The sequence below is a fragment of the Solanum dulcamara genome, chromosome 12, assembly GCF_947179165.1.
Source record: "Solanum dulcamara chromosome 12, daSolDulc1.2, whole genome shotgun sequence".
In the NCBI taxonomy this organism is placed as follows: domain Eukaryota; kingdom Viridiplantae; phylum Streptophyta; class Magnoliopsida; order Solanales; family Solanaceae; genus Solanum; species Solanum dulcamara.
In genome coordinates, this window is record NC_077248.1 from 36459345 (window position 1) to 36531433 (window position 72089).

General features: G+C 36.7%; 1 protein-coding gene across 10 annotated transcripts; it reads right to left on the minus strand.

Moving 5' to 3' along the window:
* Window positions 1-3495: 3495 nt before the first annotated feature.
* On the minus strand, window positions 3496-28325 carry LOC129876307 (uncharacterized). 10 transcript variants are annotated; one of them, XM_055951712.1, is made up of 13 exons: window positions 28236-28286; window positions 25086-25194; window positions 23766-23864; window positions 22963-23160; window positions 22745-22869; window positions 22524-22645; window positions 22361-22443; window positions 21662-21778; window positions 8570-8695; window positions 4486-4668; window positions 4255-4349; window positions 4070-4167; window positions 3496-3780 (listed from the first exon to the last, which is right to left on the minus strand). In XM_055951712.1, the coding sequence occupies exons 3-13, from the start codon at window positions 23859-23861 to the stop codon at window positions 3683-3685; spliced, it is 1341 nt and encodes a 446-aa protein (XP_055807687.1). In that variant the 5' UTR covers window positions 23862-23864; window positions 25086-25194; window positions 28236-28286; the 3' UTR covers window positions 3496-3682. The 10 variants fall into 10 exon arrangements, with proteins under 10 accessions (XP_055807687.1, XP_055807686.1, XP_055807689.1 ...); XM_055951711.1 differs by lacking the exon at window positions 25086-25194 and having other exon boundaries at window positions 28236-28325; XM_055951714.1 differs by lacking the exons at window positions 25086-25194; window positions 28236-28286 and adding an exon at window positions 26364-26430.
* Window positions 28326-72089: the final 43764 nt, after the last annotated feature.

Genomic DNA, 72089 nt, shown 5'->3' on the forward strand with positions numbered 1-72089 from the left:
GACTTTGTATTACCCCTGCCACATTGTGATGCTTAGGGACTGTTTTGTGTCTAGTAAAATAAGGGGGTATTTCTGGATGTGTGGGGAAGTTATGAGAACTTCTTAAAGGGTAAAACATTGAAGAGTGTGGGGATATACCACTTAATCGAGTGTTTCTTGAGCTTGTTGCTGCCATACTTGTGTATACTGTTTTGTATGTGTTATAAAGCTCGAGGAGTTTTGGGTCTCCTTATAAGAAGGTTGTATGGTATATAGACGTAATTACAGGAGAAAGGGTAGAGAAGATACCCTTGGTTTGATAAACTGCAGGTTTACTGATTGATTACTGTTTTGCCAAGATCAAGTATCCCAATCTATTGATTAGCTACTAATATTAGTTTTATTACTTATTTCATTGTAGATTAATAATCTGAAAGGAAGGAGGCTAATTCGTTGTACTACCCTAGTGTATAGCAAGGTATGTAAGGCTATTTGATTCCATATTCTTTGGCATAAAATCTAATACTTGTGTCACTACCAACAAGTGAGATTCTTAAGTACACTTCTGAGTAAAAGATACATAGTGGCAGCATACAAAATCTTCAACGTAGCTAACAATCTTTTTTCCCCCTTTGTTGTGTGTCAAAGTACGTCAATATGTTCTACTATTAGATCTGTGGTTTAATCTTCCAAGCACTAGTATGAAAAATGTACTTTCCATAGCAAGCTTGGTGGAGTTAATTATGTCATTTGAACTCCTAAGTTATTAGATTGATGTTACATTTGTTCCTTATATTATTGTACTACCATAAGTGAATATTCTCATGTGATGCACTATTGGTCCATAGTTCTAAAGCTTAAAAATAATCATGACCACCAGAATAATAATCTTAAATATTAAAGAACAAGGTGGAGCAATCTGTACAATACGGGTGGCAGCCTAGGGGAGAAAGCCTAGCATGGGCCGATCCCAATTATATATTTTTGAGGACCGCATCCTAGGGATCTAAATGCCTAGCATGGGTGATCTCTTTTACCACTGATCAGTTGGTCATTTGCATCACATGCTTGTCAAAGATTATAAAGCAAAAAAGAGTAAAGAGAAGGATGTAACATACATGATCCCACAAGAGTACAACGGTGGTCTTCTATTCTGATCTATGCATTTATATATTGATACTTGATTTCATTTGTGCCTTTATTTTATATATGCTACTTTCGTACATATTCAGTACATTCTTTCGTACTGACGTCCCTCATGGAGGATGCTGCGTTTCATGCTGCAGGCACAGGTACTCCATCTAGTAGACCTCCCCAGTAGGAGCACATGACACAGTTGCTATTGGTGATCTCCAAGTTGATTCGGGTCTATACCGAGTCTTTACTAGATGCACTTTGGTATTGCATAGTAGTTAAGGGGACGGCAGGGCCTATCCCGACCTAGATTATGTTTTTCTATCTTATAGAGGCTTTGTAGATTCATGTATGAAGTAAAGTTATGTTTGGTTTCTTAGCAGTTGTGGCCTCGACGTCCAAGTCGCGTGCATAAGTGTTGTCCCTATGTATGTTCGTCTTTACTACCGTATCCTATATATATGTGTCAAGCTTCATGCTTTTCATAGTTATACGCATGGTAAGTACAGGTTGTAAAGTGGTTCTCCCAGGTCTTGAAGGCATCGGGTGCCTGTCCGTCTTAATGGGATTTGAGGCGTGAAACTCAAACGCTTAAAGTCAAACAACAAAAAATAACAACACTATAATCACCTACTTCCTCAAACGAAAGTCTTGAGTATTCAAACCCACCTAATTCTATCCTTTTTAGAAGGTCTAACAACTTATTTAACTGTTATTTTAACGAACCGGAGGTTTTCATGATCAAATCAATCTCATTCATGGAGTTTTATCCCTACTAACTTCTCTTGAGCAGTTCATGCTAGAAGGCAGAATTTAATGAACTAAAATTGAAATTATGCATAATTATACCTTCCTTACAATCTTTCCAACCAATAAATAACCCTGGGGTCTAACCCATAAAGTTCCACGAAGAACTCACCCTTCGATTCAGGGAGGAAAACTGATTACGGAAGGAAAAGATGAAAGGGAAGCACTAAAAGCTCTAAGTCTCGGAAAAGTCGTCATTGGGTTCTCTGGTTGAGTATTCTATGTTATGACCAATACTTGATGAAAAATTGACATTACAAGTTTAAGTTTCTCGACTTCTTCTATAGCGATGGATTTCTCTATAGCGAACAACCCTTTCACTATAGCAAAGGTCGTAATAGCGAATAATTCCTTCGATATAGCAAAGCTTCGCAACTTTGTTGCCTCTACTATAGTGAAGGATGGCAAAAAATTTCACTTAGTTTTGTTTGTTAGATAATTGACAATCCTCAATCCGTGGGGACCTATACAAGGATATTATCGCCCTAAACAACCGTAACGACACGGCAGGTCGCTACATTCCTCTTATAGTGTTCTTTGAAGAGATTGTTGAGAATCTAGAATTTTCATTCATTTGATGTTAATAAATGTTTTAAAGAGTAGTACTAAACACAAAATATGAGCGAATCTTATCTTAGTTAAAGTTGTTGAAGCTTGGTAAAAATGGGTCTTGAAAGCTCCACGGTGTCAAATTTGGTAAATGAAAGTGGCTACCCCTATTTGCCTTATAAACATGCTACAAGCATTGTGCACGCAGGCAGGCGCATTGTGTGCACTGTTGCCTGACCTCCCTTTAGACACGACTCAATCTAGCTTCCACTGCCTACAATATTTTTACTTGGTCTTTTGACTTTTAACTCGTATTTTTGAGTTCCTTTGACATATCTTCAATGTGAATCAATCCAAACCTTAATATATAACATCGTTCCAGTATATTATTTCACGTGTCCATAGCTATCCTATCCATTAGCATGCTTCAACTCTTAGGGGTCATTTGGTTGGAAACAAGTTATCCCAGAATTAGTTATCGTGTAATAAGTTATCCCACCATGTATATGAAATAACTTATCACATCACTATGGTATAAATGGTGAAATAAGTTATCACAAACTTAGCAATCAAACAAGACACCAAAATTTGGTCTCTGGACTATTTTTTTATCCGAGGACTATTTATTTTTATTCCTCACACCAAACGACCCCTTAAATCTTGACTAGAATATCAGGGATGCTTGAGTCCTGCTTGAAGCTGTGACCAACCACAAGTCACAACTTACACCATGAATCAACTTGCTAGAGAATTTTAAAGGAAGTCTAAGCAAACCTCTACGGTCAACACCGGGACAAGTCGATGTAATCTCTACTTTCTTTTTTCTCTTTTGAATCCGTGACTGTAGATGGGACAAAAAGTGAAATACTTCGAGGTAAGCGCAAATGCATTACTCTACCACCACGCATAATTTCCTGCTTATAATCTCCTTTATGGAAGCTTCTTCCATACCATCTTAATGGAAGACAAACAGTAACCATCTGCTCCAGAAAAATGATGCCAATATCCAAGGAAAACGGCAACATGGCACTCATGGAAATATCAAATTTTTCCTGTCAGAAATCTTCAAACATCTTAAAGATACCAGTACAGAATTTCAACAAGAAAATTCCCATTTCAATATCAAACTATATCCACATACATGTTCGCTTTGTACAATTACAAATACAAGAATGTCAGCTTTCTCGCGCTAGCTGCACCAGAAAAAGCAACATCATTCTTTTAGGCCATACTTGAAGCGAAGTGCACCAAGTGTAGCAGATTGCTCCTCGGCTCCCTTACAGAAGACCTCTTCCCACATCTTGAGAAGTTCTGCTTCACATGCTCAAATCAGTAAAACTGAACTGTGATATGCAACTTAAATTTAATGCATATGGTACCCTCATCTAAGCCAAGAAGATTTAAAGAGGTAATCTTGAAGATTAGGACAATTATGCATGAAAATGATGTTTCTCATAGCATGTGTGTCATGCTGCTGCTCTAAAATCTCTGCCTAAGTAGTGGAATGGTGAGGATCATTATTATGCAAAGCTGTATTGCTTACATTAGTACACAGTAAAAACATGTAATTACACAAAATAAAAATACAAATCAAATATACCAGATTTATCTGTGGATGAAAGGCACATGATGATAATGTCGAACCTTGGGACCTTTGTCAGATCTTCCAGGTATCTAATGGCCAAATTCATATCTCCACTGGTGAATAGCAGGAAAAAATCATGTCAAGATTAACTATCTACAAACTCTATTTGAAGATCCCACCTAAATGTACCCCATACTTACATGAAAAATGTTGCAACACATCTTACAATGTCCATGAGCATCGGAGCAGATAGTGCATTTTTAAATATTCGGGGTAACGTTGCAGGTGAAGTGACCTGAACAGAGAAAGCAGGTCTAGATAACTGAAAGAGGTGCAGAAATGAAAAAAGTAGTCTCTTGACTATTTTAACTATATTTGACCAATAAATAAAAAGAAAAAAAAAGATGATGACGAGAAAAAGTTATAAAGACCTTCAATAAATGAGTTTGCAGATTACGATCACCAGAAAGTCCCCGCCAAGAAACCTCAAACTGATAGGCTGAATTTGGTGCTGCAATATTTTTTGCAGCTTCAGACTTGGCAAGACCAGCAGCTCGAGCAGCAAGATCTTGGACAGATTCCTCGAGTTCTTGCTTGCTAATTTTGTGATTATGCTGCAAAAGTTAAGGACATCAAGTGTGTGTACAGAATTATATTAGCATGACAGAAATGACAAAATACTAGTATGATATTGCCTGTAAATGAACACACATACAGCTGTTCACTATAATAGTCACAAACAAATTCAGACACTTGGAGATACAAACGTTCAAGGTTTCACCCAATGTGAAACTTCAGTAATGGATATGCATTAACATAAAATACTCAGAGGAGCTTTCAGAATAGTATATAGAACCACCCTACTTTGAAAAGGATTGTAATATAGTGTCTATAAATAGGCTCTCAATGCAAGAATGTACCTACACAATTCAATAATATTTTTCTCCTTTGTTTCTTACATGGTATTAGAGCTTTGGGGAAAAAAATTGGGGAAAGAAAACAAAGTCACAGTCACTATGCCTCAATTTTCTGGCGACTAATTTTTGTCATCTTCTTCTTCCATCGGTGTTGTGCGAAAACCAACACCACACAGGATCCCCCACCTTCCGCCGACTAAACCCCCGTCAACCACTCTGGCAACCGACGTAGCATGTACCTCCCAGAAGCTCGTCACCTCCAATGAGATCTGACTATGCGTTGGGGCATGAGCCTGTTTCAACAAATCTTCCATGGTATTAGAGCTTTGGTGAAAAAAATTGGGGAAAGAAAACAAAGTCACAGTCACTGTGCCTCAATTTTCTGGCGACTAATTTTTGTCATCTTCTTCTTCCATCGGTGTTATGCGAAAACCAACATCACACAGGATCCCCCACCTTCCGCTGACTAAACCCCCGTCAACCACTCCGGCAACCGACGTAGCATGTACCTCCCAGAAGCTTGTCACCTCCAATGAGATCTGACTATGCGTTGGGGCATGAGCCTGTTTCAACAAATCTTCCAGCAATGTTCTTGATTAAGATCTACCTGTCTCTTGATTCCGAGATTACCCATGCAATGAACAACACATTTTGAGCACTTTCCGACGAGGAAATCACTGTTCCGGCAACTTCAACACTGTTTGTGGTGTTTCCACCCAATAGGGTCGCCCCATCATTTTGGCCCTACCCATATAAATTTTTTATTGATTTTGACCACTTTTCGTCTATCAAATTTGATTTTCTGGCGATCGAAACAAGGTGTTTTCAGATTCCAACAACGGTTTATATTTTAGATTTTAGGCTACAACATTCTGATTTCACAATATATCTTTCGTGGTTGATTTTTTTGGCTCTCAAAATTACAGAAATTGGAAGTTCAGACCCTATGATCACTTCAAAACCGTTAATGGGAAGCTCAAACTATTTAGCTTGTGGCCTTGGGTTTCCTTGGTTGAGTTGTGGTGCAAGGCTCAAGGTGTCCAAGACCACTTAACGAACAATGCTAGTATGGTAGATGAAAAGGCAAAAGCTAGTGAGGAAGATGCAAAAGTCAACGCACAATGGAAAAAGGTTGACGCTTAATTATGTAGTCTTCTATGGCGATCTACTGATTCCAAGTTGATGCCCTTGTTTTGCATGTTCCAGATATGTTATGAAGTTTGGGAAAAGGATTGCTTTATAAACTAATGACATCTCGTTTTATGATGTGATATCTCAGATGACTAACCTAAACAAACAAGAACATGATATGTCTACTTGGGACATTACAGGCAGTCACAGAGGAATTTGAAATATTGATGCCAGTCACTACAAATGTGAAAAAACAAGAGCACAAGACGGATGTTTCTAGTTCTTACACTTACTAGACTTCCTACTGACATTAAATTAGTGCACGTGATCAGATTTTAGCCAGTCCTACAATTCTTACATTTGATGAATTATTCTCTCGTTTACTTTGCCTTGCCGCGCCTTCCAGTGACAATGTTTTCATCACTCACTGACGACTTATTTGTTCGCGCATCTCAAACCATAGAAAATCGAACATCTTAGTCTTTAGAGAATCACAGAGGAGATTGGTTTTGGTATATCTCGACCTAAGTGTAGTTATTGAGATAGGATTGGACACACTCGTGACATATGTTATATTTTGCATGGTCAACCACCCAATAATGCTCTTACTGCTCAAAAGAAATATAATGAGTCCCTTCGGTATCGAGCAAGTAAGCAGACATCTCAACAAGTAGCCTTTATTGCACAACCTAATCGACCATCCAATAATGCTCATATTGCTCTGATGGAATATGATGAGTTTCTTCAACATCGAGCAAGTAAGCAGACGTCTCCACAAGTAGCCTCGATTGCTCATTCTAATGCTTTGTTGCTAGTAATTCCTTTGCTTGTGCTTCACAGTCTAGGCTTCTTGGATCATGAATCATGGACTGAGGCGCTTCTGAGCATATTTTTTTATAACAATCACTTTTGTCCGACATTGTTTACTACAATCTCTTCCTACTATTACTTTAGCCAATGGACTCCAAACAAAACCAAAAGGAGTTAAACAAGTCAAATCCCTATCTTTTGTCACTCCAAACTTTGTTTTTTATGTCTCCGATTGTCCTTTTAATCTTGTTGTGAGCGATGTAAGTCAGTTTATGACTTCCCCATGTGATAATCATTGGGATGCAATTGTCCGTATTCTGCGATATATAAAGTCAGCTCTAAGTAAAGGACTACTCTTCGAAGATCAAGACCATGACTCATGAGCATATCATTGCACATACAAATGTTGATTGGGCAGGATCAATCTATGATACACATTCTACATCCGAATATTGTGTTTTAGTAGAAGGTAATTTGGTGTCTTGGAACAATAAGAAACAGTGTGGTGTTTCTCAATCTAGTGCAGAAGCAAAATATCGAGAAATGGTTGTAGCAACTTGTGAGCTAGTTTGGATCAAATAGTTGCTAAGAGAACTAAAATTTGGAGAAATCGGTCAAATGGAACTTGAGTGTAATAATCAAGCAGCCCTTCGTATCGCGTCAAATCCAATATTTTCATGAAAGGACTAAGCACATTGAAATTGACTGTCATTTTTTCAAGGAAAAGATACTTCAAGAGATATTGTTACAAAATTTGTGCAGTCGAGTGACCAACTAGCAGATATCTTCACCAAACTCCTCACTGGTCCTTGTATTAATTAATTCTATAACAAACTCGGTACACATGACTTGTATGCACCAAGTTGAGGGGGAGTGTTAGAATAGGAATAGGAACGGAAATAGTATATAGAATCTTACTTGGAAAAGATCTATAATATGGTGTCTATAAATAGCGTCTCAGTGCAATAATGTAGATACACATGCAAGATAATCCTTATTATGATCTTAACCCGACCAAATGCTTTCAACAAGGTCCCTATGACGAGTGTTACAATTGTGCATAACGTAGTTGAAGTTTATTGTATGCATGGCTTGTTCTACACGTGTTCATCATGAGGATTTTTCTAGAGCAAACAAGTGCATAAGCGAGCAAAGGAAGATAGCTTTACGTGTGGTAAAACAAACTGAACAGGAATCTGACTACAAATTAACCCTATGTTGCTGATCGTAATTGATAATGACTTGACTTTTCATCCAAAAACAGAAATGACATTGGTTTAGTCTTTGTCTACTGTATATATGGCTTGATCTGAATGTGTTCATCATGTGAAAGATGTTTCTAGAACAAACAAGTGCATAAGCTAGCAAGTGAAGATAGCTTTATATGTAGTTAAACAAATTGATCAAGCATCTGACAACAAATTAACCCTATGTTGGTGATCGTAATTGATAATGACTTGACTTGTTCATCCAAAAAGAGAATTGATATCGGTTAAGTCTTTGTCATCATCAAACATGGATTATGAATAACACTGTAAAAAGGGTATGAGACAAGAGACAGTTTTTTCACAAATAACATGATATATGCTTAATAAAGTCAACCACCCAAAATAAAGCACAGAAGGAATAGTAGAAATAACTAATCCTGGAGTAAAACCTTTGCAGTCCAAAAAGCAGGATTCAGAGTAGGACCGATCGGAGAAGCATCTGAATCTTTGTTGTTAATCTGCATATGAGTATCTTCAACCTCAATAGCAGTCCCAGGAACATCTCTATTGTTTTCCTGCCACGGAATTTGAATGTTCAAGGCATTGTGGATTGGTGAATACCAGTATTGGACTAAATTTTCACCACCTCATAAAATATATTAGTTACCCAATAAATGATCTACTGTTAGCATCATTTCAAGTTCAAATTCCATGCTGAAATCACATTATAGAGATAGTACAGATTATGGAAACAGAGGCAAGTAAATTTGATTTGGAAAGTCGACGTTTTAATGATCAAGAAAGCTTGCTTAAATACATGAAGTCAGTAACTGGCTTTTGCTAAAGACAGCTAACAAAGTTTCAAAAAATAAAAATAGAGTCCAGTTTCACCAAACTATCTGCAAAACAAATCAGGCAACGCTGGTGTGTTCTCCTCAAATTGTGCATCCCAACTCTCAGTAATTTCTGCCTAGAATTTAGGTCCAGTAATCCCACTTGCAACAACAACAACGAACCCAGTGTGATCCCACCATGTGGGGTCTGGGGAGGGTAGAGTGTACGCAGACCTAACCCCCACCTTAAAAGGTAGGGCGGCTGTTTCCGAAAGACCCTCGGCTTAAGAGAGAAGAAACAAGGGAGGAGAAACAAGGAAAAACAAGACATAGGTCAGTGAAGCCAGGCATATAACAGACAATATAAAGATATGAATAATGAGAGCGATAAAGCGATAAAGTCAGGGTAGGAAAGATCGGGGATAAAAGAGCATTAACTACTATAGATAAAATAGGATACCCAAAGTAGACTGGGCCAACTAATATAAGCAGTAATCCCATGCAAAATCATATGTTAAGACAGATGAGCGCGACTACGACAACTATGGAGAACCAATCGGCCACCTAGCCCACTATCTTAGTCCGAGTCCTCCATAGCCTCCTATCTAAGGTCATGTCCTCGGAGAGCTGCAACTGTGCCATATCATGTCTAATGACCTCTTCCCAATATTTCTTCGGCCTCCCTTTGCCCCTCCTGAAACCGTCCATAGCCAGACTCTCGCACCTCCGCACTGGAGCATCTGTGTCTCTCCTCTTCACATGCCCAAACCATCTCAGTCTCGCTTCCCGCATCTTGTCCTCCACCGATGCCACTCCCACCTTGTCTCGGATATCTTCATTCCTAATTCTATCCATCCTAGTGTGCCCACACATCCACCGCAGCATTCGCATTTCCGCGACTCTCATCTTCTGGACATGAAGTTTCTTGATTGGCCAACACTCCACCCCGTACAATAGGGACGGTCTAATCACCACTTTGTAGAACTTGCCTTTGAGTTTTGGTGGCACTTTCTTGTCACACAGCACTCCGGAGGCGAGCCTCCATTTCATCCACCCTGCACTGATGCGGTGTGAAACATCGTCGTCGATATCCCCATCTTCCTGTATAATAGACCCAAGGTATTTGAAGCTTCTTTTCTTTTGAATGGCCTGGGTACCAAGCCTCACTTCCCCGTCAGCCTCACGCGGCAGTCCACTGAAACTGCACTCCAAGTATTCTGTCTTGGTCCTACTCAATTTAAATCCTTTAGACTCCAACGTCTGTCTCCAGCCCTCCAGCTTGTCGTTAACTCCGTTGCGAGTCTCGTCAATCAGGACTATGTCATCCGCGAACAACATACACCAAGGCACCTCACCTTGTATTTGTCTAGTCAATTGATCCATCACCAGGGCGAATAGAAACGGGCTAAGAGTCGATCCCTGGTGCAACCCCATCGTAACAGGAAAGTGCTCCGAGTCCCCCCCTACCGTCCTTACCCTGGTCTTAGCTCCATCATACATGTCTTTAATCGCTCTAATGTATGCCACAGGCAAACATTTCGCCTCCAAGCATCTCCATAGGACCTCCCTTGGAACTTTGTCATAGGCCTTTTCTAGGTCAATAAATATCATGTGTAAGTCCCTTTTCCGCTCCCTATACTGCTCTACCAATCTCCTTAAGATATGAATGGCTTCTGTAGTCGAGCGCCCCGGCATAAATCCAAACTGGTTCTCTGAAATAGACACACTACTCCTCACTCTCATTTCTATCACCCTTTCCCACACTTTCATAGTGTGACTTAGCAGCTTGATACCTCTATAGTTGTTGCAGCTTTGAATGTCTCCCTTGTTCTTGTACACGGGAATGATTGTACTCCACCTCCATTCTTCCGGCATCTTCGATGTCCTGAAAATGACATTAAACAGCGCAGTCAGCCACTCCAATCCTACCCTACCTGCATTCTTCCAAAATTCCCCAGGGATCTCATCAGGTCCGATCGCTTTTCCCCTGCTTATCCTACGAACAGCTCCCTTAACCTCCTCAACCTTTATTCTCCTACAATACCCAAAGTCGCGACGCCTATCCAAGTGCTCCAAGTCTCCCAACACAAAGTCTCTGTCCCCTCCTTCGTTCAAGAGTTCGTGAAAGTATGACTGCCATCTCTATCTAATGCGGGATTCCTGTACCAGTACTTGACCATTCTCGTCCTTGATGTACTTCACTTGATCCAAGTCGCGTGACTTCCTCTCTCTCGCCTTGGCAAGCTTAAATAGCTTCTTATCCCCGCCTTTTTCCGTTTAAGAGAATATTTTAGGTGTAGAAAGTCTTTCCTCTAGTTCTGCATAAAGGCGTTCAAAGGCTGCCGTTTTGGCCGTCGAAACTGCCATCTTCGCCTCCTTATTCGCTAACTTATACTTTTTCCTGTTCGTTCGCTTCTCTTCATCATCCTTGCTATATACCAACTTTGCATATGCCTGCTTCTTTGCTTCTACCTTTTCCTGGACTTCTCCATTCCACCACCAATCCCCTCGGTGCCCGCCATGGCGGCCTCGTGAGACCCCCAGCACCTCTCTAGCTGTTTCCCTAATGCAGCTGGCCGTCCTATCCCACATACTGCTCGCCTCCCCCCTACTATCCCACGCCCCCATAGCCATCAGCTTCTCCCCCATCTCTAGGGCACTAGACGGAGTCAAACGACCCCACCTAATCCTCGGTCGGTCATCCACGACCCTCTTCTTCTTCTTCCTTCTTATCTCCAAGTCCATGACCAATAGTTTATGTTGGGTCGTAAGGTACTCACTTGGTATGACCTTGCAGTCCTTACAGAGGCTTTTATCCTCTTTTCTAAGGAGCCAGAAGTCTATTTGCGTCGCCGCCCTCGAGCTACGAAAGGTTACCAATTGTTCCTCCTTCTTTGGGAAACTCGAGTTGGCCACCCTTAAATCAAAAGCCTTTGCGAAATCCAAGAGTGAGGCTCCTCCACTATTCCTGCACCCGAAACCAAATCCTCCATGCACCTCGTCATAGCCCGTCGAAACAGACCCAATGTGCCCATTGAAATCTCCTCCTATGAATAGCTTCTCAGTAGGCGGTATACTGACCACCACTTCGTCCAAGTCCTCCCAAAAGCGCCTTTTTGTCTCCTCGTCCAACCCCACTTACGGCGCATAGGCACTAATAATGTTCAGGGTGATCCCTTCAACGACTAACTTAATCGTCATCATCCTATCATTTGTCCTCTTAACCTCTACCACCTGATCTCTAAGCTCGCTATCTACTAATATCCCTACTCCATTCTTAAACCTCGACTTGCCCGAGAACCAAAGTTTGAACCCATCCACCTCCTTAGCTTTAGGTCCTACCCATTTAGTCTCTTGGACGCAAGCTATATTAATCTTCCTCTTCTTAAGAATCTTAACTAACTCTATGGACTTTCCCGATAAGGTCCCAATATTCCAAGACCCTACTCTTAATCTAGAAGCTCCCTCCGCCCCCTTAGCCCTCCCAACCCTGGCCCTTGATCCCAACCGAGGACATGACCCTATTCTACCATCGCACACTAAAGCCAGAAAAGCAGAAATACGCTACTGAAAGGTTATTCTCAGATAAACGGACGATCAATAGTATAGCACAAGTTAGCAATTGTTTAAGAACAGTGAGACAGGTACTTAATTTGGCACTGCAATAAATATTTATAGGCTAAAATATCGGAAATAGACTATTGGAGGTACCAACTCCAAGTTAGTAAAACCTGATCACTGTCGAAACACTGTTCACTGTCGGAAAGTACTGTTCACTGCCGGAAAGTACTGTTCACCCGCCGGAGCACTGTTCACTCGCCGTAAAACAGGATACAAATATATGGTCAGCCTCGGAATGCAGAGGCGACCACCCTGGGAGAAAAAACGGAGCCGAAAAATGGCCGGAAACTGCCACACGTGCCGGAGCGTGTAGCGCGTGGCGTCGCAGATCTGGGGCTGCTGGCGGCGCGTGACGGCGCGTGGCTGAGCAGATCTCAGAGGAGCTACCTGGTGATTGCTCGCCTGAGTGTTCCGCTCCTCGTGGTGTTGTTGGTTTTGGCAGCAGACGCATAAAAATTGAGGAGAGGGAGAGAGAGAGAGACTGAAATAATTGAGGCAACAACAACACTCCTCTTGCTTCAAGAATTGCAGACACCTAGTTTACTTCTGAGAAACACAAATTCTAAACATGAAATGGCTTTGTAAACAGAGGAGCAATTTGATCTTCTGATCTGCAATACACCAGTTTCACCTCTCCTGCTTCCTGCACTTCCCTAATAAAGTATAATCGGATATTAAATGCTTGGTTTTCCCATGAAAAACAGGATTATGAGAAATGGCTATATCTGCCTTATTATCCAAAAAAACTTCTGTGCTTTATTATTGTTCTAAAGCAAGATATTCCTCACCAAAAAGCTTGATTTACAGCTGCTACTGCAGCTATAAATTCCGCTTCTGCAGTTGACTGTGTCACGATATTTTGCTTCTTTGAGCACCATGAGAAACATCCTGAACCAATGCTAAAACAATAAGCTGAAGTGCTTTTCATGTCATCAACTGACCCTCCCCAATCACTATCAGAATAACCTTGCAATTTGAAATCTAACTTTTACAGAACTTAACACCATAGTCCAAAGATCCTTTGACATACCTTATCACTCTTTTGACAGCTTTCATGTGCATTTCACTTGCACAATTCAGAAATCCAGACAAGACACTTACTGCTTGCAGAATGTCAGGTCTTGTGGCAATGAGCTACATGAGACATCCCATCACACTTCTATTGCCTCCTCAACCTTTTTTTTCTTTTTTTTTTTTTGAGAAAGACCTCATCAACCTTGTTACTGCCATCATCCTTAATCAGCTTCTCTTTCTGATTCATTGGAGGTGTTCATAGTATGCAGTCTTTCATTTTGAACTTCTTCATTATCTCCCTTGCATACTTCTTTTGGCACACGAACACTTCATTTTGAGTTTGATGAAACTGCATTCCAAGAAAGTAAGACATTACTCCCAAGTCTGTCATCTCGAATGCTTTCTTCATTTCTTCCTTGAATTCCTCTATCAATTCAAGGTTGTTCCTTCTTACAAGAAGATCATCAACATAAAGAGCTAGAACCACAATATCATAATTTCTTTTTCTAATAAACAAAGTTGATTCACTTAGGCTTTTCTTAAAACCTAAGCCTTGTAAATGCTTGTACCAAGCCCTTGGAACCTGTTTTAAACCATAAAGGGATTTCTTCAATAGATAGACTTTATCTTCTAGTCCCTTTACAGGAAAATCTTGAGGTTGATGTACATTAATTTGTTCATGTAGTAAACCATTTAGAAAGGCTGACTTGACATCTAATTGAAAGATTTTCCAGCCTTTTTGAGAAGCAACAGCTAATAATAGTTTAATAGTATCAAGTCGAGCAACTGAAGCAAATATTTCTAAATAATCAACTCCAAAAATTGTGAATAACCTTTTACAAGAAGTCTTGCCGTGAGCTTGTATATACCATCAACATTCAATTTTGTGCGGTAAACCCACTTCACACCAACTATCTTCCTATCTTGAGGCTTTTCCACGAGTTGCCAGGTCTTGTTCTTCTCAATCATTGCAAGCTCCTCCTCCACTGCAAGTTGCCACCTATGTTGCTCGGACTCTTCAAAAAAGTCTAGGGGTGCCGAATTCTCCAAAAGTAATGTATTTTTTGAGAATCCGACACAGGTGCGGCATCGAAAATGAAGAGTCTGTGCAACTTAGGTTGCCACTTGAGGATCCAAAACGACTTCTTCAAATTCAGAAGGCTCTAAAATGGTCACATTGCATCTCTGGTATATATCAAAGAGTAACCTTGTTCCTCTCACAGGGTGATCGTCAATGTTCTGTTCTCATCATAATTTGGTAAATTGTTTATAATCTGCTTCTGGCTAACTTCCTCCTAGTCCTACTCTCCATAAAAAATTCATCTTTGCTAACCATAATTTTTTCGGTATGAGGCTGAAAAATTTTGTAAGCTTTCGAGATTGTACTGTAACCAATAAAGACTCCAGATTCAACTTTCTTGTCTAACTTATCCCTCTTTAACCTATGGAATATGAGATTAACACAAACAACCGAAGATTTTTAATTTTTTTAAGGACAGATTATACCCGTGCCATGCCTCAAAAGCAAGGGCGGGCGGATCTAAGTGGGAGGTAGGGGGTTCATTCGAACCCCCTAGACCGAAAAATTACATTATATATATAAGGTCAAATTTGAATATTATGTGTAAGACCTTTAAATGAACCCCTTGAGCACAATTGAAAAGCATAGCTCAATGGTCAGGGGCTCAACTTCTGGCTGGTTGCAGGTCAATTCCAGCTAACATTACATTCTGTTGTTCTTTTAAGTTTTTCCTTTCTCCTTTTTCATTTTTAATGAGCAATGGGTTTTGTTTGTCCTTTCTCACTCTTTTTTCATTTTTAATGAGCAAAGGATTTGTCCTTTTTCATTCCCTTTTTAATGAGCAATTGAGCGTACAATATACAAAATTTAGTTAGTGTATTTTATGTTTTAATTAATCCATTTGCATGATTAATTATTTTGTATGTATTTATTATTTACTTTCTCTATTTCAATTTATGTGGCAACGTTTAAATTTCGAGAGTCAAAACAATTTAATTTTGGTTGTTAATTCCGACATGCAATCTTTAAGTTTTGAAATAAAATTTACATATTTGAAAACTGTGTAAAAAGTTCTATAAGTCACAATAATTGACAATTCAAGATCTTTAAAAGATATATGAAAATTGCCGTCAAAGCAAAACTTGTTTGAATCTCTGGCTGAAAAGTGACATATCAATTGGGACAGAGAGAGTACTTAATAGTTAGGGGGTGTTTGGATTGGCTTTTTATAGGTGACTTATAAGGCAAAAGTTAAAAGCTATAAGTTGGGGACACCCTACTTTTGGCTTTTGGCTTTTTTAGGTACTCTTTTAGCCTAAAAAGTGCTTTAAGCACTTACTGAGTTACCCAAACATTTCCAAAACTAAAAAAAAGCTTCAAAACCAAAAGCCACTAAAGATAAGCCAATATAAACACCCATTGTGTCTCTTTTTATTTTGTTCCGGTATAAATATTGGGTCTAGAATATTATGTACAAATTTTTCGAATAGTTGGAATGAAAATTATTCCAATTCTCTCTCTTTCGATGCTCTCGGTACTAGTTTATAGCCCTCGCTAAATTTCTATAATTTCTTATTGATTTTATTTTAACACATTTCAGAGTCAAAATAAAAAAATATCACAATATGCATACCTCTCTTTATACGGTATATGTCACACTTGTTAAAAATATTTTCATATTTAACTAGTTTAACATATACAAAATTCTTGTATTTGGTCAACTTTTATAGTTTATTTTATCAAGTTATATAGCTAGTTCTTTTCAGCTATATATTTATCATCCTTTATATTAATATTGATGTTGTTCAATACTTTTATTTTTATTTTTATCGCTATTGAGCACTAAATATGTATGATAGTATTAATAATTCAAGCCTCACACCTTTTTAAGAATTTTGTGATCTTTTGAGGGGGTATTAATTTGAAAGAAAAAATTAGAAAGTTTAAATTATAGTAGAATACTACAAAGGAGTTAAAAAAGGCACAATATTTTTTAAAGAAAGGCTTCATGGTACAGAGAAAAAATGGGAAGAAATGTTAAAAGGGAATGTCAAGGCGGGTTACAATTTAGCGAGCGCCTCATTATGCTTTTCATCCTGTAATTTTCACGTACTTATTTCTTCATATTTTGAACCCACATGATAAAAATCTTGCCTCTGCCACTACTTAAAAAGTGTCTTTCCTTCCAGTACTTTTGTAGGCAACTTGTTCAGCAAAAAAACAGCATTGTTAGTTGCTTCTGCCTATAAATTCTTTGGTAGGCACTTCTCATATAACAAGCACCTCAACATCTCCATTATCGTCCTAATCTTCCTTTCATTGACACCATTTTGTTGCAAAGTATATGGGGCAGCAAATTAATATTCAATTCCAACATTTTTACAAAACTTTTCAAATCGATCACATGTGTACTCAGTACCATTATCTGATCTAAGAATTTGCATCTTGCAACAACTTTCATTTCTACAAAAGCTTTGAATTTCCAGAACACTTCAGGTACTTCAAATTTGAACCTAAGAAAATAAATCCAACACATTCTTGTCACATCATCAATGAATATTACAAAATATTTACATCAGTTAAGATAAGTAGTCCTATGCGGTCCACACAAATCAGTATGGACTAATTGAAGCTTCACTAAAGCTCTCAGGTTGCATTTGGAAAAGGCATCCTCTTTTGATTTCCCTATTGACATGTGTTGCAACTTGAGTGTTCGTCCTACATAGATGGTAGTCCTTGAACCATATCTTTCGACCTGTGATGCAAATGTCTAAGTCTCTTGTGCCATACACCTGCTTTCATCTCTTGGCTTGGATAGGCAGCCAACTTTTCCTCCTTTGGATCAAAGGAAAAAATAATCCTCTCATTTTAACTTGACAAATTTCTTGACTTTTTGGGTCAAATATCACGCACTTCTTGTCCTCAAAATTACACTTGAAAATATTCTCCAAACCTTGCCCTATACTCCACAAATTTTGATCAAGTTCAAGAACAAGGAGTACAACTGAAATTAACTTGGTACCTGAGTAGCTTTCAATAGCTATTGTGCCTTTCCCTTTGGCAGGAAGATAATCACCATTATCAATTCTGACTTTAGAGATTGAAGATCTGATTAACTCTCTGAAAATCTCCTCATCATGAGTCATATGATTTGTACAACTGTTGTCAATTAACCAACTTTCAGTTGAATTTTTACTTGCAAAACAAGTAGCCACAAACAATTGCTCTTCTTATTGTTGGTCTGCAATTTGTGTTTCATTTAATTGTTGTGGTCCTTTCTCTTTGCAAATAATCTCAGCATGGCAATGTTTAAGACACTTTCTGAATCTCATACTAGGTTTTTTCCAACACTTGAAGTGTGGATGATTTCTCTTCCCACAATGCTTACATGGTGGATATATTACACCTTTGTTATCATTGCTAGAATTGCTATGAGTTGTAGCAGCTTCTGTTGACATAGCGCAGCTCTTTTTGAACTTCTGCTTCTCCCCTTCGCCTCCAAAATTGAATTTTTCCCTTGCTTGCAAAGCTCCTTCAACAGCTGCCTTGTTCCTCATCATTCTTCTTTGTTCATGTGCTTGCAAGGAGTTTGAAAGTTCCATCAAAGTAATGTTTGACTGATCTTTTGTATTTTCCCGTGAAGCAATTGTTGCCTCAAACTTTCAAGGTAAAGTAACAAGGATTTTCTGCACAATCCTTGTATCAGAATGTTCGACACCAAGTAACTTTACCTTATTGGCCAGACTGATAAGTTTATCTGAGTACTCTTTAATTGTCTCATATTCCTTCATTTTTTGCATTTCAAATTTCCTCACCAAGTTTAAGACCTTTATGCCTCGAATTCTTTCATCACCATAATATTCTTTTTTTCAAAGAGTCCAATATTGCCTTAGCCGAACTAAAGTCATGATTTTGGGGGAAAAAAATAGTACGCTACAGCATAGAGATACGCCTTCGACTTCGACTTCCTGGTCTTCTTCTCTTTGTGAGTTCTCGTCTAATCCATTGTAGGATTGCCTAGCAAAGGAGGAACTTCATAATCCTCCTCTACTACCTCCCAGAGATTATATGCATCTATGTAGGCTTCCATTCTAACAGCTCAAACCTGATAGTTTTCTCCATCAAAAATTGGTGGACAATTGATGAAAAAATACCCTCACCTTCTATAATTCTACAAGGTGGTTTTATGGAATGGTGTAACTAATGTTTGGGTTTCACTCAGCCAATATAACTCACAAATTCTCACAAGTCCCTTAAGAACTAAAATGCTTTGATACAATGTAAAGATTATGGATACAGGGGCAAGAAAATTTGACTTGGAAAGTCATCCTTTATTGATCAAGAAAACATTCTTAAATACATGAAGTCAGTAACTGATTGTTGCTAAAAAAACTACTACACTAGTCTACTACTAACTAAAATAAAGGAACCGAGCTTAAAGATAGCTAACAAACTTTCAAAAAATAAAATTAGAGTCCAAACTATCTGCAAAACAAATCAGGGAATGTTGGTGTGTGCTCCTCAAATTTTGCAGCCCAACTCACTAATTTCTGCCTTGAATTTAGGTCCAGTAACCCCACTTGCAACAACACTGCAATAATTGAGGCAACAACAGAGACAACTGCTTGTCACTTTTACATGCTTGCGGTCTGACTTATTCAGATAGAGCAAAAATACACTATAAGCCTGAAATCTCTGGGGATCTTCAAATCAGCACATGAACCACATTATTACAACTCAGCTGTTTCTATTTGATTTAACTTAATATTTATATTTTAGCGTCATATATTAATTCATTAAAAGGAACATGGAGAGCAAAATGATATTCATAAAAGTATTGGGTCTCATGAGCCTTAGTACAATACTTCAGATATGTTGATTTTGCACTTTTAGTAGACAATTCATATAGTTATAAACTTATAATTTAGCAGATGCGGCTATGTCTTTAGCTTGAGAGGTCTGTTAGCCCTTCCATTGATAAAGTAAGGTATTTCATTCACCAAAGGGCATCAAGAAGATGCATAGCTACAAGGAAAAAAATTGACTAAAGAGCTCAGAAAACAAAATCCCTCTACAGTATCAGTCTAAGACAAGGGAACTAATAAACTCCAAAAATTGTTTAGTACTGGATATATTAGCCAACTTAGTCCTGCAAAAAAAAAAAAGTAAAGAGTAAGCATCTAGATTTGAGGGAGTGGTTTGGAAGTGAATTTCCGTCAAAACGTCTCCTATTCCTCTAATTCAAAATACTCCTGAAGATAGCAGCATAGCAGCCAGATCCTTTTGATGGTTTCGTCAACTCTCCATGAGCTCCAGTTCATATGTGCCTCTTTAATGGTCTGTGGCATGACCCATTTCAATCCAAAGATGCAGTAGAACCTGCTCCAACAATCAGTGGCCATCTTGCAGTGCAGAAACAAATAATTCACAGTTTCCATCTTTTCCAAACATATAGCTTCTGTTCACTGGAAACCTTTTCTATTGAGGATGTCTTGTGTCAAGCAAGCTTCATGTAGAGCAACCCAGTTAAAGCAAATAATCTTAGGAGGTAGCTTTGTCTTCCAAATCAATTTCCAGGGCCAAGTGTCAACTACTTGGTTGTGTGCCAATCTTCCTGCAACACTTTTTCACTGCGAATGTGCCCTGCCTTCCCCAATACATAATGTCTGCCATGGTCTTATCAAGATTATATCGTTCCACATCGGCTAGTAATTCCATCAGGTGGTTCATCTCCCAATCTTGAACCGCCTTTCTGAATAGGATATTCCAGTTGTTCCCATTTCTGCTTTGTGCTATTGTAGAGTTCTTGTTCACAGCAATCTGAAACATAGAAAGGAAACATCTCCATGAGGGTAGTGCCATTGAGTCATTTGTCCTTCCAGAATCTAATGTGAGCTCCATTGCCATGTTTGTAACAGATGCATGGGGGAGAAATCTATCCCTAGCATGGTAGTGAATTTCCAAGGCAACTCCTTAAGGAGCATTAGAACTTTTTGTGCTCCAGTAACTCTTTCACCATGCTTGGCCTTAACCACCTCCTTCCATAGGCTTAGTTCACTTGTGTCATACCTCCAAAGCCATTTTATTTGGAGGTTCTTGTTTTTGTGAGGCTAAATCTCAGACTCCCAAACCTCCCTTGTATTTAGGCAGTGTGACTATCCCATTATATTTTGTTTTGAAACTGGTAACTTGTGACTATCCCATTTAATTAAATGAAATTTGTGAGTGTTGTTGTTCCTTTCTCAGGGAAAGTCCCTCTTGTTTTTGTCTAGCTGCTTTAGAACCTTGTTGGGGATAGGGAGCAGGTCAAGCACACTGTGAATGAGAGTCGGACTTCCACACAGATAGATATTGCAATTGCGAGGACACTAGTTTCTTTTCAAATTTCTCAATGATACCATTCCACACCTCATAATTCTTGTACTCCACACCCAAAGGTAGGCCTAGTAAGTGGGAGGAAAATTCCCAATGCAACAAACCATAATACTTGCAAGTTCATGTTCATCTATGTTAGACACATGGTTGACAGGGTATATAATACTTTTTAGCACATTGACATGTAGTCCTGAGAGAGCTCTCTCAAATAGAGTGCGCACCTCAAATAATTCCACAGGATACCTGTCACCCCCTACCAGCAACAAAAACCAGGTAACTCTATCAACCAAAGCTAGGATAAATGGGAAGAAATGACTAGTGCTTTTGTCTCTGGTAGGATTTCAACCTGAGATCTCATGATTCTGAACCCACTTCATTGACCACTAGACCACACTCTTGGTCATCATATAAAATTTCATTACAATCCTCTAAATCTTTCGCATCTCCTCACACCAGTTTAACTTTTAGATGCTAATTTTTAGAATATCAATTTCACCTATTAAAAGGAGTACTTGAATATTATATAAAATAACTGGTAGAATCAATCATTTATAACGAATTGTGACAAGATGACAGTGAATTGCTTCATGCTTTTGCATTAAGATACTTAAATGCTATAATACTTTCCGATAGTTTAGAATGACAAACTTGGAAAGAATTGTCTGAACTTCAGCCACCTTTTGAGAACTACTTGATACAGATTGGATTACAGGGCCAGATTTAATTGTCTTTCCAGATTTTTGAGCCCCTTGAGCAAACACTCCTGTTGCTCCCGATACTCTTTTAAGAATCTCCTACAAGGTTGATTAAATTGATAACTAAATAATATGTGATCATTACATCGAAAAACATAAACAATGTCAAAGATTTTAAACAGCCTCTAAAAGGGACCGAGAGATGTTTCAAGAGATGAAGCTCCAGAAGATACAATAAAGTATTATGGTGCAATCAAGGAACACTAAACATAGATCTTCAGTGCATGCAAACAAAACTTTCATCAGTTAATTGCATAAGTTCCTTCCTCCCACAACATATATGCACAAACAGCTCCATTTCCCATTAATCAGGTTATTATCCATGATAGCCTGCATGGAGCAGACATTTTGGCAGGTAAAACTGGAATTACACTATTTCAATAGGTGAATTGCTAGCGGAAGGACAGTATAGCTGTTATTTCAATTGTATCAGCAGTGCTTTTCCTCATTTCATCAAGGGAAGTATTGTGCAAGACACTTCAAAAGACTAGTACCATCTCATAGAGACCTAGAAGGCATGCCAAAGTATCTCCAAGAAAGACAACATTGCAGATTATTATTATGCAAATTCTTTTTAAGGAAAACAAAAAGAGAATGCATCTAAACTAGTAGAGTGATCACCTTCTCATACAGAGCCTTAACTTCTCCATACTGCTTCTTGATCTCTGGGTTCTGTGGTTCCAACCTCAACGCAAATTCAGCATCTGTGCTACTACAGTTGCATTAGACAGGAGACCTGAATATAACAGTTCCCCATATGCCTACATTTTAGATTAAACTATACCTTTAATTGATTCTTTCAATTTCCCAAGTTCTTTCCGAGAAGTTGAACGGCGAGAATAAGCTTTAATGTAGCGATCATCCAGATTCAAGGCTTCTGTGCAGTCATTCTCTGCCTCTTGAAACCTAAATATATGCAGAGAAATACAAGGAGGTAAGATAGCTCCCAATTTTCAAGCCTCACTATAATTTACCTAAAAGAACAATGAAGTGCATTAAACTTGCCTTTTGATTTTAAGAAAAGCCATCGCTCTATTGGCATAACCTACTGCAGTTGGTGAAAGTGCAATGCTTCTAGAATAGCAATCAATGGCTTCATTGAACTTTTTCTGCTTAAAGAACTCATTACCCTAGGAAACAGCATAAAATGCAGATCACCAGCTATAACGACCAAGCTTTGCATTTTCAAAAAAGGACAATTAATTTGAAGGATCTAATCGTACCAGCTCTTTCTCTGAATTGGCGTTGACGTTGCCCTCTTCTGATATCAGTTCACTTGATAGATGGCTAATTGGATTGTAATTTTTAGAATAATTATATGGACCAGCATCACTTCCGATCGAGGTAGATTTGCCAACTCGTTGTGTCCCACTAACTTGAGGACTAGTAAGAAGTTCATTAGTACGACTCCAGTCTTCTCTCTGTGCAAGGTTATTTGGAGAAATGGGAAACGTTTTAGTACTAACAAGTCAACACAGACAAAATCATATACAAACAATCCACAGCACCAGTCCACATGGCTGAAGTATGAGTGATGTAACCTCTTCAACAATCAAGAAAATAAAGGTAGCAGCTTGACAATAATGCAGAAACTTATTCTGTTCTTAGCCACATGGCTGAGAAATGTATAAACGGCTGCAGACACTAAAATTAACGCAATGTCCGCAATTATTCAGTTATTGACAGAAAATCTTTAAAAAAACTCTTAAACAAAGTTAAACTAAGAACAGCAGATATCAGAATCATAATCACATTACAGGTATCACTCAAAATCCCTTAGAAGTGCCACACAAACATATGAAAGTTGTCTCAGAATATAGGGGAAAGCAAAACGACACATCAAAGATCAGTGAATTGCCAAATTCAGTGGTGGAGCCAGGATTTTCACTAAGGCTATACAAAATATAAGCAAACATACCACAGTTAATTGACATAGCTCCCCAGGTGTCACCAATGCACAATTCTAATTAAGATTACATGTTACCACAGTACATATCAAGATGTATGTTTTGAAATAAGTGATTACCAACATCTCTTTGGGACGAGCCTGCGATTTCATCTTTTTATCTTTACCCTTCAATGATAGTTCCCAATCTTGCAAGTTATTCAAGAGCCCCTGCATGTCCTGGTCAGCCAAAAATTGCCAATGAAACCGGCAAACCATAGAATGTAATGATCCTGCTCAGTAGAAGTAAATAGATAAATAAAGGAATTACGAGTAGTGAGAATCGAAGCCGAATTGCGGAGGAGTAACCGACTCTAGTCAGCTGAGGTAGTTATATAACGACCTAAAAGGAAGGAATCAATCAGCGATATTTTGGTAATTCTACCGCACCAAATTCGATGTTCCAGACTCAATGGCTCCGTTGAAATTTCCATACGAGGTCGTCTCAATAAAAAGTGGGTCCCATAACCATGCACCATTTTTGGCCAAATCTATAAGGAGGCTCGAAATGAGACCGAGGCCTTGAGAGCCGCACGAAAGGTCGTTCTAGACCAAACTCAACATTACGAAGCTAACGACACTGATGGAATTTCAATCCGAGCGCGTTTACCAAGAATGTTGACTAAAGTCAACCTTAGGCAAAAGCTTAAAGGCTAAAATGCCTAATGGCTCAAACTCGCACTGATTGCCTCAATACTTGTGCCGATCATGCTATTAGCCTAATTTGGCCATTTCGAAGCTGATGAAGCTGTTAGAATTTCATTTTGAGATCATTTTCCTGAATTTTTGACCGAAGTCAACCGTTCAAACTCCAAGAGCTCTAAACAGGGAAAAGAGGGCATAAAATCGAACAACCATGCAACCAAACTGTCAATGCTAGCAAATCATAAATGGCTTGGAGTCACTAAAGGAAAGTTCTAAACACTAAAAGATCGGAGAAGGACGAAAATGACGTGGAGGGTCATTACACTGTGTCACCCTTTTATCAGAATTGAAGTACTTTGGTGAAAGATTACTTGGATGAGTATAGAGGATAAACTTTGGGTTTGTTTGGTGAGGATGGGATAGATAAAGTTATCGCATGGATGAAGATATTTTATGGTGAAATAAAATCGAAACTAACTAATATTCCTAACCAAACACAAGATAAATAATGTTGTATTTTAATAATAAAATAAAATTTATAATCTTATGATGCTTTAAGAATATTGAAGTTTGTAGAAAAAGAAAAAAATCGAAGACTTTTATTAAAGAAACTAGAATAAGTAATGCTCGTGCTTTGTACGGGCCCAACATACATAAAATAGCTATATCACTTTTTCTTTTCTTTGAATTCCTTGCATATCTAATTACTAATTTTTTTATTGTTTTGCGGGTAAAATTAGAGAAATGTTTTTATACATGACTAGCATACGTAGATGTTGATGATGTCTTCTTTTTCTTCAAGAGTTGTATAATCTTCTCCCCAATGATGACTCCTCTTTCAACTCCACAAAGGTAGGAGGAAGCTCTTTTGAAACAACAAATCTTCTCACAGTTAGTCAGATCACATAAAAGGTATGGTTAAAACACCATTAATTCAAGAGTAATCCAAATAGAAAAATACAAAAGGCATAATCATCAAGAGGCACATTTTGAACACATCATGTCCTAATTGACTTGAATAAAATTGTGAAGTGTTGATTAAGATAAAAAGTGAAGGATGAGTAAAGCATTCGACTTTCATAAGTTGGAACATCGAAGCAAAGAAAGATCATCCTTCTTTCTAGTCACAATGAGAACAATTTTGTTGTATATGTAATGTTTAACTAAAGTAGTATTCAAAAGAAGTTGTCATCAAGTACTGGACAAAGCAGAGCAGCATTAAGGTTTCACTAAAATTACTTCCAATGGAAACTGCACATTTTACTTGATTTGGTATGTGGTCCACAACAATAACAAATAGTATGTCAACAACAACACTTAGTAAAGAAATGTTCAATAGCCACTACACAAAATATCTTCAAAATAGAGCTAACAGTATTCAATATCCATAATGTTGTATCAGCTCAAAATGATTGTTAGAGAACGAATGACTATAAGAATCAAATTAGCAGAGTTGAATGCCTCCAAAAATCAGTTCAAAAGACACCAATTAATGGATATAACCTTTTTGAAGAAATTTAAATCAGGCAATCTGCAATGATCCTATTCACATTTGGAAGTATCTTAAAATCATTCACAGAATATTGAGTTGAAAATGACATATACTGGTATGTCACTAACATCTAGTAGAATACAGGTCCCGTTAGAGAAGTAGGACAGATTGTAGTAAGGATCTAAAGATCATACAGCACAACCATCAGACTCTCCCTCTACGACTACCCTCACCCCAAATCAAATATGTGAATTATCAGTCAAACTCCCTCCGAGTACATGTGATTTTCATAATATGGTATCATGTCATTGCTTGAAACTTCATATGATAAGGGCAAATAGACGAAAGACCAGACCTCTAATCTTGGCTAAACCTAGACAACATTTTATCATGGTCCAGTATTATTAGAAACATAAATCAGAGCATGGAACTATTTGGATCATGAAATGACAAAAATCAAAATAAGTAACTTCCGCTCGTTCGGCACTTTCAAAATTCAGCAGTTGTATCAATGTTTCCGGTTGCTAACAAGCTAGACGAACCTTTCTCTACAAATTTTGGATTATCATATTGTGTGCCAACTATCTTCCAATCTTGTGATATCAACCTGCTTGAAGTTAAACCAAGGATGTGAAGAGATATTGTAACACTATCTATTTATGTTATGTTACATAAGAGCTTATGTTTGGAATCAAGTTGGCTGATAATTCTCTAGCTTATGCTTGAGATGCCGCCATATTCTCAATTTAATTGTATTGGCAACTGTATACTCTAGTGGATCTTATCCTAAAGTCTATGTACTAACTAAGTATTATGTGCCACCTAACATAATTCAAGATCCACTGTTAGTAACACTATGATAGTTTAGAGATTAAGGACCTACTTAGCTTATCATTGTCTTCCACGATAACAATAAAAAAAAGTGCAGTTATTATTCCAATAGATTAAGGGAACTATGTAACGAATAGACAATGACATTGTCACATTATGTAATAGTGATTAACAAATGGAGATATGACAAGGAGAGAAGGAGAGAGCGATTATATAACAGAAAAACGGATAATCCCAACTCAATAGTTGATTATCAATGAAATTTACTTTAACAAATTGCAGGAAACAAAGATTCAACAATAGCTATGAAAGAGAAGGATATAAGGAAATGAAATTGAAAGGTGAACAAAAGCAGGTGATTTTTGGAGATAAAGAGGGGAAGGTCATGATTTGGCTGTTTATTACATCTTGGAAGGAAAAAAGAGGCAAAAGAAATGAGGTGTGAGTGTTCCTACCAAACCAATGTGGTTTAACAATTAGCGCAAGGGATCATGATATGATTCTCAATCCTCACCTTAAGCCATATTAGACTCGAGTTAACCGTTTCATCATTGGAGTGCAGGTGACTCAAAAGAAAGCTTCTACACTGGTCCTCTGGAAGTCAGACATAGTTTGGCTGAGGTTTTATTTAACACTATAACTGATATCATTTATTCATCTTATTTGAGATACTAATGAATGATCCTGCTTTTTTTACCTGAGTTTTCAAATAGAATTTGAGCTAGGAAGCGTTCTTTTTAATCCCCCGATAGTGATAGCAGTCATATTTTTCTTGCACTTTGCTTGATTATTAATTTTTTTTTAGAATAATTCATGTATTAACTGAAGAAATAAATGTTGAACTGTTTGGGACGGAAGGTTTTCCAACAGAGTTTTTCTCCTAAAGATCCTTTTTTCCACCAAATAGCATTGTTGCAAGCAAACCGAGCAAGCAGAGTCCTATTCCAGCAAATTTAACGTTACAAATTATCGCTAGCAGGGGAAATTTCAAGCGACTTTTTAATGGGAAAATTTAAAGAGCAAGGGAAAATAAACAGAAGAACTGAGTCACCACATTGCAAACACAGTGAAGTAAAGTTGTTGTAAGCAAACCGAACAAGCAGAGTTCTATTCCAGCAAATCTAACGATACAAATTATGGCTAGCAATGGAATTTTCAAGCCACTTTTTAGTGGGAATATCTAAAGAGCAGGTGAAAATAAACAGAAGAGTTGAGTCATCAAATTGCAAGCACAGTGAAGTAAATCGAGAAAACCAAGAAAAATTCGAAGCTTGTTGTTGCCCAGAGCGAACAAATCTTTACAGATTTAAGGCACCAAACAAAAAATGCAGATTCTTGAAAGCAACAGCAACAATTCATATTACCTATATGAAGCAGCAAACCTAGTAATGCAATGAAAAATCAGTGTTTCTTCTTATCTAGAGCAAATGATTTTTATTGGATTCATAATATCAAAAAAATAAAAATTTAACTTTAAAGTGAAGCTAACAGTGAAGAACACATAAACTCAACAAAGCAAGCTAAAAAAATGCACCCCCACTAAGAAACGTTTGCGACGAAGGGAGCAGAGAAAGAAGGTGCACCTTTTCCTCGTTCATGGAAGGAGCAAACTTTTCTGAAATGAAACCCTTCGACTTTCAAATTTGGCTACAAAATGAAGATTTTTGAGAAAGGAAATTACAGGATTGCCCTTTGGTTGGCCGAAGAAATTCGCACTTATATAGTATATATATATATATAGATAGATAAAGAAAGGAAAGTTTACTTTTTAAAATAAAAAATATTTTAGAACTTCAAATTGAGCTATTTGAATCTTCATATTAGCAACTAACATTTTGACAACAAGATCCAAGGTGATAAATTGTAAATACATGACTAACATCTTATTAACTTGAATTAATTTTTATTATTATAAATAATCCAGCATATTATCTTGAGATTAGTATCTCCATACCAAACAATCCCTTAGAATTAACAATTATTGTTATAAAGAAAACTGAACAATTACTTTTGACATTGTTCAAGTGTTAGAATTTTCAAATAAGCCGGATTGCCCCAAGCGACCTTCCTCAATCTCAATAGGAATAAGAGCAGCAAGAGCTAGCGTAAATATCAACAACTTATTTCACCAAGATGATAGAAATGCAAATTATAGCACTCCTCACTCATCCTAATAAATAGCCATTAGAATTGTAAGATAAAATAACTTGTTATAGAGACCATATAGTATGTGTAGGATGCCTAAATCGATACCCAATGGTCTCTAAAACGAACACCACAATCTACCTTGCCTAGCACTGGAGAGGATGGTCAATTCATTTTCCAACCTGTAGCTATCTTACAAAGACAGATGATCAAGTGGAACAATCCAGCTGAGGCGAAAGTTTCAATTCAATGGTCCAATTTGCCTCCAGAAGATGCTACTTGGGAAGATTACGGCTTGGCCAAGTTTCCAGGTTTTGATACACATCCTTGAGGTCAAGGATGAATTAATGGAGGAAGGTATGTAATGATCCTACTCAGTAGAAGTAAATAGATAAATAAAGAAATTACAAGTAGTGAGAATCGAAATCGAATTGCGGAGGAGTAATCGAGTCTAGTCCTTATTCTTATTTAATATTTCAAATTGCTTCTTAACAATAGTTGTCCATAATTCCTCCAATTTCGGTACTTTAAAATAGTAGTCGGAATTGTAAGACATCGATTTCTCAACAAGATTGAACTCATATAACGACCTAAAAGGAAGGAATCAATCAACGATATTCTGGTAATTCTTTCCCTTCTTCTTCATGCTCTCTCTTCCCTTCTTCTTGTTTCTTCTAAACTCAGATCTTCTTCTTCTTTCATTCTACATATTCGAGACTCATCATGGACACCCACTTATCCTAGTTATCATAGATTAATTCATTTTTTCATTTCCTTTTATTCGATATCCAATTTCCCTATTTGAACATAATTAGAAAATTGTCCCAAAATTAGTGTTCTTATTTGTCAATTACAGTCAGATCTCAATTGAAATCCTGACATAGAATATCAAGCAAAGGAATCGTTAAAATTACTGACATGATACGGTTCAAATATTTTAAGAAATTAAAGAGATAGATATATAGGTAGAGAAATACCTGAAATTGATCGCGAGAGTGCTTGCTTGGAACCCTCGCCATTGGCGTCGAGCTTGAGGGTTTTTCTTGTTTTATGTCGCTAGAGGGTTCTGGTTTAGTCTGGCTTAAATGAGTGTATTGTTTTTCAACCTTTCTTTAAAGCAAAAAAGTACGTATACGAAACCAAAGAAGCAACAGACAAAGTTAGCTCGAAAAAGGTCAAAAATATCACTAATCTATCATATGCACTAGGCTCTCTTTGAAAAGCTGATAATTAAAATTATAGTAATTATTAGAACAGTAATTATCAGTTTAGTAATTTCATAATTTAGTAATTGTGATGGTTGATTAATTTGTTATAATATAATTACAATATAATTATAAGTGTACTATTTGGTTGCACATGTATAACATAGGGCTGTATTAAATTTTAAAAAATAAAAGTTATTATCTAAAACTAAAAATTTATACTAGACAAATAAGGGTCTCTATAAAGATATTACATTGACTATTTAAGATATATATATAAGTTGTACGTCTTATTCAGTACTCCCTCTTCTCACTTTGTTTCATCACGTTTGTCTCAAAGTTTTTTTTCCTATTTTCCCAAATTTTATATAATCTTAAGTACGTGGCATTGTTACACCAGATCTACGAGTCACCCGAAGGACTCTTTCGGTTGACAGTTCTGATTTCCAGCTAATATACCTCAAATTTTATTATTATTACAACAACAACAACAACAACCCAGTAAAATTCCACATCGTGGGGTCTGGGGAGGGTAAAGTGTACGCAGACCTGACTCCTACCAATGTAGGATGGCTGTTTCCAAAAGACCCTCGACTCAATAGAAGCATAGGAAAAAAGGTCAGACAAGAATATTAAAAGTAGGAAAGTAGATAACGGAAGAGTTGCAAATAATAGTATAGTCAAAGCATCAAAAAACAGTAGATATCGTCAAATAATAGCATAAATACCATAAATAATATAAGATAATATAACATACATAACATAAATAACATAAATTAGAGTACAAGAAATCATAGTGCGTTAATACGCCTACGGATAGTGCCACTATGTACTAGCCTTCTACCCTGATATGTATCCTCCACACCCTCCTATCTAAGGTCATGTCCTCGGTAAGTCGTAAATGCGTCATCCGCAAATTAGTCCTCTATTAGTCATCGAGACTGAAAGTCATTAATCCTAGAAATTTACACGTTAATCCATAGGAGTTGTTAAAAAATTAAGAAGCTAACCATGTACTAAGGAAAATTTTTATAGAACTATATAGTTTATATATGCATAAGTAAAATTGAAAAAGATATTAAAGACATATTTTTGTGGGAATAGGATATAAAGCTTTTTGAGACTTACATGACTCAACTGAGAGAGGTTTCCCTTTCGGGAACCCGAAGGTCTTGAGGTAAAACTACACTTCAAACACAAACACACTTATTTTATTTCATTCAAACTTTTGTACAACCAGAGAAAGGTTTACGAAATTGTGGGATATTTATACATGGAGGAAAGGGAAATATGTTGGAGGTTTTTAGGATTTTCTCACACTAGATTCTGAGCGTCTCTCTCTAAGCATTCTGTTTTTGTAATTTACACAACTATCTCTTATATAGAGTTAGAGATAGTAAACGAAAGGTTCAAAACACTTCTACATGGCCTTCTTAGAAATGGCCGACATCTTGATAAGATTCCTTAATAATGCGCGTCGGATGTACAGTGGGCCCCATCGTCACATGCATTATTAGTTCATCTTTTGACTGACTACTGACACGAACAGACGCGTGCTTGTAAATAGTTTTTCCCTTTTTTGGAGGATAGTGATAAAGTGATAGCACTTACAAAACACTTGTGGGCATGCCCACATGGCACACTATGTACATTCATTATTAGAAATCTACTCATCTTTATGTCTTTTCATCTGGATTAGTTGTATCATCTCTGTCGTTGTCTTCTTAGATATATCCTTATTCTAATTATCTAAATTATGCAAGGTAACAGAGTCAAAACTCATGCCTGAATCATCTCTTCATATGGGTATTGGGCATCTTGATAATTATTGTCCCATAGTCTCTTTCCGAACTTGGTGTTATTATTTTGCTGGTATTGGTATCTTCGTCTGACTGGATTCCTTCGTTCTTCGAATCTGGACTATCTTTACTAATAACATGCTTATCACATCCATGGTCTTGAAAAAACTGTTCTAAAGTCTGTTTAATTATGGCTTTAATTTTATTATTTTTTTCTTTTTTATACAACTAATCCAGATGAAAAGACTTAAAAATGAGTAGATTGCTAATAATGAATATACATAGTGTCACTACCCTCCAAAAAAGGGGAAAAACTATTGATAAGCACACGTCTGTCCGTGTCAGTAGTCAGTCAAAAGATGAACTAATAATGCATGTGATGATAGGGCCCACTGAGCACCCGACGTGCATTATTAAAGAATCTTATCAAGATGTCGGCCATTTCTAAGAAGGCCAAGTAAAAGTGTTTTGAACCTTTCATTTACTATCTCTACCTCTATATAAGAGATAGTTGTGTAAATTACAAAAACAGAATGCTTAGAGAGAGATGCTCAGAATCTAGTGTGAGAAAATCCTAAAAACCTCCAACATATTCCCCTTCCCTCCATGTATAAATATCCCATAATTTTTTAAATCTTTCTCTGGTTGTACAAAAGTTTGAATGAAATAAAATAAGTGTGTTTGTGTTTGAAACGTAGTTTTACCTCATGACCTTTGGGTTTCTCGAAAGGGAAACCTCTCTCAGTTGAGTCATGTAAGTCTCAAAAAGCTTTATATCCTATTCCCACAAAAATATGTCTTTAATTTCTTTTTCAATTTTACTTATGCATATATAAACTATATAGTTCTATAAAAGTTTTCCTTAGTACATGGTTAGCTTCTTAATTTTTTAACAACTCCTATGGATTAACGTGTAACTTCCTATGATTAATGGCTTCCAGCCCCGATGACTAATAGAGGACTAATTTGCGGCCAGATTTATGTCCAGGGTGTGGTTAAAGACGAAAGTATTAAGAACATAGATTAAGAAGAAGAGATGAACGGGGAAAGATAAAAAAAATAAAATCTGAGGTATATTGGCTGGAAACCAAAACTGTCAACCGAAAAAATCCTTCGGGAGACTTGTAGATCTGGTGTAACAACGCCACTTACTTAAGATTATATAAAATTTGGGAAAATAGGAAAAAACTTTGAGACAAACATGATGAAACAAAGTGAGAAGAGGGAGTACTGAGTATGACGTACAAAATGATAATCTATTAAGTCTAACTTAAAAAAATAGTTTGCAATGTGAAATATCGAGTGAATACTCGTAAAACAAATGAAATTAAAAATATAACATTCAATAAGTTCTAAATTCAAAAAAAAAAATTTAACACAATACTCTTATGTTAAATTTCAACATAATGTACATAAATATAATTTAAAAGAAAAGAAAAATATAAGTCTATAACCTTATTAAACAATGAATTCTCCTTTAATTTAAAAATGAGAATACTAACAAAAGTATGCTAATAAAAAAAGCATAAAATAATATTTTTTAAAATAGAAAATACGAAAAACTGCATGAAATCACATGAAGTAAAAGTTCAGAAGGAAATAATATATAAATAATATAAAATAAAATATATTTTTAGAAAATATTAGAATACTAAAACTAAAAAAAGTAAATTAAAATGAAAAAATAAAAATAAAAATAAAAGGAACAGAATAAAAAGTAACCAGCTTGTAATTATACCATGTAATTACCAATAATTCACAGCCTCTCCTGTGAATTGGATATTGTAATTACCCTTGCCAATGACGCTCAATTACCTGCTGACCAAATAATTACATGGTCAACCAAACATATCAGATCGTGTAATTACACCCAATTACACCAAATTCAATTACTAGAGTGCCTTTCCAAATAGGCCCTAGTTTTACGAGTATACTGAGTCAAGCGGGAAGTAAATGATTTTTTATAATAATAATATTAAATAGTTGAGCAAATAAAAAATCTGATATGTACACAAAAATTGATTGTCTGATGGTAACTGTTATATTCCGTATTTTCATACGTCGAGTCAGTCGTAAGAGCATCGACTCAAGTTAAAGACGGGATCGTCTTTGGACACGAAGTAGACATCTTTAATTCCTAATTCTAATTAGAAAATATTTTAGAGATTAGGAGTTCATTTAATTGGGATTAGATGACTAAAAAAGAATTAGTGATTGATTAAATTAATTAGCCTAAGGACTTGTGTGGTCCCCACCCGAATTAGTTAATTAAATTAAAAGATAGGTGTGTGTCATAAGAGAAGGGCGTGTGGAAGGCTAGGGGATGCTATAGGGAGCATATAGGACAATATTTAAAGGCTCAAAGTTGAAAAATACATTTCATTCTCTTCTTGACCAAAACAAATTAGAGAGAAGAGTGAGAGGGGTAGAGAGAAGGGCTCTCGGCCAAGGCATCATTTGAGGAAGAAATTAAGGGGTCAAGTGTGATTATTTTTCATGGTGATGACAGCAAGGATGAAGTACTTAGGGTTGCAAAAACATTGATGAACCAAGCCCTCAAGTTCCAAGCAAGTTGTGTCACTATAACCTAAGGTAAGATTTCATCTTTTTTTATTTTTCCTCATCTTGAAGGTAATTTAACCTTGTGTGAGTTGATAAATGAGTGATTAATGTATGAAATGATGGGTGTTGATGTTGAGGCATGGTGGGAGACGTTTGGGGCTGTTTGGTATGAAAATGATTAATTGATTTTATTTAGTATTGGTTGTTGTTATCAAGGGTTATGTGAGGAGGATGAAGGAATTAAATGGTTAAAGTTGAGGTTGTAATTATTTGTGGGCTCTTGTAGAGCTTGGTGTAACTTTAATATAATTTTTTTACATTTAAATGAGTGATGTTGCTACCATGGGGCTGCTGCTATATGTCATTAAAATAGATGAAAAGATTGTATGAAATAACATATAAAAATTGGAGGTGGTTTGCTTGGCATGTTGTAGGTGTTCATAAGGTTTTTGAGCATCTTTATGTGGTTAATTAGGGGATATTTTGGTATGTTTTTGTTGTTCTTGTTGAACTTGGAAGATTAATGATAGTTAAGATTATATGTTGTGTTATATGTTGGGTGGGTAGTCGTAGCAATATTTCGATGAAAACGTTAAGACTATGTTCATTAAAGATGACTTAAGATGTAATAGTTGTATGTAGATTTAGATGGTTGTCGGATGTTATGAATGTGGCTGCCTTAATCTAGAAATAATGTTATGATGAAGAGGTTAACTTGTATTAAATGGAATTAGAAGTAAGAAAACTCCATGATTAGTGTTGGTGTTAAATTGGATAGAATTGGAGTTGTTTGAATTAGATTGGGATGATTGTTGTTGTTGCTATTATTGTTATGGATTATGTGTTAAAAGTGAAGAAATTATATATATTAATGTTAAATCTCCATTTAGGTCGTGTTGGGGCTGTTCTAAGCTAAGAATGATGGATTAATTTCGATTAATGTTGTAGTAATTATTGTGATTGATTATATTATGAAAATGAAAGAATTCGATATGTCAAGTTGGAGTTGTAATTGATTTAAGGGTTGGTTGTAATGTGTGGTTGCTTGTATTGAATTGAAAGAGAAAGTGTAGTTATGATTATGCATTGTATGGTTAATTGTTGGGCTATTATAAATCATTTCGATAAGGTGTGATGGCTGCAACCTATTAAGAGTAATTCGATAGCACCGTAGTCGTCATGTAGATAATAAACGAAAGTCAAATGTTATGTGGGTTGTTCGGGATATTTTTAAATATCGTCTTGACTTGTCTTGACATGGCATTTGAATATGTGATTATTGATGTTGCTGGGTGATTGTATGGATGGTTTGAAAGTGGGGAAAGTGAGCGGTATAGGGGAGGTGTTGTTTAATTTTTTTAGAAATAACCTACTAACGATAAAGTACGTTTTATGCCTTTCCATAGCTTAACCGTAGTGCATAATGTTTTAATATAGGTTGAGATAGTATTGGGCAGCATATACGTATTGTGTGCAAGTAAACGTTAAAGGTTTGTAAAGCTAACCTTTCTTTCTTTTGGAATGATCCATATGAAACAGACGGACGACGAAAGTATAAATTCCAAAGAAGCTCCTATTCTTAGAGACACTAGGATGGCTAATGTTCTTATTTCCTAGAACTTTATCATTATGTCTTGATACATGTGTATGATTCCATCTCTCCCATTTTGGTATAATTCATATTTTGATATAATTCTTGTTTGGTATAATTCTTAATGACAATCGAATGGTACTTGAGATGGCTATTGTCTTGATTTTCGAATTATGGTTCACTTTGATTATTTTATTGAGTCTCAAATGATGATTTAAATGCATATGGTTACTCACTACTCTGCTCGTACATATTGTTGTCATATTTTTCACTGAGTCCTAGGCTGGGTATGTATTCGTGCATAGTTTCACTGCATTATTTACTGAGTCCCTCACTAGAGAGCCGGGTACTATATATATATATATATATATATATATATATATATATATATGATGACATGATAATGTCTCCGAGCCCCATGATAGGCCAAATATGATATACATGCATATGAAAGATTCACCGAGTCCATAATGGGCCGGATATGATATATGATATAATTATGCATGATTTTATTTCATAAAGCACAGGTACGGTAATTTCTTGAGTATCGGTATCATACTTGTATCCCAAAACCTCTACTTTGTATATGATCTTTCTTATTGTATTTTATGCCTATATTCTCAGTACATATGTCGTACTGACTCCCCTTTCTTCGGGAGGCTGCGTTTCATGCTCGCAGGTACAGATACTCATTTTGGGGATCCACCAACTTAGGATTTCCACTCAGCAGTTTTGAATTGCTCAATTATCTCGGAGCCTAGACTTTTGGTAATGATCCCTTTAATGTATATATTTATTTATTCAGGAATACGGCGGAGCTTTGTCCCATCATATGCTATTGTTAATACTCTTAGAGGTCTGTAGACACATGTGCGGGTTGTATATAGATGTTGTCCGGTTGTACTAGTATGACTTATGTTTTAGAATGTGGTGTGTTGGGGAAGACTTTTTGGCTTGTGTTTATGTATACAATGGGACGTTTCTACATGTAATGACAACCTTATCGGCTTATGTACTATGTAATCTTATCTTTTGACGATTGTGACTCCTCATGAGAGAGGTAATTTGGTATGTATATATATATGTGACAGTTTTGAGACGATGCTCCATCCATATAAATTTTATGTCATTTGAGTGTTGATCGATTATAAATAACAGGTGTGTAAATGAGTATCCAATTCGGGCACCAGTCATAGCCTACGGGGTTGGGTCATGACAATGACTAGTTTGTCGAGGTCAAGATGATTAATTAGATGTGTATGTCTTTTTGAAGCAAATATTGAAACAAAACTTTGGACATCAATGAATAATATTTATTGGTGGGGAAAATTCAAGTATGTCATCAAAGTTTGATAAAAGGATCATCTATATTACCCGTTAATAGTTGGTCTCACTTATGCTACAATCGTAGTACAAAGTACTCATCCGTGTCATTATTTATTAAAAAGAAACATAGTTGGTTTTGGCTTACCATTTTTTACACATAGACAATGATGAATGAGTCACATCACTAATTAAATCAGCAAAATTATGAAATCCACACAAATTTAATTGTAACATCCCCTAAAAATGTTGTATACGATGTTTCAATTGTCGCCAAATAATTGATATAACATCTGTATTTTAGTCGTAACTTTTCATAGAATGGTCCAAATTAGGTGATTCAAATTTTTGAGTAACCAAACTATCCTTACCTACAACTTTTGTGGATATTATAGTTTAAGTTTCAGAGGTTAATTAGGTCAAATAAATTAATTATTGTAAGAAAGGATGCAATGATGGAATGAAGTATTTATAGAAGAAAACTCATATCTCACTGTAGGATGCTCCAAATTAGTTGATTCTTGAACACATGAAACTAGACTTCCATATCTACAATTCTTAAGAAGACACAAAATCCTAATAAGGAATTTATCTTGTTCAAACGCAGCTTCAAAAAAGAGTATTCTGTTAAAAAGAACTCATCTCACCTACCATGGAAAAATCTAGAACCCTTTGACATCATCCATGACATCAAAATCCTCAATTAAATTTTCAAGATCATCCTTTGTAATTATTTTTATTTATTGTTAGCTCCCTCTTCTACTTCTATAAATACCCACCTTATTTCCTTATTTTATTCATCAAGCTTTCTCAAGCAACTCTTCTCTCTATACACTTCTTTACTCATTCTCAAATATAGTTTTAGTTCTTAGTAGTGAAGAAATACTATTCTGGTGATTCATATACTCCGGGTAGTACACAAAACATTCTGGCGAGGAGAAAAGCTAGGAATCAAGAGTGTTCATTAAGTCCTTCGAAACCGACTAAATCTTCGGATTCCAGGTATATAAGGCTTCAATGAGAGTATTCCTTCCACTCTCATGCCTAAAGTATTTTAATTATATAATAAATTATATTTATTTTCGATAAGCTTTATTATAAGTTATGTGGATGTTTATCCATGGGTTCTTCTACCCATGTAGTTCAAAAATTCTTTAAATTAAATCTCTTGATTTTAAGTAATATTTTCTTATGAGAAATTCTTATTTATTATTAATAGCATGAATCATGGTTAAACTAATGATTATTGGTCTATTTTAATTCAACATGATTTCATATGTATGAATTGATGGATTGCAAATAATTTATCTATTTATCTCTTTAACAATTCTTGAAATTCATGATGGGTTGTTTAAAGCATGATTTTTATATTAATGAATTTCAAAGTATTTATGTATATTTATTTACATACATATTTGCAAGTTGAAGTGGTTTGAACCCACCTAGTCTTACTATATTTTTAATAAAGTTTGACTTAAAAGCTTTGACTCCAAATAAATGTTTATGAAAGCAATATCTATTATCAAAAGAGAGTCGTATGAAATGAAAAAATGATGAAATGATATGAATGATGGATTCTTTATGCAATAAGGACAATTCTTGCATATTTGAATTATCAAATATTTTAATGAGCTATTCTACCGAATATGATATTTGAATTCTCAAGTTATATGCTATGAATATTTTGAAGTATTAAAATATTCCGTGGGATTGACTTAACACCGAATGGGGCATTGAGGTGGGATTCGATAAGGCAATCCTAGTAGCAACCCCTTGTCTCATTAACTATGTGCCAACATAGGAGCCCTTGTAGGCTTAGGCTAATGGATCTATAAATAGCCCTTAAAGTTAAAGTTAAAAAAATGAATGAAGTTGACGGAGTTCTACCTGACAAGTAGTTTCCCCGGCCAACGTAGGGGGTTATGTTGGATTTCATGTAATAGCTCGCATGGTCTTAAATGTCGGTTATGGTTATTTTTCCCACAAAATGAATGTTTTAAAGGATATTTATATGATTTATTATGCATGCATTACATTATGTTCCATATTACATAAATGTTTTAATGTTTCCTCAATGTTCATGCATCCTTACATACTTAGTACATTCAAAATACTAACGCATATTCTTTTGCCTATATGATATCACCATATAGGGACTAGTGCTCCTCCTCGTTCTCCTCCACGTTGCTAGTTGAGATTTCGTTGAAGACTACTTTTGGTGAGTTCCCATGTTCTGGGAACAATACTCCTTTATCTTTCGAGCTTATGATATGTTGAGATATTTTACTATGGCATTTCTTCTATTATGATTGAGGGTGAGTTAGGGACTTGTCTTAGCCCCGTTAAATCTAAAAGTTAGAGGTATTGTTGGACATATGTAAGTTGAAGATTTACTATTATGATTTTTGCTTGTTTATTTATCATCATTACCTATGAAAGGCTAAAAGAATGCTAAGAGGCTTGATTGAGGTACTTTTGGATTCCTCATTCGCCATGTCACGTCTAGGCCCTAGGCTTGGGTCGTGACATTAATTTAGGAAAAAATATGTTATTAGGCAAATATGTGATATGTATTTATAATACACCACTATATTTTTAAAGAACTACAATTTGTAGCTATAGTTAGGATTTTGTAGTTATTTTCTCTCTCCTCTCTTCCTCTCTCCCTTTCTCCTTCACCTCTTCCCTCTCCCTACCTCTTCTCTCTCTTTTCTTCCTTTCTCCCTTTCTCCTTCACCTCTGCCCTCTCCCTGACCCCCCTCTCTCGCCTCTCTCTGCCTCCTCTCTCTCAATACAAATGATAAGAATTTATTATATAAGTAAAAATATTACCAGTCATTTATGCAAATACAAATAATAACAATCAATTATATAAATACAAATGATAAGCATCAACTATACAGATCTTTTTTAGTGATATAAAATGCATATACACATGTATTTATTGATACAGTATTGATATAAATGATAACAATTATACAAATACAAATGTTGAACTTGATACAACATTATACAATTATAATGGCTAATATGATTTATTCATTGATACGAATTGTATTTGTTAATATAATTGATACAACATTGATATAAATGATAACAATCAATTATACAAATATAAATATTGAACTTGATATAATTGTATCCGCTAATACAATTTATTCATTGATACAAATTGTATTTGTTAATACAATTGTATTCAGTAATACGTAAGGGTAGCTCGGTGCACTAAAACTCCCGTTATGCGCAGGGTCCGGGGAAGGGCCCGACCACAAGGGTCTATTGTACGCAGCCTTACCTTGCATTTCTGCTAGAGGCTATTTTCAAGGCTTGAACCCGTGATCTCCTGGCCATATGGAAGCAACTTTACCAGTTACTCCAAGGCTTTCCTTCTTATTCAATAATACATATACATACTAATTACATATATACAATTATCCACCAGATATACTAATACAATCATTGATACATATATATACTAGTTACATGTATATAATTATCTAGCAGATATACACATACAATTCATCTTTATCCTCTCTCTAGCCTCTCTCCGCTCTTCTCTTCCTTCCTTTCCAAATATCGCTCGTCTCTCTCTCCTCTTAACATGTAGCTACGAATTTTTATGAATCAAACAATAACCATTTTACATGCTTATGTTTCTAGTCTTAACTATTTTTGAAACTTCCTCTTTAATTTACCCAACCCACATTCCCCAATAACCCATCTCAATACTTAATCTCCATCTCAATACTTAATCTCTCTTTCACTAATGTAGAGAAAGTGGTGGAGTGTTCAGATTCTAACATTGTCGACATAGAATCTTGCATTTTTGCATGAACGATGAAGATGTGTTGAAGCTGAAGAAAGGGTATGTAAGACCCCGAAAGTTGGAAATTTGGAACCAAGGATAAATTTTCAAAATGTGGACTGGACTTAGTATTACGACTCATTCTACGACTTGTAGAGGTTTCTACGAATTGTAGAAATGAGTCATAGAGGAAGTCTTTCACACTAACCTAGAACTACCCTCAAGAGAGGTTCTACGACTCAAGAGGAAAAGTCATCATCCTAGTGATGAGTTGTAAGAATGATTCATTTTAGAAGATCAGAGACCCTTAAACTTGCAGGTTTTTAGGCCTGCAAGATGAGTCAAGTTGATGACTCATGATAGTAATGACGAGTCGTAATTATGATTCGTAAGTGAAGGTTTAAAAACTCCAAGTCTGTAGGGTTTAAGGCCTAGAGGACGAGTCCAAATTACTCGTTGTCGTTGTGAAGATGAGTCACAGAAATGACTCGTATGCAAACTTCAGAGACCTGAATTCAGGCCCTATTCTCAGACCTGCAGGATGAGTCATCTTGATGACTCTTCATCTATTCTATGACTCGTAGAGTTATCTCATGGGGTCAAAAACCTTATTTTAATAAAGGGAATTTGTGTTATTTTTGAAGTTTGGTTTAATGAAACTAGACATAATTAGGACTAAGTTCAAGCCTATATCTACCCAATTCTTTGAAATTTTCCTCATTCTAAATCATTCTCCCAAATTCTCTAAGACAAGAACTAAATTCTCCCAAGGGTTCCTATTCAAGCTTCAAGCTAGGGTTTTAGATTTCACCAAGGTTTCTTCTTCAATTTTGAGTAATTTCAATCAAGGTATGTGGATATTGATCCATGATTCCTTTCACCCATGGAGTCCCAAAGTTTCCTCAAAGTATCTGTAATTTTCAATTGATTTTTGAATCCTAATTTTGATGAATTTCATTGGGCTGTTTGAATTTCATTTTGAATTGTTATCAATGATTATTCTAATCATGTTTATACATGAATTACATGATTTTAAGTTGTATTGTGAATGCCCATGCATAAAGCTACTTTCAACTTGTGATTATAAATTAAATATGATTCCCATGAGTTGATTATGAGGTTTAATGATTTTCAAGGAAAGTTTTATGATTTAAAGTTTGAGATTATGATTTAATGATGAATTTATGAAGATGATAAATTATGATCAAAGAAAGTTATTATGGTGTGATAAGTATAATTCTCACACAATAATGTTCAAAGAGGGTAATAAGTACAATTCTTACCGAAGTTATGAATTTTTATGAATCACTAAAGTTAATAAGCTACTCCTAATATGTTTTATAAAGATGGATTGATAGGTAGCGACTATGTTCCCCTATTATGTTATGATAATGTTTTTATGAGTTTCCATTGGGATATTGACTAAGCACCGAGAGGACTTCTAGATGAGGTTCGGTTCGGCAACACAGTTAGTTATCTAAGGGAATCTTAGTAGCAACCTAAAGTCCCAAACTATGTTGTCTACGTAGGTTGCCTTCATAGCCTATCTAGTGGATCCATATATAGCACAATAGAGTTGAGTACCATGACGGAGTATACTCTAGAAAAGTAGACTTCCCCTTCTCAATGAGGGTTCTATCAAATTCCATATTATAACTCACATGGTCTTAGATGTCGATTAAAGGTCTTATCCCACACAAGTTGAAAGTTAAACTAAGAGTTCTATGGTGAAGTTTTATGATACGCATTGACCATGAGTTTTCATATGTTTTCAAATGCTTTTAAACCTTACTCATGTTTATTATGATTGGTCATGCATCTTATGACATATTATTCACGTTCCTTTACTTGTTTATTCATATCTCACATACTTAGTACCTTCTATGCATTAACATATATTTTGCCTACATTATCTCATAATGAAGGGGCGGACGTCGATCATCTGATTCGTGGCTAGAGTGCTTAGTTATCTCCAAGAAGTTGGTGAGTCCTCATATCATCAAGGACATGACTTTCATTTCACATTGTTTCATTGACTTACTTATATTGTCTTAGATGAGTTGGAAGCTTGTCCTAAGCCCCCACCAAAGACTAGACTAGAGGCATGTTTAAACGATGTTTGATATAGTCAACTTGGACATCGAATTGAGTATTTTTATCCCTTAGACCTAATTCCTTGAGCTTTTACTTTTGCTTATATTATTATGTTTATTTACCTTATGTATGCAATGTATGCTAAGATGGATTGGTTGGGGTCTCTCACATTCCAATCGCCGTATCGCAGCTTAGCCCTAGTTCGGGTCGTGATAGGGTATTATTGAGAAAATAGGATGATCAATCTCATGCCTCAAAACTCAAAGGGCGCAACTAGCACCTAATGCCAAAATATAGGCCTGAGTCGACTCTAATGAACTATTTGCTTATAGCGCATAACAGCCATACACTGTAAGATCCCAAAAGTTGGAAAGTCCTAAAACAAGGAACAAAGGATGAAATCCTAGAAAAATGCAAAAATTGGCTCTAGGTGATGATCATGAAGGCCATCATGGGCCATGGTCTGCACTACGACTCATGTTGAGCCACATGGTAATGGTTCTAAAACCTAGTCCTATTGGAAATGGTCCATGATAAGGGACCACAGACCATGGTGAGCACCACGAACCGTAGTGCCCTCCATGGTGCCCCTCCCCTAAGGCCCTCAAAAAATTTTTCAAGGCAAGGACCACGATCGATCACCACTAGCCATGTAACTCTTTACAGATAGTAGTGTGTTCCATTGTGGTCACTCCTATAGGCCCTTCTGCAGGTCCTATACCACGACTACGATTAACAGACTGTGATGCCCTCTACGGACCGTGAAGGTCTCTATGGAGGAAGTATTGAGACTTTTCCTGCAAACCCCAGGATTTCTCCTCTAAGTCAGTTATCACGGATCACCACTACGGGCTGTGTTGATGATCATGGACTATGAAGATTCCCCCGTGAAGCCCCAGTCCGGTCTATTTTAAGAATGATATTTTGGTCTTTTCCTATATTTTATCAGTAAAGTGAGGTCATTTTGGAGACTGAATCCAACCTATCTTAGTGACCCTAAGCCTTTTCCAACTCATTATTCTCACTCAAGTCCTAAGACTCAAAACCCTAACCTCTCAAGCTCCTCTCAAGGTCTTCTTCTTTACCAAGAAAAGCTAGGATTTCATTCCTAGATCTTCAAGCCTCCATTTTCAAACTTGCATTGAGATTTATTCCCCAATGTATGTGGGTCTCATTCATGGGTTCTTCCACTCATGGATCCAAAGTATTTTTCTAAACCTAATAGCTCATTTCAAATGATGAATTTTATGGGTTTTCACATTATAATTTCAAATGTATAGATTCTTGAATATTTAAAGTTTATTTATCTATCTTAGCTTATATTGACTCTTAATTCCATGAAATGGTTGACTTACCAAATGTCCTTATATGAAAGCATGAAAAGGATTTTAATGTGAATTGGTGGGTTATCTCAAGCTTGTTTAATTGACGCATTATATTACTCTCATGAATGTTATCATTGATTTAAATACTTCGAAAGTTGATTGAATAGAACCCATCTAGCTTTACTATGTTATGATGAAGTTTATATTGAAAGCTTTGACTCCAAAATGAATGTTTATGAAAGCAAATGTCTTTGGTCAAAGGGAGTCTTTTGAAATGAAAGAATGATGAAATAATTATGAAATAATATATTCCACTTATGAAAGGCCAATTCTCACTTGTGTAAATCAAAGAAGAGTTCTAATGAGTTATTCTACGTAATGATACTTTGATGATTTAAAGCTATGTAAATGATTATGTTCTTATGTATATCAAACTATTATGTGGGATTGACTTAGCAGTGAAAGGGGCATCGAGATGGGATTCGGTAAGGAAATCCTAGTAGCAACTCTTTGTCCCATTAACTATGTGCAATCATTAGAGCCCTTGTAGGCTTAGACTTGTGGATCCACAAATAGCCCTAAATGTTAAAGAGATGAATGAAATTGATGGAGTTTTACCCAGAAAGTAGTCTCCCCATACCTATATAGGGGGTTATATTAGATTCCATATAGCTCACATTGTCTTAAATATTGGTTATGGTCATCATCCCACAGATGTAAGTTTTAAATGTTATTGATTTGATTGATCATGCATGCATTGCACTATATTCCATACTATGTTAATGTTCTATTGTTTCTTCAATGATAATGCATGCCTACATACTTAGTACATTCAAAGTACTAATGCATACTCTTTTGCCTACATGATATCACCATGTAGGGACCGATGTTCCTCCCCATTCTCCTCCACATGGGTAGTAGAGATTGTTGAAGGCTAGTTTTTAGTGAGTTCCCATGTTTCGGGAATAATAGTCCTTTGTCTTTCTATCTTATTAAATGTTGAGACTTCTAGACATTATCTTTTGACTTTTGCTTTATATTGCCTGAGGGTGAGCTAGGGACATGTTTTAGACCTCGCCAAGTCTATGATGTATAGGTATTGTTGGACATGTATAAGCAAGATTTGACTAATTTGGTTCTCATTTAAATTATTCCCCTTAGTCTCAGTTTTCTATTTTATTTCCGCTTATTCTTAAATATCATTACCTATAAAAAGTTATATGAATGCTAAGAGGCTTGGGTGAGGTACCTCTGGGTGTCTCATTCGCCGTGTCACATCTAGGACCTAGACTTGGATCATGAAAAACTTTATATCAGAGCTTGAAGTTTTGAATGGTTCTCATAATCCAATATATCTTGTTGAATAAGGTCTTTTTCATGGTTGTAAAGCGTGCCCCAACTATTAATAGAAGACTATAGGATGTTTTGGAAAGTTTTCACTTCTTTTAAAATCCATGTTGTGCCCTAGAGTGTCCTAAGACTTCCTCTAACTAACGAATCATTTTATGTCTTCTAGATCATGCCTCCAAGAAGAGTACTCTACCTAAAGCAAGGGTTGATGATGAAGACCAAGCTCCTCTAGTTTCCGAAGCTCCACATCATGAGAAAGGAGTGACAAATGCATAATTTTGCAACATTATCACTTTATTGGCCCAAGCCATAGCCAACCAAACTAACCAAGGCATTATTCCTCCTCCTCCTCAAGTGCCTACTCCAATTTTTAGGATTTGTGACTTCAAGAGGATGAATCCACCTAAGTTTGATGGTTTGAAAGTAGATGAGGAACCTATAGAATTCATTGAGGAAGTCTATCAGATTATGGATATCATGGGTGTGACTTCACATGAGAAGACCAAGCTAGTGGCCTATCAACTCAAAGGCGTGTCAAGGTTTGGTGTGAGCAATGGGTTGTTGAGAGGAGGGAAGATAGGAAGCGTATAGAATGGGAAGAATTCAAAGGTGCCTTCCTAGACCGCTTATTTTCTTTGGAGATAAGATAGGCAAAGATCCAAGAGTTCATTACCTTCGCCAAAGGGGCCTGAGTATGAGTAAATGTGCCCTCAAGTTCACTAAATTGTCCAAATATGCTCCTTTCATGGTCTTCGACCCAGGGGCAAGGATGAAGAAGTTTATCTTTGGTGTTTCCAGTATGATGTCCGATGAGTACAAGATGGACATGTTGGTCAAATAGATGGACATCTCCTGACTCATGACATATGCTTAACAAATCAAGAAAGATAAGTTGAGGGAGAGGTTAAGAGGGTTTAAGAAGGCAAGAGTTGATGGTGGAGGGTTCAATTCTCAAAGGTTCGAGTTTGGTGGTGGTAGAAAGAGCTAAGTTGGGCAATGATTTATGGGACAAGGTCCTACCAATGCTCCTCATCAAAGGTTCAACAAGGAAAAGAGTGCTAACCCAATGGTTCTAAGAGAAAATGTTGGTTCTCAAGCTTTCTCTGCTTTTAAAATGTATGGAAGGACCCATAAAAGGGAATGCTTTGTTGGCTCTAATGCATTTTTCAAGTGTGGTAAGCTGGGCACCATCTAAATATTGTAGAGTTGGTGGTGGTAGGCTTCAAGGACAAATTACTCATGGTTAATAAGCTCAAGAAAGTGTCCAACGCACCAACAACTTTTATGCCTTGCATGGGAGACAAGAGGTTGAGAAAGTACCCTGTGTTGTCACTGGTATGTTAAAGGTCTTTTGTTTTGATGTGCATACATTATTAGATCAATATGCCAATTTGTCGTTTGTTACTCCATTCCTTGCTATTAGGTTTGATGTGTTACCCAAAATGTTAATAGAGCCCTATTTGGTGTCTACCCTCGTTGGTGAGGTTGTTTCTAGAAAGGTCTATAAGGGTTGTCCCATGTCTATCTTGCATAAAATTGTTCCTTGTGATCTTATAGACCTTGACATGGTAGATTTTGATGTTATACTTGGGATAGATTAGTTGCACGCATCTTATGCTTCCATAGATTGTAGAACTCGTAGAGTCAAGTTTCAATTCCAAAATGATTCTATTCTTGAATAAAGGTTCATGATTCGGTGAAAGGTAGGTTCATTTATTGTCTTAAGGCTCAAAAGTTGATGCTAAGGGTTGCATCTACCATATTTTGAGGGTTAGGGATGTCGACTCCGAAAGTCCTTCTCTTGAGTCAGTTTTTATGGTCAATGAGTTTTCCGACGTCTTTTCTGATGACCTTCCCTGTGTCTCTCTCAAAAGGGAAGTTGATTTTAGTATCTATCTTCTCCCCGATACCCAACCTATTTCTATTTCTCCCTACCGAATGACTTCAGTGGAATTAAAGGAGTTAAAGAAACAATTAAAGGACTTGTTGGAGAAAGGGTTCATAAGGCCAAATATTTCACCATGGGGTTCTACCATGTCGTTTGTGAGGAAGAAGGATAGGTCGCTTTGGAAGCATAGATTATCATCAATTGAACAAGGTGACCATTAAGAATAAGTACCCAATACCTAGGATAGATAATTTGTTTGATCAATTACAAAGGGTATGTCATTTATCCAATATCAATCATCGGTCCATCTATCATCAACTAAGGGTGAGGGAGTGTGACATTCCCAAGATGACTTTTCAAACTAGGTATGGCCCCACTTTTAGTTTGTAGTAATTTTATTTGGGTTGATGAATGCGCCTGTTACACCCCGTACTTTAGTACCTTGGAACGCTTCTTAATCTTATTAAGTTTCTGGGAAGGCTCTTAAGTTTTTTAGAAGTTGTCATGTGAGTTGGATAATCTATAATGCTATAAAACAACTCTAAAGAGGGGAGATTGAGATACCCCAATGATAGAGAAGATTGGAAATAGGGTTATAAGAATCCAGAAAAAGTTGGAGGCCAAGTAATGGGTCATAGGACTCGACTTACTCGCGTACGCCACCAACTTGTACGTCTTACGTAACTAAGCTACTTGAGTGCACGTCAATCTTAAGTAGCAAGGGATACATAGGCTCTTGAAGAGAGACAAGATTACGAGCTCACAAAAGAGAAATAAGGAAACGACGCGCCTACTCAAAGCAAGTAGGTGATGCACCTACTTAGGGTCAAGTAGGTGATGCAGCAGCTTAGGTGGACCCCATGCTGCCACATGGCAGCCAATGATTGGAGGCATGATTGAGGTGGCGCCCTAGGGGCTGCCATGTGTCACCCCTAGGGGTATGCCACGTGGAACCTCCTAAGGATGCGCATATATATGTATGGATGACTAAGGAGTCATTTTCAGCTTTGGACTTAGCCAAAAATGGAGAGCAAACACGTGAGAACAGAAGAGAGGCAGCCACGGGTTGCTCCAATTTAAGGTAAGCCCTCTGATTTCATTCCATAAATTAATTATTTAAGGTATTCCATGGCTACATTATGGGTTTTAACAATGTAAAATTACTATTTGGGGCAGCAAAGAAGGGACACGAATAGTCCACAACTTTCAGCATGTTAAGGAGTTTCCGAAGTTAATTTTCAGCAAGTTTGGGAAGCCATTTGTTAAGGTATGGCTTGGTTATATTCTACCAAATTTTGGTAAGGGTTTTGATATTATATGAATGTTTCAATAATATAAAATCATGGCTTGTATCAGCACCAAATGGATAACAAGCAGTCTGCGCGATTTCAGTAAGTTTGAAGAGTTTTCGAGGCGCGATTTGGCGAGTTTGGGCCAATTTGGTTTAAGGTAAGGTCTTTTCTTACAATTTGAAGTTTATGGTGTTTTTATAGGGTGTATTACACACCTTTTATGTTGCTTGAAGTGTGAAAATTTCATAGAAATGTTTAACGTTCGAAGCAAACTAAATTGGAGTTGCTATAGTTAAATTGTAGTCGAAGCAAGGTGTTGTGCTTGTGGTGTGCTGCTGCAGGTGTGTGGTGGTGTGTTTTAGGGCCTAAAAGTATTCTAAAATATGTGTGGGGGCTACTGGTTTCAGCTACACGACCCCTCATTTCGTATAATTAAAGGTTTTACGAGATAGAGACTAAACACCCTATTTTGGTATCGTAGTTTTAAGCAAGTGGTTTGGAGTTTGTGTTGTGTAATGTTGAAGTGGTTTACTTGTATATATTCTGCTGATTGTTGTTGTTGGTTGGCTTCTAAGGTTTGGAGGTTAAAGCAGAAATTTAAATAGGGCAAGTTATAAGGGAGATGCTGCCCGATTTCCGCTAACTTAGGAACTAGTAATGAACTAGTCTAAGGATAAGGGATAGGTTCCTATGGGTAATTGGTTGTATAACTACAAGATAGAAAGTCGAAGGTCACTAACCTTAGAATTAATTTCATGTTAAATAGGTTTAAGAGACGATGAGGCAAACATGTTAAGAGTAATCCTTAAGAGGTATGTAGAGTTATTCTCCTTTTTTTTTGGCATGTCATAGATATAAGTTATGAATGATTTGTATACGAAATATGGGGATAATTCCACTCATAAAACTCCAAATATGGTTCATAAATTTTGTCCACTTCTTGATGTTAGAAGTCTTACGATAATTGAGTTATTGCTCCTCAAGTCTTCCAAGTAATGACAGGCAGTAAATATGTAAAGCTAACGTTTCCTTCTCTTAGCATGATTTGACATAAGTATATAAAGCTAATCTCCCTTTCTGGCATGGGTTTTATGAAATAAGTATATGACTTTCATATGATTCCAAATAAGTTCCTATTCTTAAAGCCACTAGGATGGCCAATTTCTTGACTTCCAAAATATATTTTATTATGCCTTGTTACGTGTATATGATTCCCAGAAGTTCTATTTTGATATAGTCCATAGTGACTTTCAAAAGGTACTTGATATGACTCTTGTCTATATTTTGAACGAAAGCTCATTTTGATTATTCCGTCGAGTCTCAAATATGATTTAAAGTTCATTTAGTTTCTCACTACTCCATTCATGGATGACTCAATATTTCCTTCATTATGCCGGGGTAGGTTTTTTTTATCGTGCGTACTTCTCTGCCTTGTTCGTCGTGCCCCGACGTGAGGGGGCAGTTATGACTTGTACATGGGTTTGATTTGTGGAGTTATGATGTGCCATATACACCTATGATATGATATGATCTAATATGACCATCTGATATGATATGATCTATTACGTAGATATTTCCTACTCTGGAGTTATGATGTGCTGTGGCGCCAGTGAAGGGGCGGAGACCACGTTTTGTATTTGTTCATTGAGTCCTAGACGTATTGTAAATGTGTAAATATAAATTGAATCCATTAAATTATGAAGATTGATGTTAAAGTGTTGTTGAACCACATAAGGGGGCTGTTGTAGTTAGAATTGATGAATTAATTTTAAGTAGCATTTTAGTTGTTATCATGAATTATGTGATGTGAGTAAAGGAATTAAATGGTTAAAATTGGGGTTGAATTTATTTTATGGGATGTTGCGGAACTTGTGGTGATATTAACATGGTTTTCTTACACGTGAATAAATAATGTTGTGGTCGCGTGTGGGCTGGTATAAGTCATGAATTTGGATGAAAATATGGTATGAGATAGCATATGAGAAGCATATGTGGTTTGCTTAGTATATTCGTAGGTGTTCGTAAGACTTTCAGGTAGAATCGGAATTACATAAACTAAATTGGGTTGATTGTTGTTTTGCTATTATGATTATGGATTATGTGTTAAAAGTAAAGAGAATTATATATGTTAATGTTAACTTTCCATTTGGTCCGTGTTGGGGACTGTTTTGGTACGTTTTTATTCTTGTTGAGCTCGGAAGATTAATAATAGCTAAAGTTACACATTGTGTTGCATGTTGGCCAAACTGTTGTGTTAAAGGGGTTATGATCAAATGTTATATGTGGGCTGATTCGGCATAGCATATGGGCTGTCCGACGTGTTTTCGACTCTTTTCTCGAATAGCCTTGATATGATATAGTATATGAACGTGTGGGTATTAATTTTGGCTTAGTTGTTACGAAGTTGATTTGAATATAAGGAAACGTCGCCTAATTTTCTAGAAAGGATTTACTAACGTTAGAGTACGTTTTGGACCTTAACGTAACTTAAGCATAGTTCTCTACATCATAATATAGATGGAGGCACTTCGGGCAGCGTATACATGTCGTGTTGTGAATAAGCGCTAAAGGTTTGTAAAACTATCCCTCTTTTCTTTTGGCATGTCTTAGATATAAGTGATATATGATATGAGCTTTGGGGGTAATTTCATTCATAAGCTTCGAGTATGATTCATGACTCTTATTCACTTCTTGATGGTAAAACTCTTAAAGTAGTTGAGCTATTTCCCTCGAGCCTTCTATATATTGAATAGTAAATGGATGTATAAGCTCCTATTTGTAAGGACTCTACGATGGAAAATATCTCTGATTCCATAAGCTATTTAGCATTATCTTGATACATGTCTATGATTCCTGATGCTCCATTTAATATGGTCCTTAATGACATTCAGAGGGTAGTTGATTACTATTCTGATCTTCAAATGATAGTTCATTATGATTCTTCTATTGAGTCTCGAATGATGATCTAATTATATATGGTTGTTCATAATATTCTACTCTGGCATACTATTAATACGTCTTCCATCGAGTCCCAGGCCGGATTTACTTTTTCAATATGAAAACGAAAAAAAATAATGAAAAATCATGTTATCACGCACAATTTACTATATTATCCACCGAGTCCCTCACTAGAGGGTCATCTATATGATGACATGATGATGCAATGATATGGTTATGGCACCGGATCCCACAATAGGCCAGGTACGGTATATGTGTACACGACTTCATTCACTGAGTCCCTTACTAGAGGGCCGGGTATGGTATATGTATATGATGATATGATAATATAATGATATGATTATGGTACCGAGTCCCATAATGGGCTGGGTACGGTATATGATATTGATATGCATGATTTGTTTCATAAGGCGCAGGTAGAGTGAGCTCTTAATTATTATACTTGTCTCCTAGACTCTTTACTTCAGTTATGATCTTTTCTATTATATTTCATACTTTACATACTCGGTACATATTTTATACTGAACCCCTTCCTCGGGGGATGCGTTTCATGCCCGCAGGTGCAGGTACTAGCTTCGATGATCCGCTATCCTAGAATTCCTACTCAGCTATTTTGGGGTGCTCTTTTGTGTCGGAGCCTAGACTTATGGTATAAATCCCTTTTTGATGTAAATATATGTTTATTCAAGGGTACTGTCCCGCCATATGATACTTTTGGTACTTTTAGAATTCTGTAGACATATGTGTGGGTGTTATATAGATGATGTTCAACGGTGCTAGTATGACTTATATTTTGGGATGTTCTCTTGTGTAGTAGTAGCCTTGTTCGCTCGCGTATACGTATATAACAGGATGAACCCACACGTTATGACAGCCTCATCGGTTTATGTACCGCGTTATCTATTAATAAGTTGTGACTCCTCAGGAGACAGGTTGTGCTAATATATGAATATATGAAAGTTTTGAGATAAAATTCTATTTTCTTACGTTCTCAATTATGCATGGTTTGATTATAGTTAACAGAGGTGTACACGAGTGTCCAGTTTAGACACCATTCACGGCATATGGGGTTGGGTTGTGACACTTTATTTCATGTTTCTATTGCTTAGACATTTCATCTATTGCTAGGGTGAGCTAGGAGCTTGTCCTAAGCTCCCGTCAAAGGTTAAAGTAGAGGCTTGTTTAGACGTTGTATGGTGTAGTCCCTTTGGACATCTATTGTGTTGATTTCCCTTAGTCCCGATTCCCATTTATGATTACTTCCACTCATATTGTTCTTTACTTTATGTATGCGATGTATGCTAAGATCGATTATGGTCGGGGTCCCTCGCATCCCGATCGTTGTGTTACTACTAGGACCTAGGTCGGGTCATGAAAAAGATAATGTAGGCAAGAAATATGCATTAGCACATTTGAATATACTGAGTATGTGGGCATGACATGCAGTGTAAATCATAAGGTGCAATGATCAAATAACTTACATGATAAAAAGGGATAAGTAAAGCCATAAGAAAACCATAATGATCAAGCATTTTGGAGACATAGTTAAAATCGTAAAAGAACATAATAGTAGTATACATATGTGGTATAGTACCATAATCGACAATAAGACCATGTGAGCTATAACATAAAATCTCGATGTCTCCCCATACAATGGAAAAAAGAGTATCTACTTGCCAAGATAGACTCTACCCCGCTAGGCGGGTCATGTACATACGCTATATGTGGATCCACTATTTGGGCCATAAAGGAAATCCTACAATGACATGTTGTTATGAGACAAGAGATTTTATATAAGGACCCCGTAGGTCGAGCCCCCACATTAGGTCATCATTCGGTGCTAAGTCAAATCCCACAGAATACATACATAGTAATCATACTTAACATATACCCTGAAACTTGTATATAGGTTTAACATTCATAGAGTAGCTCGCTTTCATAACATACTTGCAATGTGAATATTAGCCTTTCAACATTATAATATCATACTTGCATAATTCATATCATTAGGTTCCTTGCTCACCAACATAAGACCCTAAGTCACCTTTTTCATAACTTGCATGAAATTTATAATTTGATCATAATTGAAATCCATAATCATAATTCATACTTAAATTTAGAGTAAAACTCATATACATAGTCAATTTATATGAAAATCATGAGAATACTTTGGAATCATTGAACTCTATAATCATACTTCATGTATATCAGTATTGAAAATAGCTTCATGCATGAGCATTCATAGTTTAACTTGAAATCACGTTATTAATGTAAATCATAATTATAATGATCATTGATAACTATTAAAAAAGTAATTGGAACAACCCAACACAATTCATCAAAATTAGAGTTTAAAGATAATAAAATTTCATGAGATTTTAAAGGAAAACCTTGGGACTCCATTGGTGAAAGGAATCCATGGATCAATTCTCACATACCTTGGTGAAATCAACTTATAATTTGAAGACGAGCCTTGATGAAGTTGAAACCCTATCTTGAATTTGTAGGAGAAGCTAAACAGAGAATTTAGAGTCTTGCCTTAGGGAAATTTTGAAGAATGAATTGAATAGGAGGGGAATTTGAAGAATTGGGTTAATATAGACTTTGAAATTGGCCATAAAAGTGTCTAGGTTCATTGAATCAAACTTGAGAAAAGATAGAAATAACCTTCATTAAAAACTCAAAGTTGATCCTACGAATTGACTCTATGAGTCGTAGGAAAAATAACAAGTCATCAGGATAACTCATCCTGGAAGTATTGGAAAAATGTCTAAAAAATATGTCTCTGAAGTTTGCATATGATTCACCTTTATGAGTCATAGTCCTCTCTACAACTCATCCTGTTGAGTCATAGAAGAGGTCTTGAGGGTTTCATAGTTGCAGTATTTCAGACCTGCATTACGACTCCCTTTATGAGTTATAGACTCTTTCATGAGTTGTCAAATAAGTTGTAGACCTACACACCATACTTACCAAATTTTCCAGCCTCTCACTCACTTCCACGACTCACTTCCATGACTCTTAAGGGTCCCTACGAGTTATAGACCCACTCATAGTCTTAGGAGAGTCACAATATTTCTTAAATTCTCTTTTATTCAACTTACCAACTTCTAGGGCCTTACAAACTTGTATGGTCAAGTTTCAGTTTCCTAATGAGATAATCCTAAATTTAAAAGATAGTAATTCCATTTTTAAGGGTCAATTCATCTCATGCCTTAAAGGTAAAAAAATAATTTCCATAGGTTGCATTTATCATCTTGTACGGGTTAGAAATATGAATTCTAACGTTCCCACTCTAGAGTCAGTTTCGGTTGTTAACGAGTTTTCAAAAGTATTTCCTGATGATCTCCCAGGTATCCTTCCCAAAAGGGAGATAGACTTTGGTATTGATCTTCTTCCCAGTACCTAGCCTATATCTATTCCTCCTTACTGTATGGCCCTAGTGGAACTTAAGAAGTTAAAAGATTATTTGAAAGACTCGTTGAATAAGGGTTTTATTATCTCCATGGGGTGCTTCAGTCCTCTTTGTTAGGAAGAAGATGGTTCTCTCCATATGTGTATTAACTATCGATAATTGAACAAAGTGCCAATTATGAATAAGTATCCTATTCCAAGAATTGACGACTTGCTTGATCAACTTCAAGGAGAAAGTTACATCTCAAAGATCGACCTTCGATCGGGTTATCATCGAATTTGAGTGAGGGAATGTGGTATTTCAAAGATCACTTTTAGAACTCTATATGGTTACTTTGAATTTTTGGTTAGTATTTTGGACTAACGAATGCTCTTGCAGCTTTTATGAATTTGATGAACATGATGTTTAAGTAATATTTGGACATGTTCATTATTGTGTTCATCAATGACATATTGATCTATTCTTGGAGTGGGGATGAGCATGCCGATCATTTGAGGATTTCTTGTAAATTCTCAAGGACCATCAACTATTTGCTTAGTTTAGCAAGGTGAGTTTTTGTTGAGATTGGTTACTTTCCTTGGTCATATTATTTCCGGTGAAGATATTATAGTGGATCCAACAAAAATTGAAGCAGTAAAGAATTGGCCTAGACACTAGTCTCCTTTCGATATTTAAAGTTTCTTGGGATTAGCCGATTATTATAGACAGTTTATGGAAGAATTTTCTTTCATTGCATCACCCTTGACTACTTTGACTAAAGGTGAAAGTCTAATGGTCCGAGGCATGTGAAAAAAGCTTCGAAGAGCTGAAAGATGACTTACTTCCACTCTAATGTTGACTTCACCATAAGGGGTCCGATGGGTTTATTGTTTATTATGGTGCTTTAAGGGTCAGTCTTGGTTGTGTTTTGATGCAAAATGGCAAGGGCATAGCATGTGCTTCTATACAACTTAAGGTGCATGAAAAAAACTATCCGACCCATGACTTGGAGTTAGCGGTGGTTGTATTTCCTTTGAAGATTTGGAAGCAATATATATGGTATCTATGTTGATATATTCACCGACCATAAGAATTTACAATATGTTTTCAACCAAACGGACTTGAACCTTCGACAAAGGAGATGGTTTGAATTATTGAAGGATCATGATATGAGTGTGTGGTACCATCCGAGTAAGGAAAATGTGGTTGCCAATGTTCTTAATAGGTTTTCCATGAATAGTTTTACCCATGTTGAGGAAGAAAAGAAGGAGTTAGTTCATTATGTTCATAGACTAGATTGTTTGGGTGATTACTTAGTTGATTCTAAAGATGGTGGTGTTGTTGTACAAAATGGTTTCGAATCATCTCTTGAGGCAAATGTGAAGGCAAACCAAGATAATGATCCAACTTTGGTTGAGTTGAAGAAAGTGATTGTCGAAAAGGCCATTTCAAGTGGGAGATAGTGTGTTTAGATATCAAGGTCGATTGCATGTTTCCGATGTTGATGACTTGAAAGAAATGATATTGCCGAAGCTCATAGTTCATGATATTCAATTCATTTAGATTCCGGAAAAATATATTAAGACTTGAGAGAAGTGTATTGGTGGAATGGCATGGAGAAGGATATTGTAGAATTTGTAGCCAAATGTCCCAATTGTCAACAAATGAAGGTCGAGCATCAAATTTCAGTAGGTTTAGCTTAATATATTGATATTTCTACATAAAAAAGGAAAAACTTGAATATGGACTTCATCACGGGTTCACCTCATATCCGTAGACAACATGATTCGATTTGGGTTGTTGTTGACTGAATGACTAAGTTGGCGACTTTTTTCCCCATCAAGACTTCCTATTCGGTCAAGGAGACTTTACATTCGTGAGTTGGTTAAGTTTTATAGTGTTCCGTTATCTATCATTTTTTACTGAGGTACTGAATTTACATCATAGTTTTGGAGGTCATTCTAAAAGGGTCTTGGTACTCAAGTTAAGTTGAGCATGGGTTTTCACCCACGGACCGATGGTCAAGCCAAACATACTATTTAAACCTTGAAGGACATGTTGAGGGCTCATGTAATTGACTTTAAAGGTAATGCGGATGATTATTTGCCATTGATAAAGTGTGGATATAACAGTAGTTACCATTCTAGTATTCAAATGGCTCTATTTGAGGCCTTATATGGTAGGAGACGTAGGTCTACTATTGATTGGTTTGAAGTTTGTAAAGTTTCCTTGATAGGACCCAAGTTGATGCGTGAGGATATGAAAAAGGTTAGACTCATTAGATAAAGATTAAAGACTACCCAAAGTAGATAAAAATCATTTTCGAATATGAGAAGGAGGGAGCTTAAGTTTGAGGTGGTTGATTGGGTTTACTTGGAAATCTTACCCATGAAGGGTGTGATGTGTTTTGGAAAGAAGGTAAAGCTTATTCCCCAATATATAGGCCCATATCATATTTTAAAGTGTTATGGCAAGATGGCATATGAGTGGATTTGCCTTCAGAATTGGCATCAGTACATCCGGTGTTTCATGTTTCATTATTGAAAAAGTGTATGGGTGATCCTTTCTCAATTGTGTCTTTGTACATCATTGGTTTGAATGAGACCATATCCTATGAGGAGATTTAAGTTGAAAGTCTAGACCGACAAGTTCGAATATTGAAGAACAAAGAAGTATGATCTGTTAAAGTATTGTTGAGGAACCAAGAGGTTGAAGGTGCTACATAGGAGGCCGAGGCCGACATGATGATACATTATCCTCATCTTTTTACTTTTATTTCAAGTAAAGGTATTAAGTTCCTTCATGATCACTCCATCGAATTCTTGTGTTTCAGTCATTCTCATAATTTCATATGAATGCTTGTGCGTTCAGGAAATGAGTTTTAAAGACGTATTTTAGCTAGCGGTTGAATACTCCTTGGTTTGTGCATTTTTACTATATCATTACATTCATGTTGGGTTGCTAGTCTCTTTGTGTTCTATTCATGTTAGCTTAGTTCCCATTCAAGGAAGGATATTTTAGAGGTAGAGATATTATAATGCCCGAGAAATGTTTTGCTAAGTTTGGATCATGTTTGAAGGAAACTCACTAGAAGAAAGGTTAAGGCTCGTCGAATGGGTTTGGCGTATCACCAAAGTGCAAGAATGCTCGCCTAAAACTCCGTATAATTTTTCTCAGAAAGCAAGGAGAATTGGCCAGAAAGAAAGGGAGTTGGCATCTCGATGAAATGGTTTTCATATCCCGTAGTTTTGTACATTGGAATGTTTTTAAGCTCCTCTAAATCTGTCATATGATCTATGTTATCCATGAAGTTATCAAATGATCCTAAGGAAGGGAGGATGTAACACCTCATATTTTGTATAGACTAGTTTTATGTGAGTGGTGATGGGTTGAAATAGGTTTTGAAGGATTTGAAAGGGGTTCGAGTCTAAATAATTTATCATAGTAATCGACCTACTTGCTTAAGCAACTGGTTTGGATGTCTTACATAATTAAGCTACTTGATTATACGTCTAGCTTAAGTAACAAGGATCACACAGGTTTTTAAGGTAAGACTAATAGCTAACCTACTAAAAGAACAAGTAGGTGATGCACCTACTTGGAATATATGGGCTGCATTTTAAATGAAAAGGGAAAATACGTGATGCAACTACTTACAAACTTATGGCAAGAACTAAGTGGGGATTAGTGATTAATTAACTTAATTATACCACTAAGTGGTCCCCACTAAGATATGTTGCAGAATCTGATTGGTGTGTGGATGATAATGGAACACGTGTCATAAGGGAGGACACGTGTCCAAACCCTAGGCAGCCTATATATACCCAATTTGATGACTAAGAAGCTCATTTCTTTCATCTTCAGCCATTGGAAATATAGAGAAAAAGAAAGATAGTCCAAGCCATGGCAACTCACGACCATGGCTGAGCAAATCAAGCTCCCAAATTCCGATCCTCACATTAATTTACTAAGGTATTTTTTGATCAATTAGAGGTGATTAACAATGTGAACTAATCATTAGAACAGCAAAAAGACCTAACGTGTAATCCATAAGTTTCAGCCAACTTAAGAAGCCAATTTGTTAAGGTAAGAGTTAATCATTTTCTATATGTTTTAGGATAAATTTGGATGTATTATGAATATATAAAAGTGAATTGGTTGTATGAGATTATATATGTTGGCATTGGAATGTTGTTGAAGCCGTATGGGTTGTTTTAATTGAAGTTAGTGAACTGATTTTATTTAAGATTTTAGTTGTTATTGTCATGGATTATGTAATGCGGATGAATGGATTAAATGGGTAAAGTTAAATTTGTAATTATTTATGGGCTGTTGTAAAACTTGGTGTAATGTTAACAAAGTTTACTTGTATTTGAATTAGTGATGTTCCTGTCGTGTGACTGCTGTTATATACCATTAAATTAGATGAAAAGATTATATGAAATAACGTGTAAGAATCGAAGATGTTTTGCTTGGTGTGTTCGTAGGTGTTCATGAGAGTATCGGGCAACTCCTTACGTCGTTAGTTAAAGGTTATTTTGATATGTTGTTGTTCATGTTGAGTTTGGAAGATTAATGATAGTTAAAGTTATGCGTTATGTTGTATGTTGGTTGGGCTGTTGTAGGGTTTTCTCGATGAAACATTAAGATTATGGATCATTAAAGAGAACTTGAATATGTGGTAGTCTTATGTGGATTGTTATCGAATGTTGTAAATATGGGGCTGTTTAGAATATTGTGCGGGCTGTTCGGAATGTTCTCAAGTCTTGTCTTGAATAGCATCGCTATAGTACTTGAACGTGTGGTTATTGATGTTGGCTTAGTTATTATATAGTTGGTTGAATATAAGGAAAACATCGTCTAATTATCTAGAAAGGAATTGCTAATGTTGGGACATATTTTAATCTCTCTGTAGCTTAACCATAGTTCTTAACATTTTAATATAGGTTAGGACGCATTCGGGAAGCGTATACGTGTTGTGTCGCAAATAAACTCTAAAGGTATGTGAAGCTATCCCTTCTTTATTTTGGCATGTCTTAGATATAAGTGATATATGATATGATCTTTGAGGTAATTCCATTCAGAAGTTCTGAGTATGATTCATGATTCTCATTCACTTTTTGACATTAAAACTATTAAAGTAGTTGAGCTACTGCCTGTGAGTCTTCTATAAGTTGGACAGTAATTGGGATGTGAAAGTCCCTATTCTTAAAGACCCTATAATGATTAATGTCCTTAACTTTCATAAGTTATATCACATTATCTTGATACGTGTGTATGACCCCTGAGGCTTTATTTAATATAGTTCATAATGGCATTCAAAGAGTACTGAATATGACTATCGCCCTGATACTCAAGTATTAACTCACCTACTTATCTATTTAGTCTTAAATGATGATGTAAATGCCGATGGTTACTCACTACTGTGCTTGTACATACTATTATTACATCTTTCACCGAGTCCCAGGCCGATAATGTTATCATGCACTGTTTTACTACATCATTCATCGAGTACCATAATGGGCCGAGTATGGTTTACGTATATACAATTTTATTCACCGATTCCCTTACTAGAGGGCCAGGTACGATATATGTATATGATGATATGATTATGACACTGAGTCCCATAATAAGCTGGGTACGGTATATGAAAATGATATGCATGACTTTGTTTCGAAAGGCACATGTACAGTGATTTTTTGATTAGTATACTTGCCTCCTAGAATCTCTACATCATTTATGATCCTTCTTATTGTATTTCATGATTTATATACTTAGTACATATCTCGTAGTGACCCCTTTTCTTTGGAGGGGGGGAGGGCTGCATTTCATGCCCACATGTACATACACTTGCTTCGGTGATCCGCCAGCCTAGGATTCCTATTCAGCTATCTTGGAGTGCTCCTCTATCCCGGAGCCTAGACTTTTGGTACAAACCCTTTGTGATGTATATATATGTTTATTCAAGGGTACGGCAGGGCCCTGTCCCGCCATATGATGTTGTTGATACTCTTAGAGATCGTAGATATATGTATGGGTTATGTGTATATGTGCTCGATTGTGCCTATATAACTTGTATGATGGGACGTTCCCATTTGTAGTGGATTCCTTTTCTTCTTGCGTATGTACATATTTTGTACAGCTATCCTTCTAAAGAAAGCAACAACTATCCAGAAGGGAAAATCAGTAGCAGGAGAGACTAGTCAGACTCAGAGAGTTACTAGGGCTCATGCCCAGTCAATGCCCGAGATTATACTTCTGTCAGCGAGCTCTGCTACACCACCACCTCTAGAGGATCTTAGAGCAGCAACAACTACAGATCATGGGGTGGCTCCCCCGCCAACTCCTGAGGTCCTAGTACCTGAGCCTCCAGCTTCCCAGCTAGGGGCGGAGGATAGGGCCATAAGGGAAGCAGTTCAGTTACTGACCAAATTAATAGAAGGGTAGGCTTGCAGGCATAGGCTAGGAGTTGATTATGCAGACAAAAATAATAGTTTAATGATTCGTGACTTCTTGACTTATAACCCCCAGAGTTCTATTGACCAAGGCCTACGAACAACCTGTGGGAGTTTATCCGACAGGTGCAACGTACATTGAGGATAATTAGGGCTTTTGAGACTGAGTCTATTGAGTTAGCTTCATATCGACTACGTGATGTAGTTGTAAATTGGTATGAGTCCTAAGAGTTGTCTATAGGAGAGAGTACTTCTCTAGCGGTCTGGAATGAGGTTGCGGAGGCCTTATTTTTGCCACTTTCTACCTCTAGAAATGAGATGAGCTAGAGTTGATAGATTCTTAAATTTGAGGCAGAATGGCAGGAGTGTTTGAGATTATAGTCTTGAGTTTGATTCATTAACAAGACATGCGCCCACTATTGTAGCTGATATGGCTGATAGAGTGCATCGTTATGTGATGGGGCTGGATTATTATTTGATTGATAATTGTATGGCAATAGCTTCTCAGCCAGGTGTGGATATTTCTCGGGTACAAGCATATGCATAGGGGGTAGAGGATCGACATAAAGTGTGTCAGCCTAATAGAGATCGTGACAGAGGCTAGCATAAGAGAGCTAGATCGGTTGGCTATTCGTGTGAGTTTCGAGGCGGGCAACCTCACAGTATAGTAGATATCCTTCTCAGCTAGCTCGGAGTTCACCACCACATTTCACAGCTAAGAGATTCGATAGCACAGGGTATTCAAGAGCCGGTCAGAGCTTTAGGGTTTTAGGTTCACAGATGAACAGGGGTTCACACCAGTCGAGGCCACCTTTTCCTCGGTGTTCTTATTATGGTAGGACCTATTTTGGGGAATGTCATTTTGCTACAGGTGATTGCTTTACTTGCGGCCGTCAAGGCCATATTATGAGAGAGTGTCCATTCGAGGGTAATCCAGGTGATGTAGCTCAGCCTACTAGGCCAATTGCTAATTCATCTTCTTCTGTGGCTATACACCCTATAGGGCAGGGTAATCAGACACTAGCATGAGGTGGTAGAGGCCGTGATGGAGCTTTCAGTTCTAGCGGCCGTTCGAATCTCATATATGCCTTAGCTAGTAGACAGGACTAGGAGGCATCACCAAACGTGGTTACAAGTATATTATTAATTTTCTCTCGGGACACATATGCATTGATAGATCCAAGCTCCACCTTATCATATATATGTCCCTTTGTTGCCAGTAGAATTGGAATAAAACCTAAATTGATAGAACCGTTTGAGGTAGCTACATTGGTAGAAGACTCTGTTATTGCAAAACGAGTATATAAAAATTGTTAGGTGGATATATATAGTCGTCATACCTTGGCAGATTTGATAGAGTTAGATATGACTGAGTTTGATGTTATTATGGGTATGGACTGGTTAGCTTCTTGTTATGAAAATGTTGATTGCAGAAATAGGATTGTTCGATTTTAGTTCCTAGGAGAACCAATTATAGAGTGGATGGGGAATACAGTGTCACCGAGGGTTAAATTTATTTCATACCTGAAAGCAAGAAATATGGTTAGAAAGGGCTATATTTATCATCTGGTTCATGTGCATAACTTAGAAGCAGAGGTACCGACTCTTCAGTAAATTTTGGTAGTTAATGAATTTCCAGATGTATTTCCAAATAAAGTTCCAGGTCTTCTTCCTAAGCGGGAGATAGAGTTCACCATAGATGTATTGCCAGATACTCAGCCCATATCTATTCCTCCCTATAGAATGACACCCGCAAAGCTGAAAGAGTTGAAAGGGAAACTAAAAGACTTATTAGAAAAGTGCTTTATTAGACCCAACACGTCACCTTAGGGAGCACCGGTACTATTCGTGAGAAAGAAAGATGGGTCGCGAATGTGTATTGATTATAGGCAACTAAAGAAGGTGACAATAAAGAATAGATACCCCCTCTCCAAGATTGATGATTTATTTGAACAGTTGTAGGGTGCTAAGTGTTTTTCAAAGAAACTTAAGAAGCTTAAGAAACATTCCAAGGTACCAAACTACGAGGTGTAACATCCTTCTCCCCTTTAGAACATTCGTCCTCGAATGTGAACCAAAACCTTTCTTCGGATCTTATACCTACTATATGGAGAGTTCCTCCATCCCGTTGCCATAACATATACTTTCATCGAGCAATTAATATCAGAGTTCCAAAGGTTAGGATTACTTGTAGACGTAGGGAATATGTATGGATACTTGTGTTTCCTTTTCTCTTTCACTTCTCGGGGGTCACCCATCCTAGTACTACTCTCTCCCAAGCAAGCTTAACTTTAGAGTTCTGATGGAATTCGATGCGTTAGTGCTGGTATGATCTCATCCACCCCTTAGGGGATTTCGTTTGAGGTTTAAGCATTCCCATTTACATATGATAGCATCGGTTGATTTTCTCTTATGCTTGAACTTCTCTTGTCCACTTCCTCCTTTAGGGTGTATCCATGTTATTTTCTGTTTATTTCTAACTTTCCAAATGCATATGAGTCCTTTCCAACCTATTTAGTATACTGTGCTATTTCTATATCTTTCTTTACATCACCTATACTTTAGGTTACCCCTGTACGAAACCTTAATACAATCATGAGGTGCTTATAATCCTCAATATACAGTACCAACTCCAGTCTTGAACACTGGTATCGAGTAATATCCTTACTGTAGCAGTGCATTTAAAGCCACATTCCATTCGTCCCAATCAGTAATTAGCTTGTCACCGTTTATCCTGGTGTATCAACTCAGTTGGTGCCTTAATATGTCATTTTATCCAGATCTAGGTGTCATCTCTAAATCATCTCTTAGTCTCATTCAGATTCTTTTTCCATACCCATATTGAACTCTTTTTTACTATTACCATCACTTTAGTCATTAACTTATTTCTCAAGGTCAGCCTTACTCGTAGTTTAGTCACATCTCATTCTTATTATGGACAAGGCATACTCCAACCTTGTAGCTCCTTCTCCTTTAAGTTTTAGGAAAATTTGGGCAGAGTTTCCTTTGTATTTTTCCCTATCTCAATACCTGCATGTAGGAAATACCAACAATGCCTCACAAGGCCAACATATATATTCATAATCATACTGCAGCCACACAGGGCGTCAATATCAACCATATGAAAATGGACTTACCTCGTATGTCTACTCGAACTACACCTGTTGCACTTTCCTGTCTATTTTTTTCCTTTCCATTTTAACTTAACATGTCAATTGTACTTCAATACCTTACCTGCCATATATCTTTCATGCCTTTGCTTACCTGCATACTTTGGAACTTTCAATACCATTAATTACTTTTTTTATTGATGTTGTCCTTCCGCTAAAAACACAGGTTAGTATGAGGAATTTCATTCCCTATAACTTGGCTCTATCACACGATTTTAGATATGAAAGAAAGGTAATATCCTAAATGTCCTATAGCTTTCTATCTATGGATGTGGTGCACAACACACCGATAGACAAGGCTCTACAAGACACGGTCTGTAGACACTCCAAGGACGAACTGCTCTGATACCACTTCTTTCACGACCCAACCCTATGGGCCGCGACTTGGGTCCGACCTGGACCCCCGTGTACCTATCTGTTGACTATAGTCAAATTGGACTATATATAACGTGATATTTCTCACAAAAACCTCAATAGATTAAAACTTTTTCATGTTCATATAGCCTCCTACATATAGGAACTAAACACATGAACTCAGTGGGTGATAAAATATTCATACACGTGTAGCCTCTTTCATTTGCATCCTGTCATGAAAGAGAAAGCCAGCCGCTAAGGCTGCCACAACATAATAGCTTTTACAATATATCGCATAGTCATAACATAAATAACCCACACACATATGTCTACAGACCTCTAAGAATATAAACGACAACATATGGCGGGACAGGGTCCCCGCCGTACCCCTGCATAAACAAATATATACATCGCAGGACTAGTACCCAAAAGCCAGGCTCCAAAATAATGGAGCTCTTTCAATATAGCTGACCAGAAATCCTAAGCTAGCGGATCTCCGAAATAAACATCTGTACCTGCGAGCATGAAACGTAGCCCCCTAAAGAAAGGGGGGTCAGTACGATATATGTACTGAGTATATAAGCATACATAACTGAGATAACAACTGAAACAGGGATGCAGGAAACCAAGTATAGTATTTAATAGGGTACTGTACCTGCATCTCATAAAATGAAGTCATATATACCATTATCACGTACCGTATCCGGCCCACTCGGGGACTCGGTGTTACAAACACAATATATATCATGATAGGCATATGCATATTATTAACACTGTGGAACGTACAACCTGATCCATGTATACAGCAAGCACATGCCGAGGAACGACGGCCCAATCCATATGTCAAATGATAATGCCAAGGTACGATGGCCCGATCTATATATTACATGATGATGCTGAGGTACGACGGCCTGATCCATATAATGCATAACCTGTCGTGGAACGTACGACCCGATCCTTACATATCAAAATGTGTCGAGGCACGTTCGGTCCAATCCATATATATATATATATATATCATAATGCATATACGTGCACAGAAAACTCTGTAACATATCAAACATCCCTTATATTTCATCATAAAACATGTTCAAGAGCCCCTAGGTACAGGAGCTTACACATCCCAATACTATTCAACCTATAGGAGGCTTAAGGGTCGTAGTTCAACTACTTCAAGGTCCTTATCATTCAGAAGTGGGTACAAGTTATGAGTTAAGTCCAGAATTTATAAATGGAGCTATCTCTAAATCTATTTTTCTATGGATATAAAACTTTAATTGAGAGAGATAGAGGGTTCTATAGTACCTATCATCTAGTCTTTCTAGAAGGAGGAAAAGACAAGCTTTACATGCACCACTTCCTATCACATGGAAGACTTGAAAAGTAATGACTCAACTTGTTACAAGAGTTCTAATCAGTAGGAAGTGAACAAGAGCCTTACTTACACTCAGAGTTTTAAGAGTGGAATAAATTCAAACTTCATATACACAATACTTACATCTAAGTCATGCCAAAAGAGAGGAAGAATAACTTTACATACACTACTTCTCAGCATATAGAAGACTTGAGGAGTGAAAGCGTAACTACTTTAAGAGTCTTAACATTCAACATTGAACACGAATTATGAATCATGAATCATGAATCATAAATCATGTTCAGAGCTCATGAATGGAGTTACCCTAAGCTTCATACACATATCACTTGTCACTTAGATCCAAGACATGCCCAAAAGAAAGAACAGATAGGCTTTACATACTTATACCAAAACATGCCAAAAAAGGAATAGCTTTACATACCTTTTACGGACTTCTTTTAATCACGTTCTCATTTTCATCCTCCAAACCTATTTAATATGGAATCAGTACGAATATCAACCACCTTAGAATTTTCTATCATCTTATATTACCTACGAGTATTCACAACATTCATTTCCTCGCTCGCCTTCTCGACTAGTTCCTTAACTAGTTAAGGCGTTAATGGAAATCGGGCAGCACCTCCCCTATAATATGCCCTATCCGAATTTCCAATTACATTCCTAATAACTAAGCAGTTCACACCAACATAATACAACATAAACTGCAAATGACTCGCTCGAAACCACAATACCAAAATAGGGTTTCTAGTTTCCATTTTGCAAAACCCTTAACTATACGAAATGGGGGGTCGGGTGGCTACAACCAGCAACTACCACACCCCTTTTATAAAACTTTTAGGCCCTGCAACACAACACCAAGCACCTGCAGCACCACACCATAAGCACAACACCTTGCTTCGACTACAATTCAACTATAGCGACTCCAATTTAGTTTGTTTTTAACATCCAGTACTTATATGAAGTTATTTCACTTACAGCAGCATAAAATATGTATAAAACACCCTATTATAACACCATAAACTTCCAATTGAAATTAAAGACCTTACCTTCCCCGAAATTGGCCAAAACTAGCCAAAACCTAGCCTCGGAAGTTCTTTAGAGTGCTGAAAAGTAGTGGACTGTTTGTATCTTTCTGGTGCTTCTACAAACCATAACTTTATGTTATTAACACCATAATAACATGTACATACCCTTACCAAAATGTGGGAGAATATAACCACACCATACCTTAACGAACGACTTCCTAAACTTGCTGAAAATTGGCTTTGGAAGCTCTTATTTTGGCTGAACTTCGGTGGCTGTTTGCATCCCTATATTGCTGCCCTAATTAATTAATTTAAATTGTTAGACACCTTCATTTAACTGAGGGATACCTTAAATAATTAATTTACAGAATGGAATCGGAGCTTACCTTTCACTTTGGCCAAAGCCGTCGCCCTTCTCTCTTAGTCTCTTAGGGGTTTTCCTTCTTTTATTTTGTTCTAAATGATGAAGAATGAACTATGTACAGCATGTAATACATATATATATACCTTCTTAGGAGGTGACATGTGGCATCCCCCTAGGGCGCCACCTCAATCATGCAACCAATCCAAAGCTGCCACGTGGCAGCATGGGGTCCACCCCAAGTAGGTGAGTCACCTACTTGCTTCAAGTAGGTGCATTACCTGTTTGCTTCAAGTAGGTGCGTCGTCTCCTTATCTCTCTTCCGTAGTTTCATAATCTCATCTCACTTTAAGAGCCTATGTGTTCCTTGCTACTTAAGCTCGATGTGTACTCAAGTAGCTTAGTATGCAAAATGTCCCAAATAATAGCTTTCACAAGTATGTCGAGTCCTACGACTCACAACTTAGCCTCTAACTTCTTTTGAATTCTTGTAACCCTATTTCCAATCTTCTCTCTTATGGAGTATCTCATTCTCCTTTCCTTAGGATTATTTGATAACGTTATAGATTATCCGACTCACATGATGACTTCTAAGAAACTTAAGAGCCTTCCTAGAAACTTAAGAAACTTAAGAAGCATTCCAAGGTACCAAACTGCGAGGTATAACAGATTAGGCCCTAAAAACGTCTAGATTCATTGACTAATAATTTGGGAATGGTCTAAAATGCTCTTTAAAAAAACTCAACTCAGCCAGAAAAACTCTCCCAGGTCCGTGACGCGGACCTATCACGGATCCTACTATTTTGTGAATTTCTTTGAAAATCTATCTTCCGATATATGGGTCCTAAAATCCACCGAAACTATTTTCCTATAGGTTTTGACCCCCTGATCACTATTCCGAACATGGATTTTTCAAAAAGATTAAGGATGATGCATTACTTTAGTGGCCTATTCCCAAGGCATTCTTAAGGTAATTGTTATAATTGTTTAGGGATGTTACATTGAATGGGTGATGTTCCTGTCGTGTGATTATATTTATATACCATTAAATTAGATGAAAAGATTGTATGAAATAACATGTAAGAATCGAAGGTGGTTTGCTTGGCATGTTCGTAGGTGTTCATGAGAGTATCGGGCATCTCCTTACATCATTAGTTGAAGACTGTTTTGATATGTTGTTGTTTTTCTTGTTGAGTTTGGAAGATTAATGATAGTTAAAGTTATGTGTTATGTTTTATGTTGGTTGGGCTGTTGTAGGGTTGTCTCGATGAAATTTTAAGACTATGGATCATTAAAGATAACTTGAATATGTGGTAGTCGTATGTAGATTGTTATCAAATGTTGTGAATATGGGACTGTTTAGAATGTTGTGCGGGCGGTTCGAAATATTCTCAAGTCTTGTCTTGAATAGCCTCGCTATAGTACTTGAACGTGCAGTTATTGATGTTGGCTTAGTTATTATATAGTTAGTTGAATATAAGGAAAACGTCGTCTAATTATCTAGAAAGAAATTGCTAACGTTGGGACATGTTTTAATCTCTCTGTAGCTTAACCATAGTTCTTGTCATTTTAATCTAGGTTAGGACGCATTCAGGCAGTGTATACATGTTATGTTGCAAATAAATGCTAAAGGTATGTGAATCTATCCATTCTTTATTTTCGCATGTCTTAGATATAAGTGATATATGATATGAGATTTGGGGTAATTCCATTCATAAGTTTCGAGTATGATTCATGATTCTCATTCATTTCTTGACGTTAAAACTCTTAAAGTAGTTGAGCTACTACCCGTGAGTCTTCTATACGTTGGACAGTCGTTGGTATGTGAAAGTCCCTATTCTTAAAGACCCTATAATGGTTAATGTCCTTAACTTTCATAAGTTGTCTCGCATTATCTTGATACGTGTCTATAACCCCTGAGGCTTTATTTAATATAGTTCATAATGACATTCAAAGAGTACTGAACATGACTATTGCCCTGATACTCAAGTATTAATTATCCTACTTATGTATTGAGTCTTAAATGATGATTTAAATGCATATGGTTACTCACTAATCTACTCATGCATATTGTTATTACATCTTTCACCGAGTTCTAGGACGAGAATGTTATCATGCACAGTTTTACTACATCATTCACCGAGTCCTATAATGGGCCAGGTACGGTATACATGTACATAACTTTATTCACTAAGTCCCTTACTAGAGGGTCAGGTACGGTATATGTATATGATGATATGATATGGCACCGAGTTCTATAATAGGCCGGGTATGGTATATGATAATGATATGGATGACTTTGTTTTGAAAGGCACCAGTATAGTGATTTCTTGATTAGTATACTTGCCTCCTGGAATCTCTACTTCAATTATGATCCTTCTTATTGTATTCCATGCTTTATATACTCAGTACGTATCTCGTAGTGACCCTCTTTCTTTAGGAGGGATGCGTTTCATGCCCACAGGTACAGACACTAGCTTTGGTGATCCGCCAGCCTCGGATTCCTATTCAGCTATCTTGGAGTGCTCCTTTGTCTTGGAGCCTAGACTTTTGGTACAAACCTTTTTTGATGTATATATATGTTTATTTAGGGGTACGGCGGGGCCTTGTCCTTCCATATTATATTGTTGATACTCTTAGAGGTCTGTAGACACATGTGTAGCTTGTATGTATATATGCTCGGTTATGCCTATATGACTTGTATATTAGGAAGTTCTCATTCGTAGTGGCAGCCTTGTCGGCTTGCGTACGTACATATTTTGGGATATTGTATGTTGTGAAAGCCTTGTCGGCTCGTGTATTGTAATGTTTTAATTTGATTGTGATTCTTCAGGAGATAGGTTACCCTGATACATGTATGTAATGCTTGAGATGATGTCCTATTTTCACAAAGCCTCTATGTTGTGTTTGGTTTTAGTTTGACAATGTCTAACAGATATGTATACGAGTACCCAACCCGGGCACTAGTCATGGCCTACGGGGTTGAATCATGATAATGATTTAGTGAGATGAGCTTCCTCACCAAAAAGATTAGAGAAATCTTGCTTAGGCGGGGATCCAAGTTGGCGAGACAAGGCGTGGACAATGACTCACCGACTTGGACAGTGACTCACTAAATTGGTCGGTGAGCAAAGTAACTCGACAAATCTTTCAGTAAAAATCTTCGGGAAACCAAACCTTTTGGTGAGATGTACCAGGAGATCAGTGGCTCGCCGATCAGGATGACGAGCTCGAACGATCTCACCAAAAGGTGTCCATCGGTCATTTAATAAGGTTAATTTTATCCTTTTTGACTCATTTAATTTCTAAACAATGTCGTTTTGGATCTATTTCTAAAACCTATAACTACCCAAACCCTTTGAATTCCCCTCATTTCCTCTCCAATCACTCTATGTGATAATTCTCTCACTAGAATTCTATCCCAAGAATTTTCCTTCTCTTCCAAGCTAAGGGTTCTCAAGGTCAAGTTCAATTCTCCTAATTTCAAGTTCATCTAGGGCTTTGATTAGTCAAGGTATGTGGAATTCATCCATAGATCAGATTCCATCAATGGAATCCTAAAGATTTCTCCCTTTGTATATCAATTCCAATTCAATGATTCTAGGGTTTTGATCAAATTGTATTTGGTCAATTCAATTATGGGTTTGCTTAATTCGAATATCCTATTCATACATGATTTAAGTTTAATTACATGTTTTCAGTAAATTTTGCAATGACCTATGTATTATGCTATGAATTTCAAGCTTTAAACTATGAATTTCTGATCAAGGATTTATGAAAGTTACGAACTATGTTTTCAAGTATGTTTCAAGTAAATAACCATGAATTGTGAAAGGTTTTCTCACAATATAAAAGAAAGTATGATTTGGATACTTAGAAAGACAAATGTCCACATATTATGTTATGATCATGGTTTTCAAGGAGCTACTCTTATTATGTTATTTTATGAATGTAGATTGGTATTTG

Bases quoted from the DNA above. Each gene is read 5' to 3' on its own strand.
- LOC129876307 (XM_055951707.1), bottom strand. From the start codon at position 24,163: ATGGTGCATGGTTATGGGACCCACTTTTTATTGAGACGACCTCGTATG. The intron at 4,350-4,485 runs GTCTTTATAACT...TTCTCTGTTCAG, and splicing joins TGCAAACTCATTTATTGAAG to GTCACTTCACCTGCAACGTT. The intron at 4,168-4,254 runs GTAAGTATGGGG...GCTATTCACCAG, and splicing joins TGTGTTGCAACATTTTTCAT to TGGAGATATGAATTTGGCCA.